Source organism: Takifugu rubripes, chromosome 17 (genome assembly GCF_901000725.2).
Source record: "Takifugu rubripes chromosome 17, fTakRub1.2, whole genome shotgun sequence".
Classification (NCBI taxonomy): domain Eukaryota; kingdom Metazoa; phylum Chordata; class Actinopteri; order Tetraodontiformes; family Tetraodontidae; genus Takifugu; species Takifugu rubripes.
In genome coordinates, this window is record NC_042301.1 from 15,763,948 (window position 1) to 15,817,181 (window position 53,234).

Genomic DNA, 53,234 nt, shown 5'->3' on the forward strand with positions numbered 1-53,234 from the left:
CAAGGAGTCACATCTCAAGGGCATGTTTTCGCTCCCTTTATTGGCTCCATGAAAAACATCCGCGCTTCCCCCCCCCCCTCGCCGCGCCGTGTCTGACCCACATAAACTAGTCCCCAGGAACGGCGGCCCCGGCGTACGTGCTGACTGTTTGCGCACGCATCATCTGTCACGGCGCGCCCACCGTCGTCCGTGCGTGGCGGGGACATCAGCTCCCTGCGCTGTGTGTAAAGCGCGGGGTGCGTCATTCCTCATGCCCGCGCACCGCCCTGCAGCCGCCACCATCCCTCACGCTGAGGAAGCGGCGCGTCGCGCAAAGCCAAGGTGGCAACGCCGCCCTCCGCTAAAATACGCGCTGGGAATTGTTTCTTTATGCAATGGGCCGGCGCCACGTGCGAGATTCCACCTCTGAAGGTATTCATCGTGCTTCAGCACACGCACGCGCACCGCTTCCCCGTCTCCAACCCGGCGGATCCAGGAGCCGCTGTTGAAAATGACATTCCTGACATTATTAAATGAGCTTGCGGAGGGTTTGCTTTGGGATTTTTGGGGTTTGTTTTTTTTTACAAGCCCGGCGGGCTACGTAGACGTCTCTGGCATCTGGAAAGCTGACAACCATTCCAGAGGCTGGGAATGGCAGGTTTTCAGACAACAGCTACATCGTTCCACTGCCAGCAGGGAACGAGTTTTTAAGCTGCCAACAGCTGGAAGCGCGGCCACGTTAATGAAGACGCACGAGTTCGGGTTATTAGGGATGATCAGGTGTGTCATTACCTGCATCTGTGGCCATTAAATGCTCTCTGTCTGCATGTGGTTGTGGGCGGGGCTTAATGTCGGAGTGGGCGTGGTCTGGTCAAGCTCATTGGTCACATTCATCTCCTAAATATGCGTCGCTTTCCTAACTGTGAAAAACGGGTCACCTGATGTCGTTTTGAAATTGCTGCAGTTGGTTGGTGCAGTTTAGAGGACTGGAAGATAAGACAGGATTGTTTTTGATGGAAGGCAGCATGCAGGTGCTGCCGAGGCTCCCCGTCCTTCCCATACCCTTCCTCCGTCCCCTGTGAGCGTTGTCTTTCCTTCCTCGCCTGCCAGGCTCGAACGTCCCTTCAATCCTGCCTGCTCTGCTGCCTCGAAGGACCAGCCAGTCGTGATGAATGAGGAACAGGGCTGAGCTTGGGCTCCTGCCATTACCCTGTGACAATTTATTACCCTTTATCTGCTGGCACAATTAACCCAGGCCCGGGAAATAGGGACTTATCAGTCCTTCATTACCACACTGGCCCGTGTACCCATCCCTCGCTGTCACCTGATGCACACACGCACACACACATACATCCTTTTTTATCTATTTTTGTGAGGACTTTCAAAGACATGTTCTATTCCCCAGCTCCTAGCCATCACAAACAAATGTCAACCTAAACCTAAACCATATTCTGGCCTCTTCCTTGTAGGTTCTAACCCTCAACCAGTTATTTGAAGCTGTGAGGAGCAGCCAAAATAGACTGTTAATAGACTGTGTATTTGGGTAGTCGATATGTGACATGTAGAACACACACATAGCCTGTTATGCTAGCTGTAAATGGCGGTGCATCGTCTGGCAGGCAGCATGCGTCCCTAAACACGAGACCCTAAAGCCAGATGGTGTTCTTGTTGAATTTTAGCGCCCTTCAGAAAATGTTGGTTCCATTACTGTTGAGAAATTTGGCTGTAATTTGTATTTGTCCTGTTTCAATAACGAAGATATCTAGGAAATGATGATTCAATGGGCTCAATAAACAATGGGAAATGAATCCCGCTATTAACACCTCCGTTACAGGATGGGTCTCAGGGAACTACGACTACTTATCTTCTGCTCCCAACACCTTTGGAGCCCCCTTCGCCTCGTTTTTCAGACAAAGCAGGTGTCCGCGTTCAGAGGAGAAAAAATGGCTCTAAAAGCCCTCAAGAGATTTCCTGCTCAGCACCAAACGAGCAGCTCAGCACAACGGAGAGGCAGATATTGTGATTTCAGCATTTCAGAAGCCAAGAAGCTAAAAACTGAGCAAATATTGGACAAACATTCATCAGATGCCGAGAAACAGTATTCCGGATGAATGGGAATGCTGCTCTGTGGCTGCCAAGTGGTGAAATAAGCCACACAGTGCCCCCTCGCAGCCAAAATAAGATGCGGTTTTCACAAAAAAATAGAATAAAATAGAAAAATAGAATTGAGATTCTTCTCTATCATGTTTGTGACACACAACCATTCTACACGAACACACACACAAACTTAGGGAGAGTCGTGAGAGAGGCACTTCGGCAAAATCCGGAGCTACCCATCTGGGATTCGAACCCTTAACCTCTGTAGATTGCAGATTTATTGGAACATTACACAAGTAAGGAGGCTATAATGAATCAGTCCTATTCTCTTTAGGTATCCTAACCACACACACACACACGCTCCAATTCTCCCTGCCCTTAAAGTGACGTCTCAATCTCCTCGGATTAAATTGCGCAGCAGCACCTTCGGATCTGTGATGGGGGGCCACCTCGCAATCAAAGTGTGACATTTTGAACAGGGAGCAGCTTAACAGAGCAAAGTTTGTACTGTTGCCCAGAATGCAAAGACATCTGAAGCAGCTTTAAAAGACCCAGAAAGGAGGCAGAACATAAAGCAACACGGAATTACATCGTGTAACACATCAGCTTCTAAACGCCTGCGTTAATGCAGCGTAGTCGAGCGCCCTGTTGTTGTTGTTGTTGTTGTTGTTGTTGTGGGCCAGGAGACATAAAATCAATGCCATGAACAGTTAGAGCATCTGCTGAAGTTTGTAATCGGGCCTGAAAATGGTCTGAACTCCACCAGGAACACGGGATTACTCCAGCAGCGTGTCAGACAGGTTAGCGGGATATATGTTTGCTAATTTAGCACAGGCCTCAAAGGATGCTCTAAGAGTTCAAATGTAGTCTCTAGTCTGGTGTGAGATGCTTTAATGTTTTTATTTCAGCTCTGTATCCCTGCATCTAATGTGAGGTTGGACCATCGGCGTCAGTCAGAAAACGCTGCTGCTAAATGCTAAATGTGCTAGTTCGTGCAGAATAAAAAGGTCAATAGCGGGCTTTTGTAAATGTCAGAGGGGTTGGAGCAAAACTGAATATACACCCCCGCTAAAGCTAAAGTTAGCGTGTTTCTGGATGCCTCATCATGATGGGAAAAAGGTTCAGAACTGCAGGTCACATATGCAGCATTGCCTCGGTGTGGCCTTCAGCTGGGGCGGAACATTCCGGCGACACGCTGTGTAAGAGCTCCTCTGTGTGAGCGGCAGGAATGCGCATTATCCATGCATCTCGAGGGGATTGGCTCCCAGCGTGCATCCAGGCGTCAGACAATAGCCCACTATGTAAACCGCAGCCCCGCTTGTTCTGGGCGAATCAGCCCCAGACTGTGAGCGATCGCTGCTGGCAGCAGCAACTGGCAGCGCTGCGCACGGCAAAATGGAGGAACTGTATAAAAGCCACAGTCGATCATTGTCCAAGGTGAGCCGGGGCTCCTGCAGCCTGCTGGCAGCAACCGGGGACTCCACGTTTACACACACACACACACGCACACACACACACACACACACACACACACACACACACACACACACACAGTAAGGCTGCTTGTAAAGTTATACAAGAGTACAAAGTTGACTAATGAATGAAGCCTCTGTCCAGTTTTGCTAGACTGTTACATTTATCTAGAAGTGTGAGAGAAGCAAGATGGTGTTCTCCCCACAGGGTGATGGTGATGGTGTTCTCCCCACAGGGTGATGGTGATGGTGTTCTCCCCACATGGTGATGGTGATGGTGTTCTCCCCACATGGTGATGGTGATGGTGTTCTCCCCACATGGTGATGGTGATGGTGTTCTCCCCACAGGGTGATGGTGATGGTGTTCTCCCCACATGGTGATGGTGATGGTGTTCTCCCCACATGGTGATGGTGATGGTGTTCTCCCCACAGGGTGATGGTGATGGTGTTCTCCCCACAGGGTGATGGTGATGGTGTTCTCCCCACAGGGTGATGGTGATGGTGTTCTCCCAATAGGGTGATGGTGTTCTCCCCACATGGTGATGGTGATGGTGTTCTCCCAATAGGGTGATGGTGTTCTCCCCACAGGGTGATGGTGATGGTGTTCTCCCAATAGGGTGATGGTGTTCTCCCCACATGGTGATGGTGATGGTGTTCTCCCCACATGGTGATGGTGATGGTGTTCTCCCCACAGGGTGATGGTGATGGTGTTCTCCCCACAGGGTGATGGTGTTCTCCCCACATGGTGATGGTGATGGTGTTCTCCCCACATGGTGATGGTGATGGTGTTCTCCCCACAGGGTGATGGTGATGATGTTCTCCCCACAGGGTGATGGTGTTCTCCCCACAGGGTGATGGTGTTCTCCCCACAGGGTGATGTGTTCTCTGCTCCACACACTACAGTGTTGATGACACACATTCTCAGCATCTCCCTGGTCAGGAATGAGGCTGAAAAGCTTCGGGTCCATGTGGGACTTGAGCCAAGACTCCTGCTGCTCACCGATAACAACGTGGACAAATATCCGCAGTGGTGCGTTCCGCTCTGAATCCTGGATCACGACAGGACGCATCGAACCGCACTGGGATTAAAACACAGGTACGAACATACTGAACCCGCCCTGTATCGATGCTTGAGCTTTCCCACCTTCCTCAGGTCTCAACTTTACTTTTAAATATCGCGTTCCCACCAAGAATCAGAGATCGGCTCTGTGAAGCGGCGTGACCCCGTGACCCCGTGCGAACCCCAAGGCGACGGGCAGGAGGCCGAATTCCTCAGCAGTGACGTCGACACGCTAACGAAACGTATCAGTGATCGGAGAGCCGCTTCCTGTAAATACTGTTATTAGAGTTCCAGCAGGACGTGTAGGACAGCGGTGGGTTATTTTAGCTAAAAGGTGGGAGGCTAATCAACACGTGCACGACCCGCAGCACCTTATTTTCCCAGGTCGGCTTCCACATGCGCTGTTTTCGGAACAGAAAGCGGCTTTCCTAGCATCTCCCATCCCTCCCCGAGGCGCACCCCTACAGCTCAAACCGCTCGCGTGTTACTTCTTCGCTTACCACGAGTTAGCGCCCGCCGGGGCGTGCTGGAGGCGACGGCCCAAACAAACGGCGCTTTCTTTGCCACTTGACAAACTGCATCTTAAAGTAAAGATTAGCCTCAGGATTACAGGCCTGGATGCTTTTAGCTCCCCGAGTGCTGCATCTCGCCCCTCTGAGAGTTCTCCTGCCTCCCGCTTCACTCATCCTTCCGACTCATTATCCTGAATGAAGATGTGTGATGGAGTAAAAAGAGAGAGGGAGCGAAAGACAGGGTGAGAGAGGGCGAGAGAGACAGAATTAGACTCTCTGACACCCCGCTAATTGAGCGATCTCCTTTGTGCCCGGCCCAGCCTGCCAAGTTTTAATTAGCAACTAATCAAATCAATATGGAGGCTGCCGACCGAGGAGGACGACACCTAAACTGCGGGGCGGCCGCCTGGATCGCAGCTGCCTCGGACCTCTGCGCCCTCCAGGCCGAGCTGGGGTCTGGTGTCACGGATCCAAGGATTCATTTCAGGCATTATTAACACAACCCTCATCAGCGCCTGCCCACCAAGCCTCCCGTCCAATCACGCGCACAGCTCACATGCCAATCAAACAAGAGGTTCTAATAACATTGAAGGAAGGTGGGGCTTGTTTAATTGCAGTGTCCCACCACCAGGGGGCGCCCCCTCCCACGCCTACACTATTAGCAACTCAACTTGATGTGATGTCTTTAGTGTCATGCTAATGAGCCGGAGACAAGAGACAGAGTCACTTCTGCGCTTCCGACGGCTGCAGGAGGCTTTCAACACATCCTGACCTCCCCCGGAGGTGTCCAGCTGGGTCTGATGTCTTGTGGAGCTCGGGGGGCCTCCCCAGCTCCTCCAGCTGCTCCCTCTCTGGCTGCAGGACACGCCAACGCTTTAAATTCCCGTCTCTTGAGCGCACAAACGTCCCGGTGTGCTCCAGCGACATCTGAGGCCGGTCGGACGCCTTCGTCCGTTTGTGACGTTTTTGTTTCCTACGCCCGCAAAGGCAGCACGCTGTCATCGGGAGGTGATGTCATCATGCAGGGTGCAGTGGAGAGGGCATTAGCAACGGCGCAAAGGCCAAATTTCAGAATGTCAGCACAAAGAGGCTTTTTCAAAGCTTTGCTAAGCAGCGACAGACACGCTCGCAGGCTCTCTGACATACAGAAAGCAAAACATTTCTTTATTTAAAAGGAGTAGCGCGCTCCAAGTACAGATTCTCTTTTATTTTTATCACTTGGAGAACAAACCTCTCGTGTTCTGGGGGGGTCTAAGAAATAAAAAGGTTACTGTATTGAGATTCAATGATTGGCTGCCAGTAAGTAGAAAGCTGGCTTGTATGTTGGCAGACGGGCTCCTGCAGCAGAGCCTGCAGAGGAAATGTCCGACAGTATAGTTACAAATAGAAGCTCCGGACCCGCGGGGAAAGCAAGTAAAAAAAAAAGAAAAAAGAGCTTTTTCAACAGACCAAAATAACGCAGCAACCTGCTGGTGCGGCTGGATGTGACGGGGTGGAGGAGAGCCGTGGGCCGGCGGGTGGAGGCCGCGCACGGGCGCCGTCTACCTGCGGTGCTGCGCGCACGTTTGCTGCACATGCAGGGGGCCCGCGTGAGCGCGCTTTAGGTTACACTTATTAATTATTCATGTCTATATTGTAATCACATCTTCCTCTTTATTTACTGCTGCGTGCACTGTGCACGGTGCCCGGGAGAGGCCACACTGCGCTGGGCTGCTCAAGGTGATCCAGAGTGGACAAATGAGAGGCCTGATTAATAATGGCAGCCTCTCGCTGGCCCCTCTTGGCCTCTCTGTTATTGTATGTACATGAGCAGCTTGTGCTCATTTGCCTCTTAATTTACTGGGGCTTAACACGCCGCGAGGGCGGCCGCTGCCTCCTCTACCTGGACGGCTGGAGGGGGACCCCGGGACCCACAGAGGACGGACCGCGGTGCCTTTGAGGACAGCCTGGGACAGCAGACCTGAACGGATGGCTGAATTCCCAGCCATAAATCCACGGCTGCCTAACGTTCTCGTTCATCACACGCGCGGCACGTGCACGCGCAGAGCCACACCCGCACCCTCCACCCCCGAGTCGCCCGGCACACGTGCAGAGATCCGGCAGAAGGCGGCGAGGGAAGCAAAACAACCTCGAGAACGTTCTGGTTGTCGCCCACTGAAGATACGTTTGCATATCTTCCTCCGAGTTGCTCAGCATTTGTTTCAGAAACGTGCTCAGGTCTCTGCAGATAGGGGCGTCTATCAGAGCCGTGCTGGGTGGGGGGATGAATGACGAGGCTGCAGAGCAGAATATATGATCTCCTGCTGCACTGGGATGGCCACGCTAACGGGATGGAGTTCTTTTTGCTCTGCAAAGCAGCGCTGAGACGGTTCATTTTATATATATGATATATTGACCTTTGAGCTTCCATTTAAACCGTTTTGGTCACCTTCGACAAGGTGAGAGGATCTGACTAGATGAGGACCGATTACAGCCTGGAAATCCAGTAGCTTCGCTGTTAGCTGATGAATCAGAATTAGTATTGCTGCTGACTGTCAATCAACCCGACAGCAGATCTGGGGCAGGAAGGCTGGACACGCGCATCTACTGCCCCCAGGTGGCAAACAGTGGAACTCCCCCGACAGGTCTGGGCGCTGGGACTAATGTCGACCTGCAGTCATTTGTATTTTATATTTACTCCACAAATATGGTAACCATATTCAGCTTTGGAAGTTTAAACGTAACGCGAGTAAATGTTGCAGAAACTAAAGATTTGCCGTCAGCAGTTATCACTTATTTCAACTGGCACGGGTGTGAACGGGATCCTTTCAAAGTGATCCCGTCTCTAAGATGCCCTGGGACCTTCCCATCTCCCCTCAGGTGAGTAAACAGCGTTTCTGTTCATATCTCAAGATCTTGATCCTAGAAACGTGCCAAAAAGCAGCATTTCCTTCAATATTAATGCATCCTTTTGTTTTGCCAGCTGCAGCCTCTCTGCTTCAGGGTCGTTCGTTCTCTTACAGTAACGTTGAGGCAACGATGTAGCAGTTTTGGTAGCAGGTGCTTCCAGTAAAGCCCAGAGAAGAGCTGGACAGGTGATGCCTCAACGGGCCGTTAAAGCTCCTGCTCAGGTCATCACTGAAGCAGACGGGCCCATAAACGCACCACAGAGCCTCTGAAGGGTCTCCACACTCACTACGAATGGAGTCGAGGGGCTACTGGGACCAGTGCTGCACCAGTTCCACCACTGACCGGTGCAGATTTACAGTGCGAATCGTTGATCTCAATTCATGAGGTCACAGCTTAGCGACCGCTGCAGTTTAGAGCTTTTAACGCTTTAATGGCTCTAAATGCTGCCGATAACCCAGCGGAAGAGGGGCCAGAAAAGCTGCTGGCAAATTTAATTTTTAGATATGCAGTAAAGTTAACTGTTGCCGACCGGCCTAAATCAACCATTCGGAGGACAGGGCGGATTTTATCTGCGGCTTGGTTGAAGTCGGGGCTCGGCTCTTTCACACCGGACAAAATAAGTCAGACTCCCAGCTTTTTCCAGGGTTTTTTATTTTGCAGTTCTTTGCATTTTAGAAAAAGAATCCAAGGATTTTGCCTCCTGTGTGTTTCCGTCTGGCCTCTTCGTGATCCATAATGCCAGCTGAGGTTGTCAGCACAATATATCTGTGGATACAAACCAGCATGTTAAGCCTGATACACACGACCTACAGCACAACCACCACATCGCTGACGGTAAAGAATTGGAAAAGTCCGTTAGGAGTCAGAGGAATGTTGGATAGATTAGAGCAAGTCTGGTATTTATGTTTCCAATCTTTTGACAGATGTCCGACAGATCCTGTGATAATGTAAACGCACATCTGACCCAACCTGGACTGGATTACACGAGGATTTACGGCCACCTTAGCGTAATTTACGATAAAGCTGCTTATATGCATAGTTTGCATTGTTAAAAGAAATCGCCACGCTCCGACATGTGAATCCAACGTGGGAACGTCAGCGCAGACACCACTCGCTGGTCTAATGTCAGCATGCGGGCGCACGGGCCATTAACGTGCGTTACTATACGGAGGAGACTCTTGACAACGTCCACTTAAACTGTTCACTTGTCTGGAGCCTCTGACCAACAACGCTCGACTCCTTTGGTCGATCTAGCTACGCTCCAGGGCTCCATCCCACCAACACTGTCCCGTTGCCCTAGAAACGCAAAAATTCCTATTGGGGACGGTGAATAACGGGGACACCGTCGGGACAATTCTGCGCTGCTAAACTGTAGCAAGTTACACTCGTTCACCTCGGGACTACGAGCGCTACAAAACAGACAAAGAAGGCAAGTCCGTGGTCCGACCCGAACCCGACTCATCTGGTCGGGCTGTTCAACACTTGTTTTTTGATGGTCAATTCTAAGTCCCCCCCCCCCCCCCCCCCTGTAAACTCTTAAATGAATAGTATTAAATAAAGATACACTTTTTCCCCTTCCTAGTGATTTAACGACAATAATTAAATGACAAAGTCAAACTAGAGCCACAAATTTTGAGGAACATTTAAAAAGGTTTGGTCTGGAGCGCCGCTCCGCTCCGAAGCGTCACAGCAGTGTGCATAGAGGGTCGGTAAGTCATCTTACCCAAACTGCCTTGAGGGCAACAGGTTGTTCTGCCACTTCTCCAGGTCCTTGAGCTGGAGGTCAAAACGTGGGCTGATCACACCACACTGCAGGAAGAAGCAGGAGTCACACGCTGAACCTACGGCTCAAATGCTTCTACATGATCCAACCGCCTTAATGTGGACGCAGCCCCTCTCCCATCATCTGAAGACAATTCGGACCCGATGCAAGAGCCACACGGCAAGTTAAAAAGAAAACCATTTACCTTGTTCAGTCTGCCTGTGAGATTGACGACGATTTTTCCGGCTCTGTGATCATCAATGATCTCAAACTCACCAATGTAACCTGGGCGGCAGAGAAAAAGAAGCACTTGAAACCAAACTGCACCGAGCGGCTCGGTGTCGCACAGGTCACCCAGACCAGAACTTCTACATCTTGGTCGTCCATTTGCCCAGCGGGTCAGCTACTCACCGTGCTTCATCATGACAGTGAGGAAGCGCACAATAACCTTGGAGCAGGGCCTGATCAGGACCTGGCGTTTCCCACGCTTCTCAGCATTGTTGATGCTTTTGAGAGCATCTGCGAGAACGTTCATGCGCACCATGATGCCTGCAAAACAAGACACGTTTCAGCATCCAAGCATCAAGAGGAAGATGATACCAGAGCCACGAGAAACCAGGAGAGACCCGCGTTTCGCGAAGGTAAAACCCATCTTTAAATGGTGACATGCACTTGAACACACGCCAGATGTGACATTAACCGGCTATACAGCAAATGAAGAGCAGCCGAGTCGCTAATGTTGAACGCATTAGCGACGCGGCTAACGTAGATATTTGACTGCGGGGGTTTTATTTGATTTGATTTTTTTGCAACGTTTTTGGTAATGTGCGTGAAAACGGAATCCCAGAGAAGCGTGGTCCTCCTACAGGACGGAGAAAACCCCTTAGCCGATACCAAGCTACGTTAGCGCAACCATTTATGTTAGCAGGCACTGGTCGAGGCGACACCGAAGGAGTGCTCAGTTATAGACACAAACGGGGAGTTTACGGGTGCTCATTCCAACTTAAAATTAATGTGTGGGGGTGTTGAGTAAAATGTAAAAGTTACAAATGTGCTTTATCTGGACGTACTGACACAGAGGGCCAGACGGGGGTGACTGTTACGTGAAATGCCTTGAAATTTTACTTCCTCTAAACAATCGAGACGATAATCACTTTATATGTTTGGAAAATATATTCGCTTTGATATGATTGCAAAAACGTTGAATTTGCCGACTAGATGCAATAGATATCAAATAGATTGTAGCCGACAAAGTAAAATGCCATCTTACCGGTTCTGCAATATGGCGGAAAGAGGAAGTTGAAAAAAACTGCAATGCAATATGGGAAAACCAGAGACGTTTTCGAAATAAAATGTTTAAATTTTTACAAATAATATATAATCTCTTGCCTAGAATTGACTATACATATTACATAGATACCATTAAAAGTCCAAATAATTTTATTTTTATTAAGATGGAGAGAAAAAGAGCATCTCTTCAATACAATTTTCACCTTTTCAAACCATCGTATTTAAAGCAGCGCCACCTGTTGTTCAGGTGGAACAACTGCATGCATCAGTTCACTCGGGCTTGGTAGCGCAACTCAAAGTTTTCTTAATTGTCTCATTGGCCTCTGAAATAGTTTATACCAGTTACAGTTGGTTCAACACAATAACCACTGCTGATGTGATACTTGGTCACTAAAATCTCACTAAATGCCAAAAAACGCAATAATATTGTCTTTAATTTCTGTTTCAAGAGTGGGAAATCAGCAAAAAATATATATATTTGTATTTTTAACCTTTGGTCAACACTAATGTTTCTGAAGATAGTTAGATAGTTGTCCATATAATAATGAATGACTATAAATTTAGACAATTAGGCCTCCCTCTTGAAAATCTGTGTTTTGAATGTGTGTTCATGAATTAAATTAATCAGAGCAATACATATACATGCACAAATATGCCTGTGGTATTGTGGATTATTCTGGTTGTTATTTTGATTTTTAATACTCAAGTAACCGCATAAGCTAATGAAGTATATCACATTGTGCTCTTTACATGATCACTTAAAGACTCTTTTTTTGAATGACCATCCTCATTTAAACCTATAATGAGATTTGTCCATCAAAAAGAAACAATGAAACTGTCAGGCTATATGAGAAGTCCATCACAGCATACAGCTGCATTCCCATGTTGCCTTAAACTGTAAGAAACAATAGATACAGATTAAAGATTTCAGTCAATAAATTAGATTCGATTACCTTTTTTTTCTCTTTAATGTGCACAAAACTCTCACAAAGGTCTACAAGTTTGATGGCTAATAACATCTTTGGTTTGCATACACACAAACCTGTTCAACAGCACATTTGACATGCAATGAGAGCTAATAGAGAAACTAGTAAAAACGTACCAAAAATCAAACAAAACAAGTCTTTTGAACTGCATGGTTAAAAAAAACAGGTTTGGCATCTGCAAGTTTCATATAAATTAAACTTTTTAAACTCCACATCATCAATATATACTGTGACCTTTTCATGACCTTAGTTAGAACATATTTAAAAACTAATGTCTAATCTGTATTGTAGGCAATATTTTATACGCTTTAGTGTTCTTTTTTTGCACTTTTTGATATTTTGCCCAATTTTAACGTTAGGATGTTGAAAAGACACAAGATGCTGGCTGATATTATTTTTATAGTTACATTTAAATTTCATCAACAAGCCTGATTATAACTAACCCTTCGGCTGCCATCTAATTGTATTCTTAGCCGCCAGTGCTTACAATACTGGCCAAAAAATGTGCGTCTGCCTGTGGATCCAGCCCCACTTTCTGGAGGTCAAGTCCCATGGCTACCAGCATCTGCAGCAGGGTGAGTTCCTGCTGGGTACTCCGATCAACCAAGACTGGACAAGTCGGGTTGCACTGTGGCCACTGGCAGGTGTCCACCAGGTGAAACGGGCACCCTTTAGCAGGGGTCCGATTGTTACGAGTTGCCTCCAGGCTCCGGTCCCAGCAGTACAGGGCCCGAGAGAGAGAGATGCCCCGAACTTGGAAACTAAGCCAGTTGCTGGGAGAAGAGAAAAACAGAGAAATTAGGGGGTTTGCAATGAATAGGAGCACACATCCAAGTCTCTGAACAACCTAATGTGACCTGTGGGAGGGCTTCAGACTACTGGAATTTACCCAGAGAAAACCCATACAGACACTAGGGGGAGAAGATGTCAAGTTCTTCATGGAAAAGCCCAACTTAAAGCCAGAACAATCATTTTGGAATCATTAATAATGTTAGTTTTAGCTACCACCATAAGACATCTCTGAGCAGTGAAATGATGAGTGTGTTGGAGGGGGCAGTGAGGGATGGGGGAAAGTGTGAGGTGGTGTTTGGTGATATGGAGGATGAGGATGGATGTTTGAGTGGGCGAAAACGGCGACCTGAGCTCATTCATCGGTGATTACATTGGAAGAGTTGGAAATAAAGTGAGGGGTGCCTCTCCATCACGGGGGTCAAGTACCAGTAGTTACCTTTTGGTGATGACCGTATGGGATAGGCAGGATGGTGCAAACGCGGCCCTGAAATCACACACAGAACAGCATCGGTTCAGATTCTACTTTACACCCTCACTGTTGTCATCGGGAGGTTGTTATGAGCTTACGTGATGTGCCTCAATGAGTTCTTGACCTCATTCCCCAGGTTCTGAATGTACTGCCACTGTTCCTCAGACAGGCTCTGCCCACCCATGTAGATGTTCTCCACCTTCAGCTGCTCCTCATCAAACAGCCACTGCACAATAAACACAGGCGCTACACAGGAAAAAATGACACGTGCAATCCAGTATTTCAATACAGGTAAGATGAACAGGCGCCACCATCTGATATTTGTCATGTAATTTACAGAATTTAGTTACTGCCTGGATGAGCCGTCTTTAAATGAGCTCATCCGTCTCATCTTTATGACATCACTGAATTAAACCACATAGAAACATATCTCCTCACTCTCTCCCTCATATTTCTCGTGTTTTTATAGTGTAACTCACAGCTCAGGGTAGCGTAGAGTTTATGGCCAAAGAAGCACTGCCACTCCTCTCCTTTCCTGTAGAGCTGGCGGCATCTATCGGGCACGACTCCATTCCACATCCTGGTATGATAAACATGATCAAGACCCAAACCCAAATGTTTAATATCTATTATTGTATAACGAAGAAGGCGCATCACGACCTGAGTCCTATCCTGATAGAATCCTCGGGTGAGCAGGAAATAGCCTCAGGGCAGTCAGGTGACCTCTGCCGTTTGCTCTCTAGAAACCAGCCTGAGTCCACGAGCCCTCGGACCTGAGCCTCAGCGCCAAGTTGCGACAGCTGACTGGCTACCCGCTCAATATTCAGCATCACGCCAATCCCACCAGCGCTAGAGGGTAGCCAAGAAAAACAAGTAACATTTTCAGAGCTGTTGTTGTAATGGGTATCAAAGCTGCAGCATATGGCGGCTAATCACCCAATAGCTGCTTTGCACCCACTGCTCGGTTGTTTTCAAATTTGGAGGTGTCCCAACAACTATAGTATGATGCTACCCTTGGAAGACTGTTTACTGTTACAGGTCGAGGCCACTTTAATAGACATTGTGTCACTAAATACAGATGACTGGATGCAGACGGATGCACCAAGAATAGGGCTTTTGTTGTTTAATACTTGTTATGGAGCTGGTCCAGATATTGCAAAGCCCACAGGCGCTCGTCTGCATACTGTGGTCAACATCAGATCACCAATCGGTAAAACAAGCGCACCTCGTGCCAGACAGCATGACAACCTTGGCTTGCTTCATTCCTTTGGGGGCGAGGTCTTTGATGACCTCACGGATGATCATGGATCCCATGAAAGCATACTCAGCTGAGAAGAAGAGCACAAGCAGAATCCACTGGAGGCACTCAACAAAATGGAATGTTAGATCATGACCGGCACAAAAGTTCTTACTCAAATTTCGATTTGCATCTCTGTCTCTTTCTCTGGCTTGTCCTGGCCGTTGTGGAGGAGCTGGAGCAGGCCTGGTGCCACTCCATACATCACTGGAACAGTATGGGATGAAACTGCAGGGACAGGGGTTTATTGTAGCCTAAAGCTTGAGGATATCAAGAGAAAAAATGATGATCTTCATGTATAAATCATGATTCAACATGGGGCTGAAATGAAGGGCGGTAGTTCACAGAATGCATGTTTGTATATACTATATGGCTATACTCAGAATCAGGCTTACTTTCATGGACATAAATTATAAACTTCTGTCAAACAAACTTGTGTGCTGATGCTGCAATTTGACTAAAAGAATACTTGTTTCTGTCAATGGTTGTGTTTGACATCATTTGATCACTTCAGTTCAAATTATGGCGTCCCTCAGGGGAGCTGACTTGGCCTGGTCCCATTTTCAGGTTCTACAAGTGATATTCCATATAAAATGTTTATGAACGATGTTCTCTTCACAATCTTTAATGGGCTGATCAGGTTGATGCTATCAGATTATATAAGACCAGAATGACAGAGGGTCATGCAAGATTCACTGGGAGAATGAAACTCCCATATTTGTTCTAGAGGAACCACAGAAGGATCAGTTACCAAGTTGTCCCGAAGCACTTGCGCTGATAAAATAATAGTTGAAAGGGGCAGAGCTGGACATGTATTTGAGAAAAAGGTTTTAATGAAAGCAGATATTAAACTGGTAACTCTATACGCAACAAACTCATTGTCAGCTAATTACAGCCAGAAAAGTACTTACACAATGTTGGCATTGTGCCAGTGTGGGTTTTCCTCGGCGCAAGAAGACAGTATTCCAGTACCTGTAAGTGCAGAAAGCACTGATCAGATGTCCACATGTTTTGCTGGGGATTGTGTGAAATCACAGATACGGCATGACATGATGTCCACTCTTAGGCGGCCGACTGACCTACCTCTTTTTGTTTGGGGCCAACCTGATGAGCTCATCAGTCGGGGTATATTTTGGTACCTGAAATTGCAGGTCTCTTTGCTGTGGCAGCACCAGCCACCTAAAAATAATGGGCTAATATTAGACGTTTACATCAGCCACAGTGACAGAGACCCATGTAGTTCATCAAAGATGCTTGTGAGGAATGCAGTGGGATTGGAATGTGCCTACTGACAAGACAGCCAAATAAAATAGGATGGACACTTGCTTCCTCCTCATACAACAACAGGGCAAAGTAAAAGCATTTAGGATAAATATTTAGATCAGTTATCAGAATAGAGGTCACACAAAAACCCTCGTGGGCCAGAGTCACTAAGGTCAGATGACACAGACAAAAACACAAATCCCCCTCCTATGCCCATCACTCTAAAAGAAACAAACCAAGACAATCACTGCTCATGAATCCTTATCAAAACTCCAATGGGTCTGCCATACCAAACCAAGTTGACCTTAGAGGACCAAAATCAACTAGCAAGGTTAAAGATTCTCACCTTCCAGAAATAACAGCCATCGGCGACTTCCTTTTGACTCCTTCAGGTAAAACCTGCAGAGCCATAAGTGAGCAACAATGAGAAACCACTTACACAGTGTGCACACTTATGAGCGAAATAATAGATGGGATCTCGAACATCTCACCCAGCTGCCGTTCCATCGTTGCATGTAACCTGGTTGTTCTTGAGAAAGTGAAGCCTCATGTCATCTGTCTGCTGTCCAGCTGTTCGAGCGGCCGCTGCACCGTTCCTTCCTGCCACAGCCAAGCCTCCGCTACCTCTCCCAGTGCTCCCCGGAGCCGCATCCAACAAAGGAGACTGGCTAACATCAGCTCCTTGGTTCTTACCTGACTTCTTTGGGGACTTGCCACCAAATTTAGCATTACGGTTGCTCTTACAAAAGATGCTCCCAAGCAATAGGAAGAAAGCAACATGGCCCAGTATCCTCATATCTGGAGCAACAAGCGTGACACAACCTTGGTAATCTATTAAATTTTCTACAACCTCTTATCAATTGAATAATTAATATGAAAATAAGCTTACTTGGCTGAGGAGTTCAGGTTTGCAGATGTAAGTAGTGGCACCACTGGATTCAGACCAGGTGTGAAAGGAGGAGGCCAGAGTTTTAATGCAGTCTTGACCAGGTTTTGATGAAGCTGCGAGCTTTATAGTGCCACCATATAGATCAGATTTCCTCCCACTTTTCCCCTCGTAGCTCAAGTGAGGCCCGAGATCAACTGCCGATGACACGCCGTGAGGGGAGGTACCACAACGCCAGTGGTAAGGGGAAAGACAACTCACGCATAGACATAATGCCCACACACCCACCAACCAGAGTGCTCCTATGTCATGGGACCAGGGTTGAAAAGCCGTCCTCCATCATCTCACTGCAAGTGCATCAATTTCAACATCTTCACGGTCAGAACAACTGCATAACCCTGTTGTGTGGTATGTGACCCTAAAGGTCATCGGAGCGCACGCTTCAAACACTTTCTGGCACGAGAGCAAATGGGAACATAAGGTTCCCTCATGACCGGCACTCTCAAGGCACAGGTGGTAAACAGCTCTAGCCCCGTCAGCATAGGGCATTGCTTGCGTTACACATTATACATGACAACAATGTCTGTTATAAATCAATTATATTTCATAAAATGATGATAACTAATGTGTAATATATTTGAAGGGATGTGTGATTGTCCCCAACACAACCTACACTCACCATGATGATCTACAAACAGATACAAGCAGCAGTACTGGAGTTGATTCTTTTTAAAAAGTACTTGAGGCTGATTTGTAAACTGGTTTGCGTAATGACAGAAAATACTCTGTGTCCTTTGGAATCTGCATGACTAAGGAAATGTCCATGATGTATGTTCATGTAAATATCCAAAAGGTTGGAATTTTGTTCAGTTTTTATATGCATTTTTAGGCCAAATTAAACAACGGAAGCTTCTCAAAAGGCAAAAGTACACACCATGCATACTTGGCTCTTTTCAAATGAGGCAGTAAAGTGAATTTCAGATTCATAAAATCTCTGATATGTTTGTATATGACAAAGATTATATTTGCCAGCTGGCTGTTCCCAAAGAACAAAAAAAGCAGCTTTTTGGCAATCATGCAACAAAGTTCTGGAGTAGCCAGAAAGAGCCAACTCTGAAAAGTACTCCAGGTTTCCTCTGTGTGCCCATGGTTCTATAAAATATCTACCCAAAAACATTTAACATAACCCATGAGGGGCTCAGGAGACATTTAGAGCTTCACCTGGACAGGGGCAACAAGTTGACCCCTTGGGCAACAGTGGAGAGATTCTTTCTCCCCTGTGTTGTTCTTTTTCACGGCCAGCCTCCAAGGTCAGGACACCCAAAGCCAGGGTGGTCCGAGCGCTGTGTCTGCTGAGCATGTGTCATCACCAGCTTCAAGAGCAGGGAGCTCAGCCGTGAGCTACGATGTTTGTGGGCCGATTGCAGCAAAGAACAATGAGCCATGAATGGCAAGCGTGTCCCAAATTTTTACGTTTGAACCATAGTGCTGAGATAACAAACTACAGGTAATAACCCAGCAAGCAGCAGATTCGTTAGGCCAATCGTGTATGACAAGACAGTAAACATACGAGCAACATCTTGCTGCACCCCTTTCCAGGTGTGTGTCATTTAAAAAGCTACTGTAAAAATCACTAAACCCAGGAAAGGAGGGTTCTAGTGGCAGCTTCACTGGCCACAATGAACACAAGCCTGAGCTGACAGATATGAACAACCTATCTCCAGAACCCACTCAGTCGGTCTGGATGACAGGTGTGGACTTAGCATGATCTGTGTGACGCGCTGGGCCGCTGTGTGAGGCTCGCATACTGAGCAGGCAAAACTCTCCCTAAAGCCAGGTGTTAGGAGGCCTCACGTGGGTAACCCCCCACTTCAGCATGATGGATGGAAGGTAGGGGTCTGTGGCAGGGGCACATCGTGGGTGGGAGGGTGCAGCAGGCATACTGAAGGATAGCTAACAAGGGGTCGGTTTTGAAGTTATGCAAGAACCTGCTGCACAGTCTACTGCTCGCTTCATTCCTCTCATCTGGCGCACATCCTTTCCTGCATGCCAGACGCACCTTCCACCAGTCCCGGTATGTTCAGCCTCTAGCGTGAGTGCTGCCACCACGAGCTCAAAGCAGTCATGCCGTGTAAAGGACAAACAGGAGTATGATGAACTCAAGGAACATCAAGAATATTTGACGATGACACAACAGCTGTGAAACAGCTTACCCATATCACTGAAATCTAAGGATGTTCTTGAAATATTTCCATCAGCCGAAAATGCTTAGGTTTAGGGTTAGGGTCAGGGTCAGGGTCGTGGTCAGGGGTAGGGTCAGGGTCAGGGGTAGGGGTAGGGGTTAGGGGTGGTGGTAGGGTCAGGGGTAGGGGTAGGCTTAGGGTCAGGGGTAGGGTTAAGGGTAGGCGTAGAGGTAGGCTTAAGGTTAGGGGTAGGGTTAAGGTTGGGGTCAGGGGTAGGGGTAGGGGTAGGGGTTAGGGTTAGGGTCAGGGTCAGGGTTAGGGGTAGAGGTAGGGGTAGGGTCAGGGGTAGGGGTAGGCTTAGGGTCAGGGGTAGGGGTAGGGTTTAATGGTAGGGATAGAGGTAGGCTTAAGGTTAGGGTCAGGGGTAGGGTCAGGGGTAGGGGTAGTGTGTAGAGTTAGGGGTAGAGGTAGGGATAGGGGGTCTCTGGGGCTGCTGCTTTCTTGTCCGTTAGAAACTGTGTTCCATCAATGTGACAATTATTACATCACTAATATGTACTGTGAAACAGGCATGCATGATGCTTGTAACCATCTGTTGTCCCAACTCAGCCGCAGTGTCCGAAGACACGCTGCGCCTCGGTGCTTTGATGTGTCTTTAGGACTCATGACACACAGTAACAGTAACGTGGCCTTGGAGTCATGCTGGACGCACCAGCAGGCCTGTCAGTGCGGTGATGGATGCTGGCGGTGAGGTCACGGCATGCTCGGCTCTGTCACTCGTCAGTACGGGCACTTTGCATAAGCCTTCACTCAGATTAGCAACGCCGATCCCACGCAGCGGGGTCGGTTACACCAGCGAGAAGCTTCAATTACTGTCTTTTGCTCCCTGCCAAACATTCAGAACTGTGTAAATAAGAAGGTTTGACATATATTGCTGACAGTGGTGTGTTTTGGACATGTCGAACAGATCTGAGACGTTTGAGACCTTGGAGTGTTGTTCCTCCCCCCTGATTGGTAGATGCCGCCGCTTGTGACGAGCCATAAATCAGGGATTCCTCCTGAAGTGATGTCAGCCCTCTGCATCACATCTTGGTGCAGCATGGCGTGCTTGTGTTTGCACGCACTCGTCAGTCACCTAAAATGTTTACGATTGACGCCGTTAAAAGCCCGTGAGCACGTGAACCGATAGGTTACATTACTAGAACAACGTGCACTAACGGTGCAGGTAAAACCATTTGCTCTGTGCTATTCGAAAAGAACACAGTGACATCATTCTATAGGTATGTGTCTACGCGTACATCGTACAGATGAGAAAATATTTACTGTTCACTATTTATAGGGTTTGTGATGACTGTTTCCCAGCTCCCGCTCCTCTATGTGAACAGCTGATCTGGATAACCAACACAAAATTTTCAATTTTCAATTTTCAACACAAAATTTACAGCGACATGAAAGTTAGCCCGTGTGACAGCTTTGTGATCAGATTAATAAACTCTCAGAGTTTTGATATGAGTTAAATGTTGACTTTCTTTCCATGATTTTCTATCATTTATATTTGTGAATCATGATGCTAGAACTACTAGCCTACTAGCCTCCAGTTACTTATGCGTGTAATAGCGGCATTAATATTCTTAAATTTACTATAAAATCTTTAGGAAGAAAAACTATAACTGATAATGCACAGATGTGAGATTAGGCCCTAATCATCAGTCCACTGTGAAACAGGGAGCCCGTCTGCACATACTGCAGTAATAGCAACGTGGCATCACTACATGTGTTTTTATTCCATGTATTTTAGATATTTGCTTTAGTTTGCTGGCACAGGTGCATCTAGTTTATTTTTAAGAGCGTCGAGTTGTCCGTAGTGATTAGTTTTAAGTTTGTCTCATAGGATGGTCCAAAAAAATCAAAAATAGTTTGAGCCACATTCTGGAATCTTTCCTTTGAAGTTGTATTAACACAAAGTCTGTTGCAGCCACAGACTGACACATCTCAAATATGTCATCAACACACAAAAGTTTCTTGCAAAATACGTTCCCCAAACATAAAATATCAGTTTATTGAGACAAATACAAACTGCAGATTCAAGTACAAGAGCGCAGAGGTGAATTTTTTGGCAAAGATACTGTATGTATATACAAACAAAAGCAAAATTTTAAATGCGTTCAGATGCGTATATTGCTGCCTTGCAGCCGAGCTGTATCACATTTTTCACCAGCCAGTATCCTGGTACCTAGAAAATAAAAACCAACATATTTATAATGCGTCAAAAATCCAACTTTAGATATGTGCCTCAGGTTCCAGGCATCACTTTATACCTTCGATTGTGTTTTGTAAAGTCAAAGTGTTTATGTCATTTGGGCTGTGATGGTAAAAGGCAGCAAGAATCCTCAATATAGGAGAAAAAAAATAAAATACGCACACTTTCAGCTTCATGCTCCAATCCTGTGTCATGGTGCTCCATTTCATCATCTCTGAATTCCTTTAAGACCTATAAAATAAACATTCCAACCATTACCTATTATACAAGCAAACATGCTACAGATTCCACAGTATCACTGCTATGCTGGCAAATTAATACAGTAGAAACCTTTAGGTGAGGTTTTGACTTACATGTAAAAGTTCTGTGTATCTTTCTGGGTCTCTTTCCATCAGAGCTCTTATCTGACTGTTGTAATGTTCTGAAATACTCTCCTCCACTGCCACAGTGCAGGCCATGGCCCATTCCTTACCCAGCAGGGCAGTGGAGGCACCTGTGGTAGACGTACAGCATTACAACCAACATCTGAAGTCTTTCAAAAACTTGCAGAAGCTCAAAAGCTTGTCCAAACCTAATGCAAACCCAGCAATGTTCCAGAAAGGTAAGAGCGCCGTGGGACGGACTCTGCTTTCAGCCAGAATTTCATTGAATTTCTGAAGGTGTTTCTTCTCTTGGTCCCACATTTCCTAATGTACAACAGGAGAGGTTAAACAGTTAAACTTGTGTGGAAAAACCCAATGTATTTTTAAAATAGAAAAGTGTCTGTATGGTGGCCACAGACACAACCTTGTCTGACGCAGTCTGGATTAGAGAAAAGTAAAACAGAGACCTCGCCTGCATGTAAACTGTGGCTGAATGAATACCTGGATGAGAGGCCCAGTCCTGGATCGTCCCAGCACAGCCATCTGACCCGCATAGATGCGGTTGGCTCCATATTCCCCAGCATGGTCAACACGCAGGAAACGATCCAGCATCCGTTTCTCCTCGCTGTCGAGCGGTGGAGGAACCACACTGTAAGCACAGGAACGCTGCCTCAAGGGGGCTGTGATAGTAAAACAGTGTAAAATAATCAATAAAGCGCTTGATTACATTGGCTGACAATGAGGATGTAAAGACATTTAGTTTCGGGACTTTAAAGCTCATATGTGCAGTAGTTTAGCTGTTGGTCCTATAGCTGTTTTAAGTGTTTTTCTAATGTGGAGTATGCCTACGATTAGAGGTCTGAATTTGGCTGAATGAAACAAGAAACAATTTAGAGAAACTTGTCAATTAAGTGACATTGATAAAGAAGGCTGCAGGAGCAATCAGATATCTCGCATAAGTTATGCAAATGTGTTACGTCAAGCGTCATATTAGGACATAAAATGCTCCACATTTTAAAAGAAAAAAAGATAACCAAGAAATGTTATATTTATTCAAAAGCAAGGACCCAGTTGTAGCAAATAGAGCAAGATCCGCCTGTGTGTTTTTAGCATATGTAGCATTTAGCCAAACGTTAGCTGTCGCTATCAAAGTTAACTCCTGTCTGCTTACCTCTGCATCTCAAACACTGACGAGCCAGCAGTGGACCGAACAGGTGAGATCCCGTGTGTGCAGCCATCTGCATGGCGGTCGTGTCGGGGTTTAATTGCCTTCTTTATAAAGGAACAGTGGAAATTTTAGTGTAAACTGTCATTGAGAGTGTCAGTAGACGGTGTCGCGGCGCACGCTTATGACGTATGTTGGTGGGTCTTGCGCAATCAATCGTTTTCATAATATGAAACGATTTTATAATATAATTTTGTAAAATAAAATGACACGATTTGCACTTTAAAATCAAAATGAGAACATGTCCTATAGCCTACAATGCTCATGTTGGCTACAGTCGAGATATCAGATTTACAATGAATAATTAAATTGTAAAGATATTTCCGCGAATGTCAGGAGACACAATCCATGCCTGGCTTGAGGGACAATTAATTGATATTCACATCTATTGGGAGGGAAAGGGTCATCTAAACAAATGGAGTGAAGAATGGAGAGAAAATGGAGAGAAGAAAGCATTTTGGCCAGATATTGAATTCCGGTGTGTATTTAAACCTCAATAGTTTTGTGAGGAATTAAATAACTTCATAAGCGATGCCTTTAGTTGCCTCTAGATGGCAGTGTTGGACAGACTGCCTTTTGATTTACGGGCTCTACTTTTCTTTTCTCATATAGCTAAAGTAGAAAGTTAAATTTGACACAAATATTAACGTTATTCAAACTTCCTATGTGTGTTAATTATGCCGCAATTGTTGCAATAGAACTGCCGGGACGCAGGAATGTGCAGAATGATGAGGCCGACTCCTGCAGTGCTGCACTGGTCGTGAGTAAACAAGGCTGGGACTGTGAATACCGGGGTGTGTCGGCCTTCTGTGTGTGTCTGTGGCGAGACGCTGGTTATGCACTTGTCTATCTGTCTGTCTGACCATGTGCGGATGCGTGTGCATGTGTTTGCCTTTGCATGATTGCAGGTCAGAGCTCCATAAAATCAAAAAAAAATGTAGACATTATTTTCTCATTACATGCCATGAGGAAATTAGGCACAGCATTCATACAAGCGGGTCAGAAGCAAGAAAACCCACGTGGGCCCTAATTTGGTTCAGTAATCACCTTTTAATTAAGCAATGTCAGAGAACAGGAAGTGGCACTGTTGAAACAGCTGTAGCCAGTTTCCATGGAGATGTGTTGGTGTCTCGTTTGATTCCTTCGGACTCATTCAGCTGCGTTCCTCTGGACTTCATAGCGAACTGCTGGATAATGTTGAAACAATGAGGCCGGACCAGAATCATAAAGCTGTGGGTCAGACAGCTAATGAGGCGGAACTTTTTAAACGGCACCGACACGTTGTCACGTTGTCACGTGTCATGGCGGCTTAATGGTTTTCGCGCGTCTCCTGATTTTAAGAAAACGGACTCTCCCACGTGTTGATTTCGTGCCGCCCCACTGGATCGGCCCAAACTGTATTTATGGTCTGGATCACTGCTAATTGCACGTGGCCATTTTAAAAGTTCTGCCCCTGTTTATTTTGGAATACAGCAGATTTTTATGAATCACTTTTCTGAACAGGTTGAAGTCCGCACATTCCTAAAGAAACCTGAATTGACGAGTTTTTTAAATTCCCAAACCACCAAACCTTCATCACAGCATCGAACAGTGAAGAAGCTGGTTAATTACGCCACTGATTGCGGAGCCGGAGACCCAGGCGACCTGTCTGCCTGCTGCTCGCGTGCACCGGTGGACGTGTGTGACTCCGCGCTGCCTTGCCCGAGGGCACCGGTCAGGGTGCATAGCTGTGGTGGGGCCCAGGCTGAGCAACACCTCCAGACCAAAGTGAGTCAACAGCGTCTGCTCTCACAGCACAGACGCGACCCTTCTCGTCTCATTCGAAAGCAACATCTGCCCATTCGATACCTCTATTATCTCATTTACACTCCGTGCACGTGGGCGCGCGCGCGCAGAGTTATGCAGCTACGGTCCGACAGCGAAGGTCCCGCAGTCTAGTCGACTAAATGTTCACTTACGTAAAACCCCACAGCTCCAGGTTGTAATTTAGACGTTCTGTTAAAATATTTTGGTTGACAACGTCGTGGGCAGCAAAAGGTCTTTACAGGTTCAGTCGTCAGTCTTGTTGCCATGGAGACTGTTGTCACGTGATCACTACATGCTGAGTCAGCTAATCAACTATCTATCTAACTACCTGGAACGTCTGCGTTAATACTAAATACTCTAAATACGTTTTGCCTGGTCAGCAAAAGAGATAAGAATCCGATTGTAACATACTTGTTAAATCATTGATATAAGCAAACAAAATGGGGGCAAATATTGGGCCGAGGGGAGCTCCAAAGGTCACTGTTCACTTTGAAGTTGCATCACTTACAACCGCTTCGCGACTTGATTTTAAGCGAAGTTTATTTCTGTCTTCCTTTTTTTTTTATTATTTGGGAACAAATCACTCCAAAGTCATCAATATTGCGACAGGGCATATTATGGGATATATTAGCAAACTCTCTGCCAACATAGATCGAATAGTTTCGATCCCGCATTTGCATTTAAAGCATCAGACTACGTTTTTATTCCCACAGAGGGGAAGTGACACGTGACATATACGTGCATGCATCATTGAGGTAGCGAGTACGTCTCCCTGGACGTACAGCACCTTGCTCAAGGGTACCCCGGCAGTGCTGTGAAAACGCCCCGACACCTCTCCGGCAACCATTTTTTCTTTCCGGTTTTTGCTCCCCAACTGAGATTTGAACCAGAAAAGCAGTAATAAATAGTAGCAATAAATGCTCAACAACATTCTTCACTCATTTCCACCGTCAACTTAACCCAGTTGAGAGACTGAACTGGACACTGACGACCCAAACTGAGGCGTTGGGCTCCATCATCCGGGCTTTCTCTCTGCGTCGTTACATATAAAACCCCGTTTTGTGATGTGTTTGTTGTCATTGGCCTCAGAGGACTTTTCAGGATCATTTTCTCTGCAGCTCTTTGGTGTAAGTTCCAAGGTTGGATGCCCCATCGCAGCACATATTGGGGTTGTTTTGGGTTGTTGGGGGCTGTAATAGCGATAGCTGGTGTCTCCGTCCCAGATATGTGGTGTCACAGTAGGAACCGTTTAATTGCCGGGCATCCCTCTTGAGAACCGTTATTTCGTCCCAAATTGTCGCGAAATGATTAAAGAGGAATAAAAGTTACGCAACGTTGTTGAAAAAGCGAGGCCTTTTATGGTCCACTCGTGGTTTCCCTCTGGAAAAGACTGGATGTGTCAAAAATAAATAAATAAGACGTTCGTTTTCTCTGCAGAGAAAAAGAAGGAAAAAAAAAACACACCCTCGTTTGGACGGCGGAGAACGATTTACTTCCATTTTTGAGGTGTTTACGCCAAAATATCCCTCTTGTGTTGGTGTGCAGAGCCAGTTAAATCACACTTTCAGCTTCGTGGATGCCGGAGAGCGTATTTAGCCGTGTCTGGTACAACTTAAACGCCTCTCGTCTGCCTGGCACGGCTCCCGTGGCTTTTCTCTTTTTTTCTGACATAATTGGAATGCGAGATGAATGCTGGAAATGCCTCTGCCTGTTGTTTGGGGGGGGGGGGGGGGGGGGGTGGTTTAACCCAAACACATCTACTGGAAACGAGCTTGACAATCACACCACAAAGGTGGACGTGGTCAGGAGCAACTGTCAGGTGCACGTTACACCCAAATGACCCAAAGAGAGGCAGGTATATTCGGGGGTTAGCTCTTCCTGACGCCGCGAGCGGGCTAACATCTGTCGGCAATCAAAGGGACCCCAGCTGTGGTCGAATACCGCGGCAGGAAGCAGAAATCCGACGCACAACAGCGGCGTGCGTTGCTAACTGCGCACTCGACCCATCCCTTTCTTGAAGGAGACAATGTTTTTAAAGAGCACAGGGAGTTGGTCCTGTCCTAATAACCGTGGTAACCACAATCGCGGCCTCCCCCTCGGCTTTCTGTTTTTCCATGGGGTTATTTTTAGAGGGGCTCTGTCCACAATCCACAAGGTTTCGCCGTTGTTGATGCTCCTTCTACCACTTCAGTGCTGTGACTGGTGGTGACTTGGCGTCTCCACACGTCACGGGAGACCAGAGCGAGTAGGAGTCAGGCTCCGCTCTCCATTAAGGGGAGAGCCAGGCACCCTGAGTGTTGGGCGTCCAATGATGGGACACCATTCCACAGATTCCCCTTGGTTATTTTTGGGCTGCTGCAGGCCTGTTTTGAGTTTAGGGTGAAGCCGCAATATCCTTTATTAAGCATTGTTCACGTAACAGGTCGATGTTTACTAGGAAGACGTGCGTGGTTGACTGCAAGACCGTGGCAACTGCAAGACAAATAAGGATGTAAAAGGATAATTACATAAGAGTAGATGGGCTGAAGAGATAAATGGAGGGTGTTAATGGACTGGGTGGGCGGATTTATAGAAGGGTGGAAATCAAGTCACACACACGTCTCTGATACTCCGATGTCGATGGAAGACTCGCCATTTCCCTGGAAAAGGGTCCAAATATCCCAGATATCAGCTCTGCAATCTGCTGCTGATTGTTGTAGGAACTGTTGGAGGAACCTAGTAGCTGCTGTGGGAACCTAGTAGCTACTGTAGGAACTTAATAGCTACTGTAGGAACCTATTAGCTGCTGTGGGAACCTAGTAGCTACTGTAAGAACCTAGTAGCTGCTGTGGGAACCTAGTAGCTGCTGTAGGAACCTAGTAGCTGCTCTAAGAACCTAGTAGCTGCTGTAGGAACCTAACAAAAGACGGCAAAGTATTTTTGGAACAATGGAGAGACCGTCGTGATGCTGATTCAGAAGATACAAACGGTAAATATTGACGCGTGAGCACATCTAGTGCTGCTGCTTTTTTAGCTGTGATACCGCGCTGGCTAACATCTTTATCCCAGGAACAACAAAGGAAAACAAATGGCCACCTGGCGGATCGAACGGGATGTGTAGTCCGATTTAGATGTGCGTGGAAATGTAGCAATGTGTGGTGATTTTCAAAGGCTTGCAGCTGCAGGTGCCACACTGAGGCCTCGTCCTCTCGCCTCATGTCTGCTTCGTTGGACGGACGTGGGCGGGGTGTTCTGCGGGGTACAGGAACCATCCAAAAGGCACCAGTGACTGATGCATAAACCCAGCTGCACAGCATCGCCTCGGTGGCTCAGATTTACTTCTAAATAAACACAGCCTCCAAGTTCTTCCACAGCTCACTGATTGCTGACAAAAAAACATTTAAAAAAAAATCCAAGACCCTTCGGATCTAATTTAAATTTATTTCATGTTTATTTTGGTGTACAAAATAGATCCCTCTGCCACCTCTACCAGAGTATTTCCGGGCCGTTTCTCCAGCTGGCTGTCACTCCGTGTGGTTTTTCTCTGAGGGGCAACCACAAGCTCATTCAGACACCTTCTGGTTCCATGGAATTTCAGCAAATGATGGGAAGCCATCTGCTGTCTTGGAGGGAAAAGCACATCTTTACTGTGTCTGAGGTTTGGTGACCTGAGGTGGAGATTAGAGCCAGGACAAAAACAACCCTAGGAACCAAAGCCCGTTACTTCTGCTCTCATTATGCCAGGCAAGTGTGTTTCTCGGCATTAAGGTGCACGTTTCTGCCTGATTCATAGCTTTTGTGGAGCTGCAAGTAGTTCTTGCAGGTCGCTAACGTCTCTGACGGGTCTTGAACCCCAAACCTTGCTAGTCAGCATGGTTCAGAACTCATCCAGGGGCCCTTTCCTAGGGTTCCCTACCCACAGTGCACAGTGGACCCGATGTTCTACCATGATGCTGTCTCCAGTGACTCCACCTCAAGTTGGACGCCTCAAAACTGGGGTTTGGGGGCTCGACAGACGGAGTAAACAAGCCTGAAATACATTCACTATGCAGAAGCTTCGGTGTCATGTGAGGTATTTCTGCCCGTCGCTGGAGTTCTGCTGACAGGAAGCCGCTCCGAGTCAAAGGTTAAACAGCCACACAGCTAGGCAGCGAGGATAGCATAACATGTGGGTAAAGGCTGGCGGGGGCGAAGCGGAACACAAGAGCCCACTTGTAATTGCAAGCGGAGGCTGACGCATCTGAAATTTATAGGGTTGCTGCGTGCTGCGCTGTTCAATTAAGATGCTTATTTAGGAGCTGAGAGTTTTAAAAATAAAACACAGAGCAGATATTTTGCCCACTTATTCCTTAATGTGTCTTAGCCCCTCCCCGTTGCTGGGCCGTTGCTAAATTTGTCGCCTCTTACGCAAGCCGAAGCGGCCGAAATGACAGCATTATTTTGACGAGACTGTTTTTTTCCTCCGCGGGAACGAGGCCAGAGGAAGTGTAGGTGACCTAGGCGGTTAACCGCCGCTTCACCGCCGCTCGCTGGGCCACCGCCACCCACGCAACCACCCTCTGCGCCGACTCCTCGCCAGCTCCACGTTACTACTACACGCCATGACCACAAGTAGCCCCGCTCCAGCACATGCCTCCAATCGTGCCCCCCCCACCCCCCCTCCTCCGTCGGTGTAAACAATCTTCTGTCTGACCATCGTCTGGCGTGGACCTCATTTTTCACAGTCCAGCTGTGTGTGTGTGTGTGTGTGTGTGTGTGTGTGTGTGTGTGTGTGTTTTCATCTACGTGAAGCCAGTCTCGGGCCCCCCCCCCCCCCCCCGGGGCAGAGCGCTCGGCCTCGGCGTCGCACAGGCCCGATCCTGCACGTGCGTTTCTGTGCTACTTTTTTCTCGGTTGGATTGCAACACGGGTCTGGGACCGATCAGCTGAAACGTCTTGGCCTAGATACGCCAGCAGCATAAGTGGGGGGGGGGGGGCAGATATCAGCCCTCTCCCCGCGGGTCATGCAGTACGTTTGTATCCTTATTAACCACATTTATTGGGCGCACTTACAAACGGAAAACAACAATTACGAGAAAGCAGATGTCGGATTCTCCAGTAAGTCGCAGCGCTCCAAGCTCCCATCGAAGAATGTCCTCGGCCGGCCAAGGCTCCAGATGTTGGCACCTGTCCACCCCTAATCAGATAACAACAAACCGCGAAGGCGAAGCAGGCCTGGAGGACGCACGTTGTCGGGTTCTGGGTGTGTTTGGGGGCCCCAGGTGAACCCACACCTGCCCTGAGGCGTCTCGGACCGTTTCCCAGTGACAAACTTTGTGGTCCCCAACTCCAAACGGAGCCAAATCGATCTCGGTAATATTTTCTCCTCAATTACTGCTTCGCGTTTCCTTCCCTGACGCTCTGAATCGACGTTGCGTTCAAATGCTCTGCGTTTAAACGGCTCCTCCTGTTATATAATTCCCATTGTTTTGCATCAGGAGCTGCCATGTGGAATAGGAACACGCCGGCTGGTGGAGTCGAGCTGGGAAATATAAAGAGATGACGCATTTTGAGACAGAATAATAATCTCATATTTGCACATGGCCTGATGGTGGGCCGCCGCTCTGCCGAACTTTCCGTGTTTCTTTTCTGCGGTGACGATGACGGTCCTGGCGGTGTCCGTCCCAGCCGAGACGGTGTCATACTTTCCCCGCTGTGCAGCAGCTGCTGAAGTTTCCCCCCTCTGTGCTGACCGGTGACCGTCTTCCCACCGTTCCATGATGCTGCACGACAGACTACAGAGGAGCTTCAGGAGCTCCCCATCTTGTGCGTCTCTTTTATTATGGCTGACTTGACCTCACACACGTAAACAACACCGATAGCAGACGGCTGACGTCCCTGCACGCTGTGGCTGGCACAATATTCAAACCCATTTTTGGCTCTGCTTTCTGGATTTTGTCTTCTATACCCAACATGCCAGCGTGACAACGACATCGTTGTGTAACTCTCCCGTGGGCTTTTTTTCCAGCGACCACGCAGGTCTCAATAGGATGACACATTAACCAACGACTGCTATTTTCCACCATATCAGCACAGTTTCAGTACTCGGGAACACGCATATATGGAACTAATGTAATATGTACATCTTAAGGCTGGTTTTGGGAATCATCCAGGGCTTTTTGGTGGTTTTATTTAAATAAATGTGATCACTCATATAGCTTTGCACTTTATATGGTGCTGAATGTGGAGCTCTAACAGGGTTTGCTGGTATATTTGAGAATTTGAAAACCTCGGGGTTTATCTGCATTCTTGGCCTCAGTTTAAAAGGTACATCTGTGCACAAGCAGACACTGTGTGGTCAGACAGCCAGTGGTTTGGGATGTGGGGAAAGGAGGGGAGGGAAGGAGCAAGAAAGGAAGGTGAAGGTAGTGAAAGTGGGAGGAGTATGTTTGCCGGGGTGTGAGACTGTCATCCTGGTGAAGGGAGTAGCTGCGGTGTTTTGATTGAAATCCAGCAGATGTGGGGTGAGAGAGGGAGAAAGAGAGAGCGAGAGAGCGACATAAAAGAGGGAGAGAGAGAGACTTCCACACACCGAATAAGAAGAGCTTCATAAGCAACAGGCAGAGGGAGTGAGAAGCAGACAGGCAGGAGCTGAGGCCAGCAGCAGTTGAAAGCAAATAGGTAGACAACAACTTTGAGTGAGAGATTTCTTTTATTCATTTCACACAAAGTCAAACAAAAAAGCAGCTTTTAGTGTCGGCACTCGGGCAGTCAGGGACACTTTTCCTTTCTTTTTCTTTAACAAGCGTTAGCTTCAACAGAATAAGTCTAAAAAGGACATCAAAACTTTGTCCCCCCCCCACCCCACCCCCGTTTCTCCCTAACACACACTCTCTCTCAAACACACACACGTGCTGGCGCTGAGTGCGCCGCAGGACCGAGGCTGAACGAGCCCAACAACTGGAGGATCGGGAGGGAAAGAAGAGAGCGAGTGGATGGACGCCTTCTGCAAACTGAGCGGCCTGGACCCACTTTGGGTGAGTTTCCGATGTGTTCACTGACCCAGAGCTCAGGTTTAACATGCTCCAGTCTTACTGACCGACATCCAGGTCTATGTTTGTAAGGAATGTGGGGTGTGGGGGGGGTACCATAAAGTTTTATTTGTTGCTTTCAACTGCTAATTCCTCAGGTAGAAATAAATTTAATGGCCCCGTGGTGTCGTTACTGTCACGTCAGTGCCGTGTTTATCACGGTCCTTTACTCGGTTTCCAGGCAAAGCTGAAATGTTAGTCGCAGCAGGATTACCACACGCACGTGCGTGAGCCTGGACTTCAGAATTTCCCCCTGCTGCACGGCAGCGCCGAGTGTTTGCCATCGCTCCGCTCTGCGAGGTACACTGAGGTCACGCTGTGTGAGCTGCTGTTGTTGGACGCGCTCACCAGTCTCATACATTAGCAAAGCTCCACGTCTGAAAGTATGGGATGGCCGCCGTCCAGCTGGAGCAGCAGAATCGGAATCTCTCCCAACTTTTCTCCCACTTTCTTGCTCTTGGGCTCAACTTCTGCTTTTGATTACTGACTCCGTTGCTCCAAAAGCCGAAAACAATGACCGCCAGCGCCGATAAAGCGAAAGCGAAGTTGCAGATTTTGCAGGAAAGAGTTCCGCAACATTCCGCAGCCGCACCCGTGTCCATTGGTTGTTCGTTTTGATACTCACCCGTCCACATGCTCGCGCGGCGGCGTCACCGATTATTCTTTGGTCGTGGCCTCAGGGTGACATCTGGGGATTTATTTGGCTCTAATGCTGAACCGAACATGTGTGAGAAAGCCCAGCAGCTCTAATCCAGAAGTAAACAGGGTAGAATCTATAAAGGTTAGCGAATATAAAGGGGCAGAAAGAAGGAATTTGAAGTGTAATTGGTTAAACAGCTCTATCCTGTAGTTTGACTTGAAGTGTAGGTGAGACTCCCGCGGGATCCCGTGCCTTTAGTCTTTCGATGCCTTTATCATTTTATCAGAATTTATAGCTTTTTCTGTTTAGGGTTTCGGTGCAACCGAGGCGGAAACAGCCCAGGAGGGATTTCTTTCTTTACTTAAAGTGCTCGGTCCATTCATTTGCCACTGACCACAGAAGTCAGGAGAGTCTGTGAAAGTAGCCTCCCACTCAGAAGTGATTCATCACCTTCAAGGATTTCGATCGGTTTTCACAGAGACCCCTTAGTACGCAGCCTGTTTAAATGTGGTCGTTGCGTAACCCCGGCCCCCCGACACGCTATCTGGGGGGGAAAAAAAGCTTTGCAACCCTGTGACAAATCGGGCAAAGGTGCAAAAATGTGCGGCGAGCGGGGTATCTACTAGACTAGCGGTCACGTCTCGCTCCGGGCAGCAGCGAACATCCCGCGGCCGTGCTCGGCTCACCTGCTTTGCTGCAGTAGCAGAGCTAAAACGGTCCCGTGTGGTCACCGACTGTGGCCTCGCTCTCTCTTAGCAGCAGTGCCAGACTGCTCTCCTTTAAAACCCAATTCCTGTGGCGAGTCTGCGAGGCCGCCTTGTTAGCACAACCAGGCTCCCTGCCCCTCATTAGGCCTTTCAGATGATAAACATCGGCATGGAGGCAACAACAAAACCCACTCCTGCTTTTCTTCTTCCAGTTTCACCCTGAAAAATGACCTCTGACATCAGCTCAGACACCTCAGCAGAATAAGAAAAATGAGCAGCCTTTACTTGCCAACAGACCCTGGCTCTCATTTGTTCCAACTCCCTGATGGATATGTTCCCCAATAATCTCAGCCTTTAAATCCAAGTTGTTTTGATGTGAAATTAGATCATTTGAGTCTGTTTTTTTTTTTTTTGTACTTTGATTCAGGACTGGAACCGTACATGGTACACGGCCAACCCAGACCTTACCCGGTGTTTCCAGAACACGGTGCTGGTGTGGGTCCCTTGTATCTATCTGTGGTTGCTGGCTCCCTTCTACTGCCTTCATCTCTACTGCCATGACCGTGGACGCATTCAGATGTCTGGCCTCTGCGCTGCCAAAATGGTGAGACTTCACACAGAGACGTTGGCCAAGCTCCTGCTTCTCCTTCTCCCCCCCTTTTTTTTTTTTTTTTGTAAATTCTTCACTGCATCTCCACCATCAGCTGAACTGAAACTGGGAAATGTGCCCGGAGATGCACACAGTGTTCCTGATCCGTCTCCTCTTGCTTTGCTGCTCAGGTGTTGGGCTTCCTGCTGGCCTCCTTCGGCTTCGTGGAGTTTTTCTATATTCTTCTGGAGAGAAGTCAGGAGATCCACCAGCACATGGTCTTCTTACTGAGCCCAATCATACGCAGCATGACTGTGGTAACTGTTGTTTTTTTTTATTACATTCTGTCAGAATCACATCAAAGTATATTTGGCAAATATGTCACGCCCAGGAATTGGTTTTAGAGACTCCCACTGTATCCGTGTTTGCATTCATGTATGGAAAACTACCGACAACACCCACATAAATTTTCATTGCTGGGTTAGAGAGGGGATTTTGGAAATATTTCATCCTGTGCTGCTGGCTCACACGTCTCCATGCAGCCCGATAAAAAGGCCTCGTCTCCCTATGGCGGACGGGCACAGAGGTGCAGCGATAAGCAACCAGGAATAGACCCATGATGTCGCAAGCAGTGCAAATATAACAGTCCCTTGAAAACACAGGCCTGAGCTTGACCATCGCTCACCAGGGAGACCAGCATATAGATGACATCATTTACTATTTGATCACGGAAAGTTCCAGCACAATGCAAACGCTGATGTGTGGGTGCTGTCAGACGGTGGGGCAGAGGTTCATTTTGGTTTTTCCCCCGACTCGCTGCTACGCGAAGCGGGTCCACCGACGCGTTATCGATCCGCATCGGGGTCAAGCAAACGTGTTATTGACCTTGACTGATTGGCTGCTCTAAAACAGAGTCATTCTGTTCATCTTTCAAGAAGACAAACACCAAACCGCTGGATGTAAACATCATCACACACAATTGCAGCCTATGTTAGACGTAATTACACAGAAGGTTCAAGTCAAGGCCTCAGGTGCAGAGTTTGACTGGAAGATTTGACGCCAGTTTCTTTATTGAGCGCCGTTGTCCCGGCCAAATGTTTACTTAAGGTCCAAAGAGCTGCCATGCATCCACAGAAATGAAAGAAAATCTGCTGTAAAGAAACCCATGGCTGACTCGAGCCTTCACAAATGTAGCCACGGCACTTTTCCTGCAGATATCAAACGTTCACGACAGGGTGGAACCCAGATCATAGTTTACAGACGATAGGGGCTGGCCTGCAATCAGAAATGTTTGCAGAGACTCGTGTTGACAGGAACAACTCTCAACGCTTCTCACTCCACTTATTTTCATCCAATTTGAAATGACACTTAATTGATGAGTAGGAGCAGACAGAGGAGAAGGTGTAGCACAGAACTTGGGTGGTAAGGCACGTCGGGAGGGTTGTTTATCCCCCAGAGGAGCGATAGGAGAATCACAATGGAGTAGGAGCTTGCTGAATCCAGCAGGGAGGGTTACAGTAACCCAGTGAGCCCCCAACTTCATAAACCAGAGAGAGATATAAGTTTACTCACAAAGATTCCTCTCTCTGCACTCTACAGATCCTGTACAGTCTCACTGTATCCCGGCCAGACAGCCGTCCCCACCTGTGGTCTTTTCAGACTCTTGAGTAAATACAAGCACGTGTTTGACTAAAATCGCACTGAGACGCCTCTGATATTTAGTTATATAGCCCACAATTAGCAATTTGTTTTGAGAGTACCGGGGAGAAGACACCATATCTGTGTTTAGGTGTCATTATCCTGGCCCGCCTTTATAGATCATCACCATGAGACACTCAGGACGGGAGCAGCGCGTTCTTGTTTTGCTCCACTTGTTTCGCCGACCCTCAAATGAATGTCTGAGTCAGTCAACCCACCGGCAAATCGTGGTTATTATTGATGAAAAGGACCATTGACCATAATCAGCAAGACTTAAAAATCCTGCCCCTCCGTCAGCGCTCCACGCTTCCCTTCTAATTATGAGTTAGCTAGCCTTTTATTTGGGGGTTCCTGATGGACGTAGTTCCACCCAGTGCTGGGTTCTAACAGATGGGCTTCACGGCAGTCGGGGCTGAGGGTTTGGAAGAGGAGGGGTTCATTTGAGGCTTATGGAGAGTTTAAACAAGTCAAAATGTACAGAAAGAACACAGAGTTCTTTCCACTCTGGGGTTGGCACTATTAATTGATATCGATGTTCTATGAGGTTATATTTTGGTATATATGCACTATCAGGAGCTAAGAGCTATCAATTCGTGTTACTCAGCTCATGAAAAATAGTTTCGCAACCGATATTTCAGGATCACTCACTACGCACAAGTCAGATGATGGCAAACACTACAGCGATAAGCAAGCGTAGCTCGTTTCATCACAGCGGCTGTTAGCTTTGCCCCTCGTGTTCCTACAGAGTTGGACCGAGTGGACCCTTCAGGCCACAGCGTCGGTATTAGCTCTGTTTACAGCATTTATTCAAGTCAATAAATTTACCAAAGCATTCCACGATTAGAGGAACTTATCATACCGAGGAAGAAGGAAATAAGGTTCCTACAGTTCAGATAACGACGCTAAACGTTCCCGATATCCCTGTATTTACACCCACTCTGTATGTGATTCAACTTCTGAAGCACGTTGAATTCAGGTGGACGGAAGACTCTAAATTCCCCATAGGTACGACTGTTCTTTGCATGTTTAGGCTGGACAGATATGCCAATCATGCAGGGAACAGGAAGACGGTTGTTTATGTGTGTGATGGTGGTCCCCCAGGCCACCACAAAGTTTAAAAATTTAAAAAAAGACACTTACATAACAACCAGACTACTGTGGTTGATTATAGGGAAGTCGGCTCACGTCGAGGTAACCAGATTTTGAAAGCCGTGGACCTTTTTTTTTATGTAGCTCTTTCTGTCTTTCTAGGTTTTGGCGCTCTGCATCATCGAGCTGGAGAGAGTGCGAGGCTGCCGTTCCTCTGTGTTCCTCTTCCTGTTCTGGGTAATGGCTGTGCTGTGTTCCCTCGTGCCTCTCAGAGCTAAGATCCAGCTGGCTATGGATGAGGTACGTTTAGCGAACTGATGAAGAGCGTCACCACATCGCCATATGTACGCATAATTCAACGTGCTGTTTTTGTGCTGCACGTGAGGGGTGGTGAGATACACGTATTTGAACCCAATAACCCCGGTTCACACTGTGTTATTGTACGTATATTTCACCAGATCTGATCCGATACTCATAGTCTAGACACAGGACTCAGCTTCAGATACCTGTATGTCAGCAAAGCATTCTATATTCATCCCTCAATGTCAACCAAACTGTCCCAAATTTAAAGCTGCCGTAGCCAAATCTGGTTGGAGATCATGTGTGTTTAAGCGTTCCTTTTCGTCCCGTCTCCCGTCGGACACTGCAATCATTGTTGCGCAGGGTAGGTTTCTATTTAAGCACGGGGCAGTCGCATTTGCATTCCTATAAAAACGCCTCAATGCACACATCCATATTTCTGTTTTATCGCCCTCTGTGTGACATTCCCACACAGCTCGGGGCAGAGTAATTGTGGCCCTGGGATAAATGCTGGTGAGACATGGCCGTCCAGGGTTAAACCAGAGGAAAGCCAGTGTTGTGTTTATGGGTTTATACTGCATTAAGCATAGCCAGATGGAAATCTATACATGCACATAAAATGCAAGGCCCTTTGGAATTCAGGCACAGATGTTTTCATTTCCTGCAACCACACTTTGGATGCACGTGTGACATGCTTTATGCAGTAAAGTTCTTCACCATATCATATGTTTGCCCATGGGGATTCAGGCACAACTGAACATTAGAGTCGTGCAGTCAAATACAGTTCAAGCATCAGGCCAGAAGGGTTGCAGGAGGCCTTGAAGGGGCTACAGGTATGCTAATTTACACCGTGGTTGGGGTTTTCTCCGTTAGCTTCACTAATAAGCTGCGTTTCTGTTATACAAGCGAGCGTCATTATTGGAACGGAAACAGTAAAGTTTTACTTAAAGGCTAAGGTCCTATAAATGAACACCTTGGATGCTTTTCATTGAAATGTTGGACGTTTAAATACCTCTTTTTATTCCCAAAATTAACTTAATACAACATGAGGCAACACGAAGAGAAGAAGAAAGCTCCCGTAATTTCAAATATGACAGGAGGTCAGAAGTGATGGGAAAAGCGTTGCCCTGTTCTCTCATTTTATAAATATTTACAAAGACGATGTTTAAATCAAATGCGGGTGTCAGTGGATCAAGTTGACAGAGTTCATGTTTGTGGACCATTGGCCATTCTGAGCTGTTGACCCACATTTTTACCGCCCACTTGTTGACTCTCCGGGCCATGTTTTTCACCAGGTGGCCTGATCCATTTGGCCCCTCGGTATCTCCTTTCTGGGCAAACCACCAATGGCACCACATTTCTGAGAGCAAGTCCTTCTATTGTTTGCAGTGGCTCTGACCTTGATGTATGTGCTGTATGTATGTGGTATATGGTGGGCACCCAGTAGTAAACAACAACTCTGCCAAAACCAGAAATCTTTAGAGTAAGGATGAAATTAGCTGCAAGGACACATTTTCTGGGGCAGCGTTTGAAAATAAGAAAATAATTCCACGATTTTCCTGTTCACAGATTTGTTGTTTTTTCGCGTGCCTTAGTGGTTTGGGGTTTTTTCGCCCAAACGTTTAAAACGCATCTGCGATCCTTCCGTTAGCGAGTTCGTAACCTCAGCTATACATTATGTGGTAAAAAAACCCAGCACTGTTGTTTAACTATATGCCACACCACAAGCAAGATAAATGATATATGACAGGAAGTTATGTGAACTGTTAAGAGAGCTGATGATTTCCACAGTCTTCATTTGAGCTCACCGACACTCAGCCAGATTGTGCAACACACCTGGAAAGCAACCATTTTATCCTCTAAATATATTCAGGTTGTGATGCCTTCATGGTCTCCTTCATCTGCGTTTTTTGCAGGGTTTTGCCTCAGATATCGTACGATACTTCGCCTTCTTTTCCTACTTCACCATCCAACTGGCTCAGCTCTTCCTGTGCTGCTTTGCAGACCAGCCTCCAGAGGGGAAAACCGTCTTGGAAAAGGTGGGCCCAGCAGAACGTATAGAAAATTCCCGCGCACCGATCTTGTGGTTTCTCGAAAGCTGTCGTCAAGACACTTTTCCCATTCGGAGAAAATATTATGAGTCACGTCGTTCCCTCCTCTCTCGCTCCCACAATCACTTCATTTTTGGCTTCCTGTGCAAGCAGGGCAAACATGTGTGTTCTCCTCTGTACCATCAACGTAACACTCAAACCTCAGACCGCCGGTGACGTCACGACACCGTGACCTCATACGAGCACGACTTTATTAAGATAACACAATGCACCAAGTTCATTGACGGCAGCTGACAGGAGAATGAGCATCAACAAAAACAGACGCGTGACGTAAAATTTCCCAGGGTGACAGAAGTTCAAAATAACTGGAAAAGTCCCGAACAAACTCGTGGTCGGTGGCGGGAGCGCTGAGGTTGCGAAAGCCGCAGTCTGGCTGCGCGGACACACCCATGGGTGGCTGTTCGATGTGTGCCGTCCTCCGCTTCCTCCACCAACTCCTTCCCTCCACTCTGGTCAGAGTTACTCACAGGAAGAGGGGATGTGAGGGGATGAAGACAGTTAATGAGCGAGGCAAACACGCTGCTGCGGGGGCGGCAGCGTGGAGAGCAGCCATGAACGATGTCTAGGAGGACAAACTTTCTCTGTCTGTGCGATTCCTCGCTGGACGCTCTGCCGTGACACATTTCCGCTCCGTCTCCTCTTGAGCCCATAAACGTCATTTTCACCATATGTTAACACTCAACTCTATTTATTCAGTCCCGTGGGAGTTCGCGACCTCGGGCCTCAACCACCTGACGCTCCAGTGCTGTACACACACACACACACACACACACACACACACACACACACACCTCCCCGTCTCAGAAATCCTCCTCACAAATGCATCAAATAAGGGACAGCTTCATTCACATGGTGCTAATTCCCGTCTCACGATCCTGAACACTACCCGTTCATCCCCCTGGACCCATAGCAGCAGAACATTGGTATGAGGCCATCACTCATGCGGCATCTGTCTAGTCGGGATGAAACTCTCCTAACGGTCATCAGATCTAGACCGTGCTGTGGAAAACGTAGATTGGTGCGAGACGAGTTAGAGGAAAGTCGAATTGCGGAATTGAACGCAACGAGTCAAAGATAATCCTGACATGCAGATGACCCTCGCAAGCAACTGTGACAGTTGGACTGTAATTAGTCAGATATTTACTCAGTATACAGCAGTGATTCTGTTGTTTGGCACGTTCCAGAACCCCTGTCCCGTCAAAGACGCCTCGTTCCTGTCAAAGATCCTCTTCTGGTGGTTCACTGGGTAAGCCGTTTCCTCACACGTCCATCTTCTGCAACCGGCCCACCACAAGAACATCGTGCACCTGTTTACAGTGAACTGTGTGTTTTGTGGTCACTTGTGTCTGTGAATCATCCCCCCCCCTCCAATCCCTCTGCAGGCTTGTTGTGAAAGGATACCGCACCCCATTGGCAGCGGAGGACCTGTGGACCCTCAGGCAGGAAGACACATCAGGCAAGATCATCGCGGAGCTGCAGGAGGACTGGACGGCTGAATGTGCTAAAATCCAGAAGTGAGCAGCCCTGCACTAACTGAGGCCAGCATGTTTAATGTTTAAGGTGGCTCGTCGTGCATTTCGTAGCGCGGTATCATTTTGATGTCACGGGCCTTTCTGAACGACCAACAGGTGCATTGTTTTAAGCCTCATGAATACCCCCACCCCTGTGCACAATCGGAGCACCTCTGTGTGGTTTTTCCATCGCAGCCGAGCTCTAACTTTCGCCTCAGTAATTTCATTATTGCAGTGTGGTCAAACATCAGCGAGCGGCTGGTGTTGGTGAACGACCTAAGCGAAGCATGGGCGAGCGTGTCTCATCAGCTGAATAGTGCTTGAATTGTAAATTCCAGCTCCAAACGTTCTCTTGAATCCACATGCTCAGGATTTTACATACATACACACATATATACGTGCTTGTGTGGAAAGCTGTGTGCAACCCCATTAACACTACCTTTGATGTGTAGGCAATAAGTGTGTCAGGCAATTATTTTGTGCTGTTTCTGGCCAGCTGTTAAGTTTTAGAGTCTGTTTTAAATCAAAGACTGGAAACAGTTGAGGCGTCCGTGACACATCTGTGTTGTCTGTGGCAGGCAGCAGAAGGCCCTGGCATCAGGTGCAGCACTCGGAAGCCGACTGCCAGACCAGGCTCAGCTCCTGAGGAAGCTGCAGAAGGAGCAGAGCTCGGGTTTCTTCCTGCTCAGGACGCTGGCGCGGAAATTCGGCCCGTACTTTCTGACCGGGACCCTGTGCATCGTATTCCACGATGCCTTCATGTTTGCCATCCCTCAGGTGCTCAGGTGAGACTCTCCATTCGACTCAGCTGCATTTCAATCCACTTTGTGGATGCGTTCGTTTCGTGCAAAAAAGAAACAGTCGGTAATAAATCTGCTCAGAGGGTGGCAACTAGCATAAGAAACTGTGTCGGGATGTCTTGGAAAGAGACGTTGTTGTTGAGTTTTTCATTGCGCAGCTCCCCACAAACCCAGTTTCAACCTCTGAAACTGTCCAAACCTCAGCTTGAAATTACCTGGACGCGCTGCAGTCCAAGGCATAAAAATAGCCAAAAATAGTTGTTAGGGGCAACTGTCCAAGTCAATTCAGAGGTGGAAATAAAAGTTGAAGAGGTTGTGTTTTCTTGATGTAATTCAAGGAACTGCGGATGGTGGGAACGCAGAAATACTCTATGACCTACTCCTCTCCCGTATCCCAAGATATCGCCCTTATTGTCCGACTTTCAGTGATTTGTGACAGCGATAACCCAACAACAACAACAATAACAGAAACTGGCGGAGTGAAAATAGGTCATGGCTGACCTACCGCTATTCCACTCGCCAGACTGGAATGTTGTTGTCGATGCTCGGTGCGGAATCATTGTGAGTGTTAATTACGGTTAGAGTGTTGTGAACAAGAAAATCTGGCCAGACCGCAGTCCTTCAAGCTCCAGCGAGGAAGGAGAGGAGGCTCCAAATGGCACAAATGTTGTCAGGGGCACAATAGTGAGGGTAGTGCGGCCTCGGGCCAAGCGCTGCCGTACCGCCCCTGTCACCACAGCGGGGCTGGTTTGCTGCCCACAATGGCAAAATCAAATAATGGCAGATTACTGAAAAAAAATCATGCTGACAGGGTGAAACCGTGCTGACATCATGCTAACAAAACAAGCAACACCCAGATGTGGAGCCTCTGAGGACGACTCCAGGCTTGCAGACCAGCTAAAGGCTTACTCTTCTTTTCCAGCCTTCTTCTGGGGTTCATGAGGGATGAAGATGCCCCACTCTGGAAGGGCTACTTCTACGCCACGCTGATGTTCCTGCTCTCCTGTCTGCAGTCGCTCTTCAACCATCAGTACATGTACACTTGCTTCACCGTGGGAATGAGGGTGAAGACAGCCGTCATGGGCTTGGTTTACCGGAAGGTGGGTGAATCTGGGTGTCTGCTAACCTCCAGACATAACTTTGGCTAAAATAGCAAAAAGTCAAAAGTTCTCTACTCTGTCCACACAGGAAAACATCTCTGGCTTGAATAAATGATGCTGTGAATTCTATTTTTTTTATGCAACGCTGCATGTTTACTGTATAATTACATTGAAGGGGGGTTTTTTTGTTGTTTTTTTTTGTTTTGGATACAGTCGTTGGTGATAAACAGCGCCGCGAGGAGGACTTGCACCGTGGGCGAGATCGTCAATCTGGTTTCTGCCGACACTCAGAAGCTCATGGATTTCGTGGTGTATTTCAATACGGTCTGGCTGGCTCCCATTGAAATTGCTCTCTGTCTCTTCTTCCTCTGGCAGGTATGAGGTGCTTTTGTTCTTCTTCCCTGCCCGTTCATTCATTGCCTTCAAAGGCCTTGACGCCATTATCGTTCCTTTCATTCAGCAACTCGGGCCGTCGGCGCTGGCGGGGATCGCTACCGTCATTTTTATTTTTCCCCTCAATGGATTCATCGCCAAGAAAAGAAGCAAACTGCAGGTACAGAAACGTTCTTCTTGTTCCTCGTCCTGTCATCTGGCACATGGGGCAAAGATGCCACGGTTGGTTTAGACGGTGGTGGAAACTGCGTGGGTGTTTGGCCAGAATGGTCCGTTCCCTGTCATCCCTTTGATGCCAGCACCATGCAGCGCCTTTCAAAGACAATGAAAGGAAAGAGTGGGCAGCGGCAAAGGCAAATTTATTTCATTCATTTGGAAAAACAACAGGCGCTTCTGAAAAGTCGGATGTGGTTTTAATCGAGCGTAGTCTTGGGTGTACTTTCCACACCCCAGGCTCTTTGTTGTTTCCTTTTTACTGAAATGTGCCACCAGTAAAAGCTAACAAAAGTAAACATGCTCCGTACCGTACGGGGAAAGTGCTGTAGTTGTAAAGCCATGGTCGCAAATGGGCGGTCAACCTGAGACTTCCTTTATTCTGTGTCGGTGGACAGGAGACTCAAATGAAGTTCATGGACGGACGCATTAGGCTGATGAATGAAATCCTGAATGGAATCAAGATCCTGAAGTTTTACGCCTGGGAGAAGGCCTTCCTGGAGCAGGTTCTGGGACACAGAGAAAAGGAGCTCAGAGCCCTGAAGAAGTCCCAGATCCTTTATTCCATCTCCATCGCTTCCTTCAACTCCTCTTCTTTTCTGGTGAGACTTCTTCATTAGGTATGATGGGAAGGTGATGAGATAAAAAATGCACGCGATGCAGGAAGGAAGGAAATCCAGGGAATAAAATAAATGACGTACGGTACTTAAACGATATCATGACCTGTCCTTTGAATAAAAGGACAGACCGGAAGTAAAAGAGAGCAACAGTTTGCTGTTACTTTTCATGGGACAGAATGTTAATTAGAAGTATTGAGGAGAACCCTGGAGTTTCATTTATGCCTCCACCAATCACTCAAGTCCCTGCCTGCCGAGTTAACATTCACAATTTTCTTCTCCCTCTTGAAGATCGCCTTCGCTATGTTTGGTGTCTACGTGATGCTGGATAACAGGAACGTCCTGGATGCACAGAAGGTCTTCGTCTCCATGGCGCTGATCAACATCCTGAAAACATCACTGAGTCAGCTTCCTTTTGCCATAAACACCACTGTGCAGGTAGGTGGCGTTTTTAGAAACCGGCGACGGCTCTGCCATGCGTTCTTCGTTCTCATTTCACGGCCCTTTGTGATGCCTCTGTTTCAGGCTATGGTTTCACTGAGGCGCCTGGGAAAGTACCTGTGCTCAGAGGAACTGAAAGCGGACAACGTCTCAAAGGCTCCTCTTACGTCTGGTAACCAGATTTGCAAGTTTGTCTGAAAAATCAGGGCTGTCATAATAAATAGAGACAGCCCACAGACGTTTTGTTTTTATTTGAGGGGACCGCAGCCTCGCATGGATCGTGTGCGCCGTCACTTCCACGTGCTGACTCGTAGACGTGATGATTATAGGATCTCCCCATTTAGCGGTTTTAGCATAAATCGCAGCGTGATTTCAGACATATGATCACCAAGGAGCTTTTTTAATGGACTCCACTCCTCTCTCTGTAATCACTCAACAATTTCTAAGCAAGCTTGTCAAAAAAAACAAAAAATAAACAACAGCACTGTAATTTGTTTGGTTCCGTTCGTCTGGGAAGAATGTGACCTGTCGTTGCAGTTTATTGGAAGAACTCGTGTAGTTTGCTGAGCCTCTTCCCTTCTGTTTAGATGGAGAAGACGTGGTGATAGAAAATGGCACTTTCAGCTGGTCCGCCACGGGTCCGCCATGTCTTAAAAGGTAGCTGGTCGGGATGCTGACAAAAACCTTTAAAGCCAAAATGAAGAATTAAAGAGCAGCGACTTGTTTTCACAGAATCAGCGTGCGCGTGCCACGAGGTTCCCTCGTTGCAGTGGTTGGACCTGTGGGCAGTGGAAAGTCCTCTTTGCTGTCAGCCATGCTTGGGGAAACTGAGAAGAGATGCGGCCACGTTACTGTAAAGGTATGGGATGTCTGCAGTTTTATACCGATAGTTGTGGACTTATAAATACTGATGCTGCGTCTAACATGTGTCCTCTCAGGGCTCTGTGGCATATGTACCCCAGCAGGCCTGGATCCAGAACGCAACTGTCCAGGACAACATCCTGTTTGGGCGCGAAAAACTGAAGACTTGGTACCAACGGGTGCTGGAGGCCTGCGCGCTCCTGCCCGACCTGGACATCCTACCTGCCGGAGATGCTACAGAAATTGGAGAGAAGGTAAAGAAAATCACAATTTGAAACCCTGGAGCACCCTTGTGGAGTTTAACCCAAAACTGGTCGATGCAGGGACTGAATCTCTCCGGTGGGCAGAAGCAGAGAGTGAGCCTGGCCAGGGCTGTCTACAGAAAGGCTGATGTTTACCTCCTGGACGACCCACTGTCCGCTGTTGATGCGCACGTGGGTCAGCACATCTTTGATAAAGTGATCGGCCCAAAAGGAGTCCTCAGAGACAAGGTAGCAAAGCCTGCAATGTCCAAACTCGCCTTTTCAGGTGTACACAAAGAGTCTAACAGCCTTTAAGCCGCCACATTTCTGATTCTCCAGTTTCTGTGTCTGTTTGCTTCCCAGACGCGTATCCTGGTTACACACGGAATGAGCTTCCTGCCGCAGGCCGACCATATTCTTGTCCTGGTAGACGGAGAAATTACAGAGAGCGGCTCCTACCAAGAGCTCCTCAGCCGGCACGGCGCTTTTGCCGAATTCATCCACACTTTTGCCAGAACAGAAAGAAAAGAAAGTGCCATTCAGAGAGGTAAGGACCCGCCCGGTAACAGCAGCCGTGGCTAAATACAGTTCATAAAGCATTGATGAAACACTTAAAGATGACATTCGCTTGGAATTAAAACCTCTGCCGGTTCCTGTAGCGGGGTCACGGAGGTCCAACGCTCGATTAAGCATGGTTGACTTCATGCCTTTCTCAAGAGACCTGTCCCAGGAGCAGCTCATCGGGTGGGTGGACCTCGGCAAAACTGTTGTCGAGAGCGTTGACGAGCCTCAGGCGCGTTTTTGCCTTTACCAGACTGACCTCTGGCCTTGGCTTTGTCTTCAGGGGTGACACCACCAATAGTAACCTCCAGAATATGGAGCCCATGCCTGAAACAGATGAAGAGCAAGTGCCAGAGGACTTGGGCAAACTCACGGTGGTTGATAAAGCTCGCACTGGGAGGGTAAGTGTGAAAGTAGATCTAAGCTAGCTTTCCCTCTTTTCAGCGTTATTAAAAAGCTTTCTTGTTCTAATAATCCCAACAGGTGAGGCTGGAAATGTACAAGAAGTACTTCAACACCATTGGCTTGGCCATCATCATTCCCATCATCTTCCTGTACGCGTTTCAGCAGGGGGTCTCGTTGGCCTACAACTACTGGCTCAGGATGTGGGCTGACGACCCCATTGTCAACGGCACCCAGATTGACACGGATTTGAAGCTGACCGTATTCGGAGCGCTGGGCTTTGTACAAGGTCGGTTTAGCATTTAGAAAAGCAGTTCGGATGTTTGGAAGACCGGTTATATGGAAAAATAAATACATTTTGCTTCTATTCAGGAGTCAGCATCTTTGGAACCACCGTGGCCATCTCCATCTGCGGCATCATCGCCTCTCGTCACCTGCACATGGATCTACTGATGAACGTGCTGCGCTCGCCCATGTCTTTCTTTGAGTGCACGCCCAGTGGCAACCTTCTCAACCGCTTCGCCAAAGAGATCGACGCCATCGACTGCATGGTCCCTGAAGGCCTGAAGATGATGCTGACCTACGCCTTTAAGCTCCTGGAGGTCTGCATCATTGTGCTGATGGCCACACCCTTCGCCGCAGTGATAATCCTGCCTCTCGCCTTCCTTTACGCTTGCGTTCAGGTATATGTTCCACTTTTTCTTAAAAGGTTTGGGGCTCCAAACCCCAATAGTGCTGATTTTGTCATTTGCAAACGACTCTATGAGCTATGGGGACGATCTCTGAAATCCATTTTCAATCATTAAAACTGGTGCTTTGCTTTTCACAGAGCTTCTACGTGGCCACTTCCTGCCAGCTGCGGAGGCTCGAAGCCGTCAGCCGCTCGCCCATCTACACCCACTTCAACGAGACAGTTCAGGGCGTCAGTGTCATTCGGGCCTTCGGAGAGCAGCCCAGGTTCATCCTGCAAGCCAACAAAAGAGTCGACTTTAATCAGACCTCCTACTTCCCTCGATTTGTGGCCACCCGGTGAGATGATGAGTGATTGTGATTACGGTGGCTTTAATTGCAGCGTTTCATTTGCTTGCGGGTTTTGGTTCATGATGAATGCTGAAGTTACTCAAATTTGTCGTCTAGCTTTTGAAATGAGGTAATTTAGTTAGCTGAATGGTAGCTAAATCGCTGTTATATCCGCAGATGGCTGGCGGTCAATCTGGAGTTCATTGGGAATGGGGTGGTCTTGGCAGCAGCCATTCTCTCCGTGATGGGAAGAAACACTCTGAGCCCAGGCATTGTTGGTCTGGCCGTGTCACACTCCCTTCAGGTATGAAGCTAACTGACAGGGTTTATTTTAGATGCATATTGCGACTTCAGGACCTTCACTCCTTAAGGGGTGCTTAGCAACCAGGTACATTTTTAGTGGAAGTGAAAGTAAACTACACACCGGGTGTTACAGGTGACGGCCATCCTGAGCTGGATCGTGAGATCCTGGACTGATGTGGAAAACAACATCGTCTCTGTGGAGAGGGTCAACGAGTACGCAGACACGACTAAAGAGGTCAGTCTTTCACATGGTATGGTATATATAGATATATAATGGTATATATAGATCCTATATAAAATAATTTTTGAGTTATTTTGCTGACTGACAGACAAACGCCGGCTGTTACCTCCTCGGCGGCGATAAATACGAAACAGCATTATTATTCATCATCAGTTAGGGTCATTATCAGTTAGGGTCCTGTTAAGCAGTTCCTAGAACTAGTAGGGTTACAATGATCCTAAAGGTTTGTTGTGTCAATATTAAACCAGTGCTCAGGACATTAAACCCAGCACCAGAATAACTTTTTACGCTCTGATTTTGTCCTTTTAAGGCCAGTTGGACGATAGAAGGCAGCTCCCTACCTCTGGACTGGCCCCTGAAAGGCACTTTAGAGTTTCAGGAGTATGGGCTACAGTACCGTAAAGGACTGGAGTTGGCTCTGAAGGGCATTACACTGAATATTCATGAAAGAGAGAAGGTGAGTCATAACCCTTAATCATTCTGTCAAAAGAATGATGATTTTATACCTAAATTCAGATCCATGCAAGAGCTGTTGCAAGCTTTTATCGGTGTATTCAAAGAAATAAGAAAACATAAACCTAAATAAACACTTTTTCAGGTTGGAATTGTGGGTAGGACTGGAGCAGGGAAGTCCTCACTTGCCCTGGGAATCTTCAGGATCTTAGAGGCAGCTAAAGGAAAGATCTTCATAGATGGAGTCAACATCGCAGACATCGGACTCCACGACCTCAGATCACGCATTACTATCATTCCTCAGGTATAGCAGTTGTAATAACAAAAGCCAAGGCTTGGCATTCACCACATAAACACTGACATTAACTCTAATTTGTATCCAACATAAATCAGCTATTCACCTGTGTATTCCTGTGATGGACCTGGACACGCAGGAGTAAATGACAAGGTCTTTGTTTCTGCCATTTGCCAGGACCCTGTGCTCTTCTCTGGGTCTCTCCGGATGAACCTTGACCCCTTTGACACCTACACCGATGAGGACGTGTGGCGTTCACTGGAGCTCGCTCATCTCAAGACCTTTGTGGCCAAACTGCCGGACAAGCTCAACCACGAATGTTCGGAGGGAGGAGAAAACCTCAGGTACATCCTGGGATCCTGTCTGGGATGTTGTTTCTCCAAGGAGGCCTCAAATATTCTATTGACATCCTGACAAAGCTGCCGCACATGTGACGTTTGGGGTTTCTTGTCTCTGCAGTCTGGGTCAGCGCCAGCTGGTGTGCCTGGCCAGGGCCTTACTGAGAAAAACCAAAATCCTGGTTCTGGACGAGGCAACAGCTGCTGTCGACCTGGAGACAGACACACTCATCCAGTCAACAATCCGCACACAGTTTGAAGACTGCACTGTTCTGACCATCGCTCACCGCCTCAACACCATCATGGACTACACCAGGTATGTCGAAACAACATCCTTTCAGGAATTTCAATACGTCCGTCGCCACTGGTCCACTGAACTGGATAACCTTTGTTTTTCTGCCCCACCTCCATGACCTACAGTCTTACAGTCAAACTAAAGGTATCATTTCAGACTCCAAGAACCTGCAATAACCTTTTCTCACTGTTTGTGACATGTTGGAGACAAAACAGTTCTCCTCCCTTCCTAAGAAACAAATTCTTAATTTCAGCCGAGCGGTCCCCTAGCTAACGCGCTAACCCTCGCGGACGGGCCTCGGCGCCACAGAAGCCGCAGCTTTCCAACCTGTCGTACGTGTGATCCCAGGTGCTAAATGTGACGTCCTGCCTCTCGGTTGTCTCACAGGGTGATCGTCATGGACAAAGGCCACATCTCTGAGATGGACTCCCCAGGAAATCTCATTGCACACCGGGGACAGTTCTATGGAATGTGCCGAGAAGCTGGACTCGTGTAGCCCCTTTTTAGGCTACGTTATCATTAAGCTGGTGTCCAGGTATAAAGGTGTGGCACCTTAATTACGTGGCTCACCAACCCATGACAAATTGGGCCATTCCAAGCTTTGGGGCAGCTCAAACTGCTTCTCCTGATGTGGGCATCGTCGAGGGATCTCAAGAGTAGCTGCTCACGAGTTGGGTGTAAAGCGACATTGTCAGCTTTGCACTATGAACAATAAAGAAGCTACAGTGTCTTCAGGTTATAAATGTCGCATACATGTTTAGTGGCGGTGTTTTATTCCAACAGAGGATGATGCCAGGAGCTGGGATGAAGCAGTACTACAGTATAAATCTTGGGAGTTTTTATCTCTTTTTGAAAAGGGGATGTATTATTTTTGTATTTTTCTGGAGGTTGTCTCAGCCTTGAATATTTAAAGGATGCGTACTCACATCCTTTTAGTCTTGTATGTAGAAAAGAAGCTTGTAAATGGAAACTGTTGTTTTGTTTTCTTCCTTATTCCTGTCCCTAACACTGGGACAGGAAATACTCTGACACAGTAACCTTCAAAAGGTGCTTTTAAGTTAAACTTGAGGTTTTCACAAACATCGGAATCTGGGGTGGATGCAGCCAATTTGGATTTTTTGGTGTCTTACGGAAAAAGAGGAAAACAGTAAAGTGAGCCAAGACAACAACAAAGTCCAAATATGTTGTGGCTGCTGTTTATTTCGGTCAATGTAAACACATAAAAATATTTTTTTATATTTTATTGGTCGGATTTGAACTTACGGCTGCAGTGAAAACCAACACGGACAGAGAGACACACATCAAAGCACTTGTGATGAATGTGTGTGTAGTCACAGTTCAGGCTGCATGTACACACTCATTTCTGGTGCTGGTATGGAACTGTTACAGTCCCCTTTGACCTTTACGTTTTAATCGTAAGAATCCGGTGAACTTTAAAAAGCGAAGAGATGTTTACTTGTTTGTCTTACTGGTTTAGACATATTAAAAAAAAAGAACCCATTATAGTTTATTTATGTGACATGACAAAATGTATTAAATTTCCTTACAATTTTAAGGATTGTTTTGTATTTATACTTTTTATAATAAGCTTGGTCATTTGTCACTGAGCATTTATTGTTAATTTACTGTCTTGATCTTTGTATCATGCTGGATAATAAACTGTATTTGAATCTATGGTATGCTTGAAGTTGTTTGATGTGTAAAATAATAAGTAATAATTGTAAAATAAAACCAGAAAAGCACTCATAGCACACAGATCTCTATCAAACAGCTCATACGCCCAAAACGTGCACCTTACTGCTGTATCTGCTTTTTGTAGGCATAGTAATACAAGGTGACATAACAGAAGCTGGCTGGATGAACAAAGCCCCTGACTTTATTCTTGGCCTATATTCTTTGGAAGATCAAAGCCCAAAGTTGCTCCGGAATCCAGAACAACCAAAATGTAATATTTCTTGGAAATTTTCATTAAGGAATTGTTTAGAACTTGTCAAGTTATTTTGTTCAAATATGTTCCTCCTAAAATATTAACCTGTTACATAACATAACCTTTTTGGAAGTAATAATAATAAGTTTTATTTAAATAGTATGGTAAGTGACGTCTAGGACTTTGAGTCCACCCATAACAGACATCACGTGGGCGGAACTAGGTGGTGAAGCCCGCCCCTTTCGAAGGTTGCTGTGGCTGGAGGGAGTTTTGTTTATGCCTGTTGCAATGGCGACAATTAGTGAACTCAAATGTGGTAAGAAGTAACTTTTCAGTCTCAATAGTTGCAACCATAAGTAATTTGAGCATCGTCGCACAAGCGACGAATTAATGAAACAACGCTGGAGTCCAATCGTTTTCATAGCTAGCTAGTCGTTAGCGTCTTCATTCGAAACTTCGCTGGGAAAAAAAAAATGTTTTCACAAATAATTCGACCTTCTTGTCAAGAAATCTTTTTGGTTTCCAACCTGTGCAACATTAAAGGAATAATAGAGAGTCTATATAACAACGTGTTTCCGTTTTAATCTGTCAGAGTTGAATTCAATTCAGTCCAACTTTATTTATATCGCGGCTGTTACAATGAACATTGTCTCACAGCCTGACCCCCAAACAAGCATCAGGCGTTGGAAGATGTATCTGTCCCTTACATTGAACCATTACATTCACAAGTTTTCAACCCGAGCTCTTTTTTTCTCCTGAAAACTATTTATTTCAGCAATAAAAGAGACGCTGGAGTCCCGTGGTGTGTGGGCTCAGTTGAAGGCTGGGATCAGGGCAGAGGTGTTCGGCGTCCTGGACAACACAGGTGAACCCCGGCCGCCACTGTCCCACGAAAACCTGCTCATCAATGAGCTGATCCGAGAGTACCTGGAGTTCAACAAGTACAGGTACACCGCGTCAGTGCTGACTGCAGGTGGGTGAAATACGGGATCCCAATGATCCTCTTCCAAATGTGAAAGAAAACATAAAGCCATTTAATTAGCATTTACAGCACCAGTACACATAGCATCCCACATGTAACCTGTTTTAATGTGACAGAATTCCAGCTCCTCCCGATGACTCGGGTGAAATGTACTAGTTTTGAATAAGTCATCTTTGTTTGTTTCCACAGAGTCAGGCCAACCTGATGTTCCACTGGACAGACAGTTCTTGGCAAATGAGCTCAAAGTCACAGAGAGTGCAAGTTCTAAGTCTGTGTAAGTACAGTTATCCTTCCCGCTGTTCGATATGTACCAAATAGGGTGAGACACCAGTGAATCATCACTGTTGGCATTAGTCATTCCAGGCTTTCTGCACTATTCATGACATTTATTTTGAACAAGACTGAACAGTTTTTGATCAGAAGTTGTGGTATTTTGCATTCTAGGCCGCTGCTGTATGGCCTGGTGTCATACTTTGTGAACAACACTGACAATCTGGGGAAGGTATTTCTGCGGGGGTCTTCTCTGCCTCCCACCACCAACAAAGCACCTAGATCAGATGTTAAAAAACTATAGCAGTCTAGTTGTTTCTCCTGAGAGGATTCCCATTTTTCTGCAGTAGCTCTTGTCATTGTATTTAATTTCAGGTTTGTGCAAATCCGTTTTTGTTTTTTTTAAATGTTAATAAATATAATTTTTATCTTAATCTGGAGCGTATGAATGAAAATGATATGCAATTCCACTCGCCACCACATGGTGGCAGCATCGCCACAGATAAAGTAAAGACTGCAAAGAGAAAAAAACCTGTTCATGGATGTTGTCAATCAGTGAAGCTCCACCATGGTTTGATTACACAAACATACAAAGTTAAAAGTTAAAATGCCACATACTGTATCCCACTTTGTAACCTTTTGGTAAAAGACCTATGATGCAGAAGTTCAGAACATGCAGAACTATGCATTGTCATTGTCTATTTTTGGAATTTACATCATGGTGTTATTTAATATTCTTTTTTTTCCCCAAAGAACCTGAACTTCTGAATCTGTGATTGTTTTCATGTTCCAGTGGTCATTCAGTGGGACTTCTTACCCCCCATCCCCTCTTGTGCACGTTTGACCTGGTCTGAGATGTTTTTATTAGTAATACCACATCATTATGGAGCTGTTTTAACCTGGGACCGCTTAGCCCATAATCCACAGGTTTATATAAAGCCAAATTGGAGATCTTCACATTTATTTAGGTAGCTCCTCCGGTGTTTGCTCTTCTTTTACATTGTTTTCTGTGCAGCTTTGGAAGCGCCACCTCGTGACCCCTGTGATAACTGAAATCAGAATGTTAAAATAACATTGTTGGATAACACGCTGGGCAGTTTCTCATCTCTGGAGCTGTATATTCCTACAATTTACTGTCTCCACTGGCCGTACGAGCACCTATACAGGTTTGAATAGATCAAGTCATAGCCCTTAAA

General features: G+C 46.9%; 5 protein-coding genes and 1 long non-coding RNA gene across 7 annotated transcripts; 3 read left to right on the forward strand and 3 right to left on the reverse strand.

Moving 5' to 3' along the window:
- Window positions 1-8,642: 8,642 nt before the first annotated feature.
- Window positions 8,643-11,204, reverse strand: rps15a (ribosomal protein S15a). The gene is made up of 5 exons (XM_003972486.3): window positions 11,042-11,204; window positions 10,183-10,320; window positions 9,977-10,056; window positions 9,733-9,818; window positions 8,643-8,774 (listed from the first exon to the last, which is right to left on the reverse strand). Exons 2-5 carry the CDS (start codon window positions 10,313-10,315, stop codon window positions 8,681-8,683), a joined length of 393 nt encoding a protein of 130 aa, XP_003972535.1. The 5' UTR covers window positions 10,316-10,320; window positions 11,042-11,204; the 3' UTR covers window positions 8,643-8,680.
- On the forward strand, window positions 10,320-14,165 carry LOC115253378 (uncharacterized). Its single transcript, XR_003891715.1, has 4 exons — window positions 10,320-10,412; window positions 13,474-13,599; window positions 13,778-13,891; window positions 14,052-14,165. It is a non-coding gene; the product is annotated as an uncharacterized lncRNA (long non-coding RNA).
- On the reverse strand, window positions 12,001-17,248 carry notum2 (notum pectinacetylesterase 2). Its single transcript, XM_029851492.1, has 12 exons — window positions 16,758-17,248; window positions 16,360-16,666; window positions 16,215-16,267; window positions 15,689-15,784; window positions 15,517-15,577; window positions 14,721-14,833; window positions 14,534-14,636; window positions 13,969-14,157; window positions 13,788-13,888; window positions 13,407-13,554; window positions 13,276-13,323; window positions 12,001-12,820 (listed from the first exon to the last, which is right to left on the reverse strand). Exons 2-12 carry the CDS (start codon window positions 16,662-16,664, stop codon window positions 12,517-12,519), a joined length of 1,521 nt encoding a protein of 506 aa, XP_029707352.1. The 5' UTR covers window positions 16,665-16,666; window positions 16,758-17,248; the 3' UTR covers window positions 12,001-12,516.
- Window positions 17,249-20,967: 3,719 nt separating this feature from the next.
- On the reverse strand, window positions 20,968-22,917 carry coq7 (coenzyme Q7 homolog, ubiquinone (yeast)). The gene is made up of 6 exons (XM_003972546.2): window positions 22,731-22,917; window positions 22,061-22,239; window positions 21,769-21,883; window positions 21,551-21,690; window positions 21,360-21,428; window positions 20,968-21,170 (listed from the first exon to the last, which is right to left on the reverse strand). The coding sequence occupies exons 1-6, from the start codon at window positions 22,801-22,803 to the stop codon at window positions 21,093-21,095; spliced, it is 654 nt and encodes a 217-aa protein (XP_003972595.1). The 5' UTR covers window positions 22,804-22,917; the 3' UTR covers window positions 20,968-21,092.
- Window positions 22,918-31,031: 8,114 nt separating this feature from the next.
- abcc6a (ATP-binding cassette, sub-family C (CFTR/MRP), member 6a) lies at window positions 31,032-50,533 on the forward strand. The gene is made up of 32 exons (XM_011613024.2): window positions 31,032-31,246; window positions 31,474-31,585; window positions 33,414-33,590; window positions 33,767-33,892; window positions 36,525-36,662; window positions 38,579-38,701; window positions 39,958-40,019; window positions 40,156-40,287; window positions 40,863-41,069; window positions 42,007-42,184; window positions 42,398-42,559; window positions 42,645-42,737; window positions 43,189-43,392; window positions 43,699-43,845; window positions 43,933-44,020; window positions 44,436-44,505; window positions 44,581-44,707; window positions 44,787-44,963; window positions 45,033-45,200; window positions 45,315-45,498; window positions 45,611-45,695; window positions 45,796-45,913; window positions 45,996-46,203; window positions 46,287-46,597; window positions 46,744-46,943; window positions 47,112-47,238; window positions 47,371-47,472; window positions 47,789-47,935; window positions 48,077-48,235; window positions 48,404-48,570; window positions 48,686-48,880; window positions 49,247-50,533. The coding sequence occupies exons 2-32, from the start codon at window positions 31,544-31,546 to the stop codon at window positions 49,353-49,355; spliced, it is 4,533 nt and encodes a 1,510-aa protein (XP_011611326.2). The 5' UTR covers window positions 31,032-31,246; window positions 31,474-31,543; the 3' UTR covers window positions 49,356-50,533.
- A 144-nt stretch (window positions 50,534-50,677) lies between these two features.
- cep20 (centrosomal protein 20) lies at window positions 50,678-52,472 on the forward strand. Of its 2 annotated transcripts, none has more exons than XM_029851499.1 (4): window positions 50,678-50,804; window positions 51,562-51,759; window positions 51,958-52,042; window positions 52,213-52,472. In XM_029851499.1, exons 1-4 carry the CDS (start codon window positions 50,717-50,719, stop codon window positions 52,340-52,342), a joined length of 501 nt encoding a protein of 166 aa, XP_029707359.1. In that variant the 5' UTR covers window positions 50,678-50,716; the 3' UTR covers window positions 52,343-52,472. The 2 variants fall into 2 exon arrangements, with proteins under 2 accessions (XP_029707359.1, XP_003972593.3); XM_003972544.3 differs by lacking the exon at window positions 50,678-50,804 and adding an exon at window positions 50,970-51,102.
- Window positions 52,473-53,234: the final 762 nt, after the last annotated feature.

What these genes read in the sequence shown, in the direction of transcription:
- rps15a (XM_003972486.3), bottom strand. Translation starts at nt 10,315, where the DNA reads ATGGTGCGCATGAACGTTCTCGCAGATGCTCTCAAAAGCATCAACAAT. An exon ending in TCACAGGCAGACTGAACAAG is followed by an intron (nt 9,819 to 9,976) that starts GTAAATGGTTTT and finishes TTCTTCCTGCAG; the next exon opens with TGTGGTGTGATCAGCCCACG. An exon ending in TTGCCCTCAAGGCAGTTTGG is followed by an intron (nt 8,775 to 9,732) that starts GTAAGATGACTT and finishes TTGTATCCACAG; the next exon opens with ATATATTGTGCTGACAACCT.
- notum2 (XM_029851492.1), bottom strand. Translation starts at nt 16,664, where the DNA reads ATGAGGATACTGGGCCATGTTGCTTTCTTCCTATTGCTTGGGAGCATC. An exon ending in TTGGCCCCAAACAAAAAGAG is followed by an intron (nt 15,578 to 15,688) that starts GTAGGTCAGTCG and finishes CTGCACTTACAG; the next exon opens with GTACTGGAATACTGTCTTCT. An exon ending in AACTCATTGAGGCACATCAC is followed by an intron (nt 13,324 to 13,406) that starts GTAAGCTCATAA and finishes GTGTGATTTCAG; the next exon opens with GGCCGCGTTTGCACCATCCT.
- coq7 (XM_003972546.2), bottom strand. Translation starts at nt 22,803, where the DNA reads ATGCAGATGGCTGCACACACGGGATCTCACCTGTTCGGTCCACTGCTG. An exon ending in TCAGTGTTTGAGATGCAGAG is followed by an intron (nt 22,240 to 22,730) that starts GTAAGCAGACAG and finishes TTACTATCACAG; the next exon opens with CCCCCTTGAGGCAGCGTTCC. An exon ending in TGGAGCATGAAGCTGAAAGT is followed by an intron (nt 21,171 to 21,359) that starts GTGCGTATTTTA and finishes TTTATTTTCTAG; the next exon opens with GTACCAGGATACTGGCTGGT.
- abcc6a (XM_011613024.2), top strand. Translation starts at nt 31,544, where the DNA reads ATGGACGCCTTCTGCAAACTGAGCGGCCTGGACCCACTTTGG. An exon ending in GCCTCTGCGCTGCCAAAATG is followed by an intron (nt 33,591 to 33,766) that starts GTGAGACTTCAC and finishes TTTGCTGCTCAG; the next exon opens with GTGTTGGGCTTCCTGCTGGC. An exon ending in ACGCAGACACGACTAAAGAG is followed by an intron (nt 47,473 to 47,788) that starts GTCAGTCTTTCA and finishes TGTCCTTTTAAG; the next exon opens with GCCAGTTGGACGATAGAAGG.
- cep20 (XM_029851499.1), top strand. Translation starts at nt 50,717, where the DNA reads ATGAACAAAGCCCCTGACTTTATTCTTGGCCTATATTCTTTGGAAGAT. An exon ending in GAATCCAGAACAACCAAAAT is followed by an intron (nt 50,805 to 51,561) that starts GTAATATTTCTT and finishes TATTTATTTCAG; the next exon opens with CAATAAAAGAGACGCTGGAG. An exon ending in AGTGCAAGTTCTAAGTCTGT is followed by an intron (nt 52,043 to 52,212) that starts GTAAGTACAGTT and finishes TTTGCATTCTAG; the next exon opens with GCCGCTGCTGTATGGCCTGG.